The following is a 72,089-nucleotide window of genomic DNA, read 5'->3' on the forward strand; positions in this document are numbered from 1 at the left end:
AAATTTTAAAAAATGAGCAAAAGTATTTGCTCATTTGTGTAAACTATAATAAATGAGCATATTTATTTGCTCATTTAGACACGATGAGCAAAAGTTTTCAAAATTAACAAATCCAAACTTTAAATTTTTAAAAATGAGAAAAAGTATTTGCTCATTTGTGTAAACTATAAAAAATGAACAAATTTATTTGCTCATTTAGACACGATGAGCAAAAGTTTTGAATATTAAGAAATCCGAACTTTAAAATTTAAAAAATGAGCAAAAGTATTTGCTCATTTGTGTGAACTATAAAAAATGAGCAAATTTATTTGCTCATTTAGAAACGATGAGCAAAAGTTTTGAATATTAACAAATCCGAACTTTAAAATTTAAAAAATGACCAAAAGTATTTGCTCATTTGTGTAAACTATAAAAAATGAGCAAATTTATTTGCTCATTTAGAAACGATGAGCAAAAGTTTTCAATATTAACAAATCCGAACTTTAAATTTTTAAAAATAAGCAAAAGTATTTTAGGAAAGGTTTCATCTATCAATTAATTTTCCAAAAACAGAACTACAATAGTTCCTTGAACCTTTAATTAGTACTCGTGTTCAACCTAAATAAAAGGGAGGGTGATGCGTTACCTGAATTCCAAATTTGCAAGTTGAACGGATTCTCCTATCTTATCCTTGTTTCAGTGAACTATAATTCCAATATGACCTCCACCAGGTCTAAAATTCACTGAAATTAACAGGAAATCAGCCAGCACTTGCTGAAGCCTTAAGCTATCCCCATATAAGGTCTCGTTCATGTAATCTTTTGTATACTCATTCTCTATCTGAATTCCCTTTTAGTTTCTTTGAGTGGTTCAACAAACTCGGAAAATTCATCTTTTGCAGCCTCTTCTGCCAGATTTTGGCTATAAATTTCAAGTCCAACCTTTTCTTCAGCTAATGTCGCATTCTCTTGCTTCAGATTCTCTATTTTTGAAGCCTAAAAGGCAAATCTTCATTATTTCATTATCCAAACCAGGTCTGTTTACGTTAGGTTATTTATCCTTTGATGAGGAATAATTGTGATTTATATATCTTGCCTTCTCAATTGAGCACTAGGTTTGAGTTTCAACTTTCAAACTATTCTCTACAGATATATGTTGAGCAACAAATGAAGAATTTGGTGAGAATCTGTTTTTTGTTTCCAATTTCATCACCTTCTAATTTTGTTCTCTTTCATCATGTTAATTTAGAGCTTGTTTCAATTTAGTAAACGATAATATTAACCTAGGAAATTATACTTTGCAACTAAAGAAAGAGTAAAAGAAAACTATTAAAAGTAAGACTAAAGACCCGGCTCAAAATGATGAGAACAAAAATTAAAGATTGACCTACGTGGGATTCGAACCCACATCGTTTGTGCATTTGCACAATGCTCTACCTATTGAGCTAGTAGGCTATTGCTTTTAAATAGAATCAAATGAGCAAAATAAAGATAAGACTTAGCAACAAGATATTGATGGTACTTAGTACTTACTATCTGGTCGGCAAGCATTAGTACTGTTTTCAGCGACAACTCCCTACTGCAGTAGTTAAATAGGTCTTCCAGACTTGGTTCACCTTCAACTCCAAACCATTTCAGATGGGGCACTCCAGCTTTAACAAGAAGAAAACACGTTTAAAAGAGTTCTTATAGCCGGTTAACTTACAGGCCATGCATGCAAAATAATTTACTCCGTATTTTGTATCTATTGGAGTACAAGCAGCAGAAGATCAGATCAAAGCAGAAGATCAGATCAAAGATCAAACTGACAACAAAGCTCAGCTATTCACTGCACTACTGAACTGCTTGCTGACACTTGAGGATAACAATGCACAGATTGCTGATGTGTAAATAGTTTGTTACAGATTGCTGATGTGTAAATAGTTTGTTACAGATTCTAAGAGTTAGTTATAACTAACTCACTGCTGTGTTTGTTATCTTAGAAACTAGCACACTAGTATATAAGAAGATGTGTATTGCTGCTGTATAATGTAACAAACATTACCAGAATTCTGGAATTAATAAAATCATCTTCTTCTCTCTCAAACATAGCTCTAAACTTAGAAGTTCAACATGGTATCAGAGCAGGCATAGTTCCTGTCCAATCTTCTTGTTCCGCATTTCATCAAAATTGCTGAAAAACAAATCAGAAAGCAGCAATCCAAACTCTCATCCAAGTTCAAAGAAAATCTGAGAATCAAATTCAAAACCTCAATTTAGCTAAAGTTTTCTTTTCTGGTTTCTTTTCTTAAATCAAAATGGCAACAGAAGCAATGCAAGATCCCAATAGTGTATACTACATACACACATCTGAAAACCCTTATGCAGCAGTTGTATCTGACAAGTTTGATGGAGAAGGATATGCAGAGTGGAAAAGAGGTATTCTACTGGCTTTTGCAGTCAAAAACAAAGTTCGATTTATTGATGGTTCTTTGCCAAAACCAGCTATTAATCATGCTGATTATCAAGCTTGGGATAGGTGTAATAGCATGGTAATGGCATACTTACTCAGATCACTAAGTCCTACAATTGCCAAGAGTGTAGTGTTCCTCTCAACAGCAAGAGAAATCTGGAAAGATCTTGAAGAAAGATTCTCAGTAACATCAGGGCCACAATTTTATGGTCTGCAACAAAATTTGAGTGAAGTTTCACAGGGTGAAAGCAGCATTACAGATTTCTTTACCAAGATAAAAATGATTTGGGATGAGTTGAATAGTGCTAAGTCTGTCCCAGTTTGTGTCTGCACTGGTTGTTCCTGCAATGTCACCCAGAAGTTTATGCAAGACAAGGAAGAAGAGAGGCTGATTCAGCTGTTAATGAAGCTACATAAGAAACATTCTCAAGTAAGAACCAATATCTTGATGATGACACCATTACCAAGCATTGCTACTGCTTACAGATTGCTTATTCAAGATGAAAAACAACAAAAAATGTCTGATGATCAAGAAGTGAAACCTATGGCTTTTGCTATTGCTGATGACAGAAGGCAAACTTACTATAACAACAATACCAATAGAGTTTTTCAACCAAAGATATTGCAAGGTCCTGGAAATAGTAAATTTGCAGTATCAAATAAGAGAGTTGGGAATTCTTTCTTCTGCAACCATTGTAACATGGCAGGACATTCCATGGAAAAGTGTTGGAGGTTACATGGGTATCCTCCTGGTCACAGAGGAAAAAGATTTGCAGGAGTTCTCCATGGTTCAGATGATACACCAGCTGATGAAAATGTCACTCATATTTCTGAAGAGCAGTATCAGCAGTTCATGAGTTTGATCAACAAACAAGAGCAATCTGAACACACAGCTAATGTGGCAGGTACATGTCTTATTACATCTTTTAATACAAGGTGGATAGTTGACAGTGGAGCTACTGACCATATTTGTTCCAATCTGAATCTATTTCTTACTTATTCTGAGTTCAAAAAGGATGTTAAAACTATCACTGTAGCTGATGGTAAGAAGGTTGAAGTCAAACACATAGGTGATGTTAAAATTGGGAAAGATATTGTGCTCAAGAATGTTTTGCATGTGCCTAGTTGTCACTTTAATCTCATTTCCACTCATAAGCTGTGCAAAGATTTGTCATGTGATATTATTTTTACTCATGATAAGTGCTTGATTCAGGAACATTCTCAGAAAACTTCAGTGGTTCTTGGTAAGATAGATTCTGGTTTGTATGCTGTGATTGAGGGTGATTTGGAAACTGAAAGACTGGAGAACAACAAATCAAGTTCAGAAGTATTGATTACAGTCAGTGAGGACATCAAATTGTGGCATTTAAGATTAGGTCACTTGCCTTTTGATAAACTACATTTAGTGAATAAGTCTTTGCCATCTGTTGGTAGGAATTGTGACAGTTTTTGTCAAATCTGTCCTAGGGCAAAACAATGTAGACAGCCATTTCCTGTTAGTCAAACCAAAACTCAGCAATGCTTTGAACTTCTTCATATTGATGTATGGGGTCCATATAGAGTAAAAACTCATGACAATTGTACATTCTTTCTTACAATTGTAGATGATTTTTCAAGGAATACATGGACATTTTTGATGAAAAATAAGTCTGATTCTGTTGATATTTTGTCTAATTTCTAAATTTTGCTCAAACTCAGTATGGATCAAGAGTGAAATGTTTTAGAACAGACAATGCCAAAGAACTTTGTGAAGGTAGAATCCTGTCATTATATCATCAGTTTGGCATTAAGCATCAGAGAAGTTGCACAGATACTCCACAGCAAAATGGAGTAGTGGAGAGAAAACATAGGCATCTTCTGGAAACTGCTAGGGCTTTGTTTTTTCAATCTAGACTTCTAGTTAGATTTTGGGGAGAGTGTTTACTCACTGCTACTCACCTCATCAACAGAATGCCCCTTTCCAGTATCAACTTTGAAATTCCTTATGAAAAGTTGAATCATTCTCAGGTTGACCTGAATCATTTAAGGGTTTATGGATGCCTTGGTTATGTTTCAACAATAAAAGCTCATAGATCAAAGTTTGATCCAAGGTCTGTACCTTGTGTTTTAGTTGGGTATCCACCTGACCAAAAGGGTTACAAAATGTTGAATTTGGAAACCAAACAAATAATAATTTCCAGAGATGTACTCTTTCATGAAAAACACCTACCATTCCATATTTCAGCCACACAACATACAAACACAAGCCCAATATTTCTTCCTATTCATACACCATTTGATTTACAAACTGATTTTGATATTCCTGATGTTTTTAATACAGCAACACCCACTCCACAAACACCTATCTTAAACACAGACCCTGAACCACAAACACCTATCTTAAACACAGATCCTGAACCTGAACCTATTGAAACTCTTGAACCTCAACCACCTCCAGAAACCATTGCTACTGAACCAAATCCACCACTCAGACAATCCAACAGATCACATAAACCTCCAACTTGGTTGGATGATTATGTGTGTACAGTGTCTCATCTTGGTTGGTGTAACATTATCAGTTACAATGATCTACCACTCTTTCACAAAGCTTTAGCCACCCAAGCAACCAAAGTCACTGAACCTGTCAACTTTTTTGAAGCAAGTCAGTCTGCAGATTGGGTAACAGCAATGGACAAAGAGTTAGATGCTCTCAATTCTAACCAGACTTGGGAAATTTGTGTTCTTCCTAAAGGAAAAAAGGCCATTGGGTGCAAATGGGTTTTTAGGGTGAAATTGAAGAAAGATGGGTCTATTGAGAGGTTTAAAGCAAGGCTTGTGGCTAAGGGATTTACTCAGAAATATGGAGTAGACTATGAAGAAACTTTCTCACCAGTTGTCAAAATGGCCACTGTCAGATGTCTGATTGCACTTGCTGTTACTAAAGGCTGGACTATCTACCAACTAGACATCAACAATGCCTTTCTCCATGGTGACTTGACAGAGGAAGTATACATGAAAGTTCCTGATGGGGTTCCTAATCCAGAAAACAAAGTATGCAGGCTCAAAAAGTCCCTTTATGGCTTAAAACAAGCCAGCAGACAATGGTTTGCTAAGCTAACTTCAGAATTACTTCATCTTGGTTTCATTCAATCCAAGAATGATTACTCCCTTTTCATTAAAACACAAAACCAAACACATACCCTAGTTGCAGTATATGTGGATGACATATTGATTACTGGTCCAAATCACTCAGAAATTGTTGCCCTCAAGTCTCATTTGCATAACAAATTCAGCATCAAAGACTTGGGTGAACTGAGTTACTTCCTTGGTATTGAGATTTCCAGAGTTGAAAATGGAGTTTTTCTCACTCAATCTAAGTTTACTAGAGAGCTGCTGGCTGACTGTGGTCTAGATGTATCAAAATCTGCTAAAACACCTCTTCCTGTTAAACTCAAACTCACACTGACACTTGAGGATAACAATGCACAGATTGCTGATGTGTAAATAGTTTGTTACAGATTGCTGATGTGTAAATAGTTTGTTACAGATTCTAAGAGTTAGTTATAACTAACTCACTGCTGTGTTTGTTATCTTAGAAACTAGCACACTAGTATATAAGAAGATGTGTATTGCTGCTGTATAATGTAACAAACATTACCAGAATTCTGGAATTAATAAAATCATCTTCTTCTCTCTCAAACATAGCTCTAAACTTAGAAGTTCAACAGTATCAGTATGCACAAGTTTAGTAATCCGTCACAACAACTGCACCTTCCAATAAGGGGTTACCTTCGTACACCAAGGAGTATCTGGATAAACATATTATTTAGTCCTAAACCGACAGTGTAGGAAACAAGGCAGAAGGTAAACTATAGGTGGTGACACTTATAAGTTATAACAACAGCTTGAGAATGTAGAAAAGCCAGGATTCATAGGATGAAAGTTGTTTTAGGAATGCAGATTGCAGAAACATTAGGTTTTTAGGGAGTCATAGGCATGAAACATATGATAATGTATTAGATTCATAACATTCACCGTAAGCTTGAATGGAGAACATCAAACATAACATGTTCCAGCATGTTGAGCTTGAATAGCAGACTGATGTAAGCTTGAATGGAGAACATCAAATATAACCTGTTCCAGCATGTTCCAGCATGTTTCAGAAGGTATGTAGCTTTGGTTTTTGGCTACCTAGGGAATTTAATTACAGCTAATTTCCTATTTCCCAAAAGAGAACACATTCATATCAGAACTTTTCATATAAACTGAATTTATACAAATGAGCAAACTGAATTTACTCATTTATACAAATGAGCAAACTGAATTTACTCATTTATGCAAATGAGCAAACTGGATTTACTCATTTATGCAAATGAGCAAACTGAATTTACTCATTTGTCAAATGAGCAAAATTACATTCCATGAGGTTCATATCAACTTAGAAGACATCACACCTAGAATGGAGCATAGACATAGTCACATTTCTAGATAAAAACTTACCTGGATCTGCATTGCCTCAAACACCATGCCATTATCTTGTCAACTTGTCATGCAGTGTACATAACTTTTCACATTAGTCCTTATAATTTAAAAGAGTAGGTCACCTAATCACATACCAAACCGAAACAAAGTCAGCCCCGTCAGTGATACGGAGGGCAGCAGTAACTTCTGATGAGAAGTCCACGTGTCCAGGAGAATCGATGAGGTTGATAAGATAGTCATTGCCGGCACGCTCTCCCTTGAATGCAGCCAAAGCTTCATCTGTCATCTCATAGTACAGAGAAATTCTAGTGGACTTGATAGTGATACCACGTTCAGCTTCATCTGCACGGATATCAGTCATCCGAACATCACCGGCAGTTTCCTGGGCTATGATCCAGGCAGCAGCCACCAAAGAATCAGTCAGGGTGGATTTTCCTGTGAGATAAAATACAACAAGAGTTACGAGAACAGTCAGCAGAAAACAACAGAAACAACAACATTACCCAACAAATTAACAGTTTAAAAAACCATCCAAAAAATGGGTTAACCAATCTTAACCAATCTCAAAAATGGGTTAAGATTGAAAAGGGAAGCGGAGGTGGTACTGTGAGAGAGAGGAAGTATGTTCCTGCGATTAATACCGCCATATGGCAATTCGCACTAGATCCAAGATAGTAAACTAAGGCTAGCTTAATTAAGTGGCTGTCAGTTAGGGACTTATGATCTCAATATGAACTACCTAAACTAACTGGATAAACCGGTCATCAAGGCAGCTGAATTCATATGAATACTCTTACATGTGGATGTTTGCAAGGCCAGAACCATCCACACCAACAGACATCACATCTAGCAGCTCTAGCCCTATGAAGCACGGGGACGGCACTGGAGACCCGTTTCCCGTACCGGGGACGGGTACGGGTCGGGTACGCCCCGGATTCGTCCCCAGAACGAATCTGGAATCTGGGTACGTGGGCCGAAAATGGGTACGGCTGGGTACGGGGTGGGTACGCGGGTGGGTACGTATTTGGACAAAAACCAAGTACCCAACACCCATTAAGACCCAAATTCGAATTTTTAGGGTTTTTTCCAAATCTCTCTCACCTGGTTCAACTCTCTTCGGCTCTTCGTCTGAATCGTCTCTTCCTTGCCGCCGGCCACCAGCGAGGCCGGCCACCCTTCGCAGTCGCACCAGCGAGGCCGGCCACCCTTCGGCCTTCGCAAATCGCAATCACCCTTCGCAAACTCGCAGCAAGCCAGCAACTCGGGCTCGCAACTCGCAAGACTCGCAGCGACTCGGGCCCGCCGCCGTGACGCCGTCTCTTCTTCTCTCCTCGCCGCCGGTGAGGCGGTGACTCGCCGTCCCTTCTTCTCTCCTCGCAAGACTCGCAGCAAGGCCAGCAACTCGGTGAGTCACTCGTTACTCACTTCAGTACTCTTTTTCTTTTCTTTTTTCCTTTTTTTTTTCTTTTTGTTTTGTACTTTCGATTTCCTTTTGTTTTTGTATGAATGGGATTGTTTTGCACTTCACTACTTCAGTACTTCTCGTTCCTTTTTCTTTTCTTAATTAATTAGTTGAATGAATTAAATAATTAATTAGGAAACTTAATGTTTAAAATCTTAATTAATTAGTTGAGTGTTGAATTGTTGAATGGTTGTGTTGAATGCATTTGTTTATTTTTCATTTGATTAGGATCAATATGGATTCATCTCAATCTCAACAACAAAGTACTAATATTGGTAGTAGCACGGGTAGTGGGTCAATTGGTGCGGAATCATTGTCTAGTGAGGGTTCTCCTCCATTGTGGAGGTTTGTAACAAGAATTGAAAAACAAGGGGCGGTTGGTGGAACATGGAAATATCGATGTAATTTTTGTAATGAAAACCGAACATCTAGTTATTCAAGAGTTAGGGCCCATTTGCTTCAAATTAAGGGTCAAGGCATTGCATGTTGTAAGAAAGTGTCTCGTGCTGATAAACTTGAAATGCAAAAACTTGATGATGAATTTGAGAATAAGAAACTTGATTCGGGCCCTAGAGAAGTTCCTTTGCCTAGTGAATCTCTTTCTCATTTGGACTCCGATGCTATGTTCAAGAAAAGGAAGTATGAAAAATCACCAATTACTAGATGTTTTGGTATTGAAACTAGGGATCAATTGGATCAAGAGATTGCAAGAATGTTTTACACAGGAGGGTTGCCATTTAATCTTGCTAGGAATCCACACTATATGAGGTCCTATACTTTTGCTGCCACTCATAATATAGCAGGTTACAAACCTCCTGGTTACAATAAGCTTAGAACTACATTACTTGTGCAAGAAAAAGCTAATGTAGAGAGGCTAATGATTCCGCTAAAGTCAACTTGGAGAGAAAAAGGGGTGACAATTGTGACTGATGGATGGAGTGATCCAACAAGAAAACCTCTCATTAATTTCATGGCTACTTCTGGTAATGGTCCAATATTTCTTAAAGCTGTGAATTGTTTTGGTGAAATAAAAGATAAATTTTTCATTGCTAATCTCATGAAAGAGGTTATTCAAGAAGTGGGTCATCAAAATGTATTGCAAGTCATAACTGATAATGCAGCAAATTGCAAAGGGGCTGGGGAGCTAATTGAGAGTGAGTTTCCTCACATTTATTGGACACCATGTGTTGTGCATACCCTTAATCTTGCTTTGAAGAATATTTGTGCGGCAAGGAATGTGAGTAACAATTCTGAAACTTATGAAGAATGTAGTTGGATCACTGATATCCATGGGGATGCAATGGTAATTAAAAATTTCATCATGAACCACAACATGAGATTGGCTATCTTCCAAAAGTTTTCTCCTCTTAAGTTGCTTTCCGTGGCCGATACTCGCTTTGCCTCCATTATTGTGATGCTTAAGAGATTTAAGCTTATTAAACGAGGTCTTCAAGCCATGGTTATAAGTGATGAGTGGACTTCTTATAGAGAAGAAGACATGGGGAAGGCAAACTTTGTGAAAGACAAGATTGTGAATGATGATTGGTGGGACAAACTAGCTTACATTGTTGATTTCACAAAGCCTATCTATGACATGATTAGGCTTTGTGACACCGATAAACCATGCCTTCACTTAGTGTATGAGATGTGGGATTCTATGATTGAACAAGTGAAGCTTGAGATTTACAAGAAAGAAGGTCGTCCTAATTCGGAGTTTAGTCCCTTTTATCATGTGGTTTATGAAATCTTGGTAGCTCGTTGGGCAAAAAGCAACACTCCTCTCCATTGTCTAGCTCACTCCTTGAACCCGAGGTATATATTCTATTATTATTTGACATTTTCTTTATCTTATTATACTTATACGCAAATCTATAACTCTTTTTTTAAAAAAAATATTGAAGGTTCTATAGTGATGAATGGCTACTTGGTGATCAATCTAGAATTGCTCCTCATAGAGATGGTGAAATATCTCGAGAGAGAATGAAGTGCTTTCGTAGATTATTTGCACTTAATGATGATGTTGGTAAAGTGATGGAAGAATATGCTCAATTCTCTATGAAGAGTGGACCTTTTGAGGATTTAACTTGTATCTCAAGGATGCATTCTATGGATCCTAAGAGTTGGTGGGCAAACTTTGGAGCTCAAACTCCTCTCCTCCAATCTTTGGCATTTAAAGTGCTTGGGCAACCTACTTCATCATCTTGTAGTGAACGAAATTGGAGTACATATGCCTTCATTCACTCACTTAGGAGGAACAAGCTAAATCCAAGTCGTGCCCAAGATTTGGTTTACATTCACAACAATCTTCGCCTTTTATCAAGGAATTCCGAAGAATATGCGGAGCTTTATACAAAGATGTGGGATGTTGGTGGAGATGCATTTGATTCCTTGGAGGATGTTGGGTTTCTAGAGTTTGCGGAACTCTCACTAGATGAGCCGGATTTAGAAAATGTGTTGCTCGTTGAAGATTGATGTGCCTTGTCTAAGTTTTATCTACTATAAGACATTAAATTTAGTTTTTGTGTTTTTGTTATTTTGAACTTTGAACTATTTTTTTTGTTTTTGGTATTTTGAACTATTTATGTATGGATGTTTAATTTAGCTAAATTCTTGTTTTTTTTTTTTTTTTTTTTGCCGAATCCATGCCGTACCCGTTTTTTGCATTTTTGATTTTGCCGTTTTCCGTCCCCGTACCCGTCCCCGTATCCGTCCCCGTATCCGTCCCCGTACCCGTATCGGTGCAACCTAGGCTCTAGCAATCCTAAGACTCTCTCCTACACATAGAGTTGGATATCTTGACTGACTACACGCCCCAAACTAAGTCCTGCTATTCTTTCTACACCTGTTGACATTAATGGCTAAACAACACTGTAATTATCAACACAAGTCAAAGGAAAGAACTATAACCAACCTACTCAATTGCAGCAAATTTTGACAGGAACTACACATATTGAAGCACAAAATACTTTTAAGATAATCATCCAATCATAGTAGTTGATTGAGAAATGAGCAAAATTGAATCGAAATAATAAACACTTAAATTTGCTCATTTGCACAAAACAAAAATCAATTCGACCAAAATCAATCACAAAACCTACTTAATTGCACTAAAATTTGACGGGAAATTCATTACAATTTGACCTAAGTTCACTCAATCACAAAACCTATTTAATTGCACCAAAATTTGACAGAAAATTCAATACAATTCGACCTAAGTTAACTTATTATCTACAATTTGAAGAAACAATTAGAGAGAGAATGAACAACTAAACGAACAACAATAAATCATGAAATGAACATTAAATCTCAACAAAATTGCAATAAAACTGAAAATATAACCCTACAATTTACGTAAATCAGCAAAGAATCACTCACCACTTGCAACAGAGGAGACAACTCATAGATGATGGTATCGTAGAGATGATGACAGCGAGGTGGTTGCAGATGATGGAGGTGAGGAGAGAGAATCGCGAAGGAGAGCGACAATGGAGGAGAGAGAACACGGAGCTCTTGCCGCTGACAGGGAAGCACGAGGAGAGAGAAAATGGAGCAGTAGAATGAAAATATTTGCTTTTTATTTTTTGCAATATTTACGATTTTTCCATTACTATAACGCGAAAGTAAGAGCCTTAGAGCGGTTAGATCTGATCTTAGCGAACGCATGCGATCGCTTCTCATTCTTCTCATTTTAAGCACCCTTCTCATTTGAGTGTATATATATATAGGGTCCCCCTCTAATGAGAAGATCCTTATAATGAGAAGAATGAGAAGAGTTGTCCATCATTAAATCTGTTTAAATCCGACGACTTATATTCGCGTGTCATTAATGGCACAATGGTAAATGTGCCTTTGAAGAGAAACAAATTACTCCGTAGTTGACAGCTGGTCGGCCAAATGAACCATTAATTGTTCACGTGGATTTCTTCCTTCCTCAATTTTGTTTCTTCCATATTTAAACCCAGTCAAATAAAACTCACCCCCATTTTCTCTCTCCTCCATTTTTCTGTCTTTCTCCTCCATTTTCCTTTCTCCTCTATTTTTAACTCCTTTGCAATAAATAAATTATGCAACATGAGATCTTCCATTTCTTCTTTGTTACTAGATTTGGTTTTGGTGGGGTTCCATTGAAATCGTGATTGATTATGAAGCAAATTATAAGAGGTTGAAGCAAGCAAATTAAATATATGAATTAATATTATTGTTTTTGATTTTTTACTTAACTAGATTCTTATTACTGGGAAAAATGTTTTTTATTTTATGCTTAATTAGGTTCTTATTATTGGGCAAAAACTGAAATGAGTTTCTGAATTTTTTTTTCCATCAAAATGGCATATAGTTCAAAGAATAAAAGGGGACTTACAACAATGTCAATCTAGTCTGGAAGGAGAAGAAGGTGAGATTCAGAAAAATGGCCCAGTTTTTGTAATTAAAATAATTTGCTCATTTAGTATAAATGAGCAAATTTTTTTTACTCATTTAGTTTAAATGAGCAATTTTTTTTACTCATTTCGATAAATGAGCAAAAAAATTTACTCATTTCGTTAAATGAGCAAATTCTTTTACTTATTTCGTTTAAATGAGCAAAATTTTCATGTAGATGAGCAAAAAAGTGTTCGAATTAGAAAAAAAAAAAAACAAATCAGACGAGCAAATTTACAACATTGGAGATATATAGGAGACCCGCCTCTTTCTATAATTCTATCTCCTCCATCTTTCATTTTCAATAAGTATTTTCTCCCCTTCGTGGTTACTTCACATGAGTAAAAATGGAAGTTGGTTGGTTAAGCAATATTATGGTGGTGGTGGTACAACTGGTGGAAGGACGAGAGGAGAGACCGAGAGAGGAAATTGAATATGTAAGTTTTAAAGTTTTGAGTTCCATGATAACTTCAATTAATGAGAGGGGAGACAAAGATGAGCATATTGCAGCAACTGGGTACAAGTTACACAACACGTGGACTAATTTTAGGAAAAGCTACTACATAATTAAGTTGCAATTTATTTTTAAAGTAATCGTTACTCCGTTTGAAAGAACAATCAGTAACGCGGAAACAATTTGCTCCGCTAGATTGTGTTCATCGAAAGGCCGAGGTTCCTTCTCATTCTTCCCATTATAAGGTGTCTTCTCATTTGAGTGTATATATATATATATATATATATATACATATATATATATATATATATATATATATATATATATATATTGTGTGATGGAAAAAAAATCATTGACAAATTCATCTATCCCTTTTATTTCCACTTATCAGTATATGTAATTTTGGAAAAAAAAAAAAGTTCAATTGATCTTGCGCGCAATAGGTGCACGTTAATATTAACGTAAACCAAATTGTCACACGTGCGACATTTTAGTAGCCCTCCACCCCTGCCAAAATAAGAACAGGAGGAGAAAAAATTAAAAAAAAAAAACCCAAAACCAGAGGAGAGAGAGAACCTGATAAAATTTGCAAATTCAATCTCGATTTTCCGATCGAATTTGAAGAAGACTGAAGAAGATCCGAAGGCTGCCAAAAATCCAGATTGAAGAAGAGAAAACGAGATTGAAGATTCGCGATCGAATTTGCGACCGGATTCAAAAAGCGATAAAAATTCAGCGAATTCAATCTTGAATTTCCCTAATGCGATTGATCTTCACTCCAATTCGCAGAAGATCATCGTGTAGCCGTGTAGGTATCAGGTCTTGATTGTGATTCCTGTCACAATGGAGGCAGGTGAACAACAAATATGCAACCTTTTGTAGTCGATCAAATATCAATTTTGAGATTTTTCGTTTAATCTAATGCTTTTGCTGATGTTATCCCAGGCTCGTAGCAATGGATTTAAACAGCTGCAACTTTGTCCCATCTCGAAGGCACCCAGTTGCTACTTATAAGCAGGTAATATCCAACTCCTATTTGCTTTCATTGCTTCTACATTGTGCAGATGTATGTGCAATCTGTGATGATCCACTGTTGGGATCAGAGTTTATTGATCCTAAGGTATGTTGATTACTCGGATAATTGTCTACTTTTCGTGTTTCACTTGGTGTATGTGTATTTTAGTTAGACCTGGTTATCGGGCGGGGCGGGTCAGGGTCGGTGCGGGTCAAAAGAGGGTCGGGTATTGAAAGGGTCATTTTTAGCGGGTTGATAATAGGGCGGGTCAAAAGCGGGTCGCGGGTCAATAGCGGGTCATTAGTGGGCGGGTTAATAAGCGAGCAATGAAAAATGAAAAACAAAAGAACCATGTGCAAGTACAAGTAAATACGAAGCTATACACGTAATTTTTTATATCATTACTATTTTAATTTTCAAAATAATTGTAGTATAAGTTTGACCCTATAATGACCCTGTCCAATAAAGGCCCTGTCCAATAAGAGCCCTGCCCAATAAAAGCCCTATTAACTTGACCCTAACCCTATATCCATTGGACTACCCTGTCCAATAACCAGGTCTAATTTTAGTTTGACTATCTCCTGTTTGTCAGCTGAAAAAGTTGCTTGCTACTGAAGTTGGTGAAAGTTCTTAAATAAGGGACATCACTAATGTTGTTGAGAATATTATGTCTGTTTGGTTTGTTATGCTTGGAAATTTTGTGGTTTGTAATGTGATGCCTCAACTTTTTAACACAATATGAGACTACAATTCTTGCAATGCACTGTTAACACTACAAGTTTTAGACATTTCTAGAATTACTTGTTTCTTTACAACAATTTAAGCAAAAGATAAAGAAAAAGAAGAAAAACGCATGACAGCAAGGATTTTAAGTAAGCATCTTCAGATATTACATCTTATCGATTAAGTACATTCAGTTACAAAGATCCATAATCCAATATTTACAACATAAATGTGCGCAGTGTATACCTCTGAAAGCTTTATAGATACAGAGGTAGGCAAAATGGTGAAACAAAATGATAAAACAATATACATTGAAGAGGGGACAAGTCAATTAAGGGAATTGCTACATTCTTGTATTCTGTTAGAAAGGTTCTTCTGGCTTCAGAATGTTGTTATATTCCAAATGAATCATCTCTCCACCCCTTTACAGGATCAAACTTGCAGCGGTAGAAGCTGCATTCCAGATAGGTTGGTCAGTCATCAAAAATATTACATCAGCCATAACAAAATCAAATTACCTTACTGCACAAACCAAGGACACAAAAAAGATGTTTCTATTTTACTTTATTTACTTTAGTAAGGGGCCGAACTGAACTTTATTTACTTATTAGTTATTACTAGTGTGAGTTGATTTGGCTTTGGTTAATGGATCAGATGATACTGAATACTCCAAATAATAATACTTAGAGGCGCTATTCTGTTCACCTTAGCTTCAGTTGAACTTTGTCCCATCTTGAATCCCATCTTGAATCCACTCTATAGCATACTTATAAGTTATAATCAGGTAATATCCAAGTCCTTTTTGCTTTCATTGCTTTTATATTGTGCAGATGTATGTGCATTCTGTGAACATATGTAGTTTTCATAATAAATAAATAAGAACATGCTGGAATAGGATTTGCTATTCAGCTTCGCCTTTGCCAGCTACTTCCATTTTTGTATTCCTCTTTTGATGGCTATATATATTCTACATTGTGCGTTTTTTATTTTACATTTGTAAGCCTATTAGGACGAGCATCGTGCAACTTGCGCGGAGATGTAGGTTCAAATCCTACATAGGCTATTGGTTTTATAATGAAAAATAAATCGACATTTGAGGAAACTTTTACCTATTTTAGGTGACTTTATATCATTTCTCATTATATCTAACCAAAACACAACGTAATAGTAACCCCGGAAGTTAGCGTTCATGTAGTAAAAGTTAGGTAAACTGATATAAGATTTTTCTTAACTTTTACTACGCCAAAGCTAACTTTTACATTGATATTCTTAACTTTTACGGATTATATTAATATTCATAATTTTTCACTTAAGTGAAACCCCAAAAGTTAATATTAGCTTTTTTAGTGAAAAAAAAAAGTAAAAGTTAGTTTTTTTGCAATAAAAGTTAGCGTTCAAGTAGTAAAAGTTAGGTAAACTGATATAAGATTTTTCTTAACTTTTACATTGATATTCTTAACTTTTACGGAGTATATTGATATTCCGAATTTTTCATTTAAGTGAAACCCAAACAGTTATAATTAGCCTTTTTGAGTTAAAAAAAGTAAAGGTTAGTTTTTTTGCATTAAAAGTTAGCGTTCATGTAGTAAAAGTTAGGTAAAATGATAATATTTTTCTTAACTTTTACTACGCCAGAGCTCACTTTTACATTGATATTATTAAATTTTACGGATTATATTAATATTCATAATTTTTCAATCAAGTGAAACCCCAAAAGTTAATATTAGCCTTTTTTAGTAAAAACACTAGTAGAAAAAACCCCTATTGCAGCCCCCTTGTTGCAGCGTACATATATTAATACGCTTCAACAACCAGTAGGTCAACACGGGTCAAACCATTTAAAGGGTTTTTGCAGCGTACAAATTAATTGCCCCCTGCAAAAGAGTTTTTTGCAGCGTACATTGTAAAAGCCCCCTACAATAGCCCGTTACTTTACAGCGTACATGGTAAAAGCCCCCTACAATAGCATGTTGTAAATTTTTTTCGCTGCCACGTTTAATTCAGACCAAACATATCCTCTCAAAAATCTATACCAACTTCGAATTTCATAGCCCGCGCTCAGTTCTCCCTTCTTCTTCTCTATGCTTTCCCTGCGTCTCGCCCGTCGCCGGTGGTTCTCGCCAGTCGCCGGTGGGTCTATTTACCCGCCTCCTCGCCGGTGGTTCCCTGCTCGAAAAACCACCGCTGAAATTACTCCCTGCTCGAAAAACTACCGCTGAAATCAGTAGGTACGGCAAGCTACCTTGCTCGGCCGGTGGTTCCAAGGAATATGGTTGGCTCGCGAACAACGGTTCTCCATCAATCCTCGCCGCGGCAAGTAACTATTTTCCCTTTCCCCTCTTGAATTTCGTTTTCAGATTTAGGGTTTGTTCAAATATTTTTTTTGTTAATTTTTAGTTTTGGGGGTTCTAGGGTTAGTTCTTTTGATTATGATTTGTGTTTGATTGTTTTGGAATTACAGTGGGATTTTTATTTTATTTATGTCTTTTGCTTTTCGATCTGGAAAATTGTGAACAGGACGACAGATTTAGTTTGAAATTTTTGGATTAATTTCGGGAATTTGAGCGTTTTTTCGGGGATGTTTCATGAACAATTATGCTTTTTATTTTTTCTTCCTGATCTGAAAGTTAATCTTTTTGAAATTTTCTGCTGCTACTAAACTGAGCTCGGGAATCAATAGCATCTTATGCGCTGGGATTTTAGAAACTCTTGTTATTTTTGGTATTTATTATGAATTTTATGAATTTGTTTCTGACTTGGATGATTTTGGAGTTAGTGGAACACAACTGAGGATATGTAATTTGGTTGAGGAATCATGTTGGTTAGAAATGGGTAGCTGCAGTAGCTCGAATTCAGTGTTATTCTAAATAAGTTGAGCTAATAGTATAATTTGTTTGATTGGATGTGGTGGATTTTGTTAGAAAAAAGTTGGGGTGAATTTGATAACACTTCATTTGTTTCGTGCTATTGAGTATATGGTTATTGGCCACTTGTTCACTTCTGTTGCATAATTCTTGTTTTGCAGTGTTGTCACCATTCATGTTCAGGGAAAAGATCTAAAATCTGGAGCAACCTCACATGGAAGTCTGCATTTGGTAGATCTTGCTGGTAGTGAAAGAGTTGACAGGTCTGAAGCAACTGGAGATAGGTTGAGGGAAGCATAGCATATCAATAAATCACTATCAGGTTTAGGGGATGTTATCTTTTCACTTTCTCAGAAAAACCCCCCATGTACCTTACAGAAATAGCAAGCTTACGCAGGTTCTTCAAGCGTCTCTAGGTAAATTTTTTCTTTTCTTTTCTTTTCCTTTGGGTCATTATAACTTATTCTTTGAACCTAAATTCCTCTCCCCAATGTTCTATATATGACTTGCCTCATGTTGCTAACTGAATCTTGATAGTTTGATACTTACCATTAATATTTTAGGTGGTCGAGCAAAGACACTTATGTTTGTTTTAACCTGATGTTAGTTCGTACTCTGAATCATTAAGCACTTTAAAGTTTGCTGAAAGGGTGTCCGGTGTTGAGCTGGGTGCTGCTCGGAGTAGCAAAGAGGGCAGAGATGTCAGAGAATTAATGGATCAGGTGGTTGTTTGTGACCTTATACATGCATGTTGCTTACTTTAATGCATGGCTTACTCTGAATGACTTAAATGAAGTACTATAACTGGCTTGTTTTACCGGAGAATATTCGTTTGGGTATAAAATCTTTATCTTTTTTTACTAAAAATATTAAAATAATAGGATTTTGAATTGATAAATGCAATTTAAAAATGGTATTAAACAAAACTTCGTAACAATCAGGCTTTTCATACATTTAAATTTAATTACTCTGTAATTGTTTTGATATTTTTAGTTTCACTCGTAGTTATTTATCCATAATTCTAAAGCTAAAAGTTACTCTATATCTATTTAACATGAAAGGTTAGCGTTCATGTAGTAAAAGTTATGTAAAATGACATAAGATTTTTCTTTACTTTTACTACGCCAGAGCTAACTTTTACATTAATATTCTTAACTTTTACGGATTATATTAATATTCATAATTTTTCACTTAACTGAAACCCCAAAAGTTAATATTAGCCTTTTTTAGTGAAAAAGGAGTAAAAGTTAACTTTTTTTGCATTAAAAGTTAGCGTTTAAGTAGTAAAAGTTAGGTAAACTAATATAAGATTTTTCTTAACTTTTACTACGTCAAAGATAACTTTTACATTGATATTCTTAACTTTTACGGAGTATATTGATATTCCGAATTTTTCACTTAAGTGAAACCCCAAAAGTTATAATTAGCCTTTTTGAGTAAAAAAAAGTAAAAGTTAGTTTTTTTGCATTAAAAGTTAGCATTCATGTAGTAAAAGTTAGGTAAAATGACATAAGATTTTTCTTAACTTTTACTACGCCAGAGCTAACTTTTACATTAATATCTTAACTTTTACGGATTATATTAATATTCATAATTTTTCACTTAAGTGAAACCCCAAAAGTTAATATTAGCCTTTTTTTTAGTGAAAAAGAAGTAAAAGTTAGCTTTTTTGCATTAAAAGTTAGCGTTCAAGTAGTAAAAGTTAGGTAAACTGATATAAGATTTTTCTTAACTTTTACGGAGTATATTGATATTCCTAATTTTTCAATTAAATGAAACACCATAAGTTAAAGTTAGTATTTTTGAGTAAAGAGAAATATAAGTTGGATTTTTTGCATTAAAAGTTAGTCTTTATGTAGTAAAAGTTAGGCAAACTGATATAAAACTTTATTAACTTTTACTACATTAGGGCTAACTTTTATATCGATATTCTTAACTTTTACGTTGATATTCCTAACTTTTTATTTAAGTGAAATATCAGAAGTTAAAGTTTGTTTTTTTGTGTAAAAAGTTAAAGTTGCCTTTTCGCTTTAAAAGTTAGGCAAACTAATATGAAGAAATTCTCAACTTTTACTACACCAAGGCTAACTTTTATATTGTTATTCATAATTCTTCACTTAAGTGAAACCTCGAAAGTTAAAGTTAGTCTTATTGAGTGAAAAAATTAAAGTTAGCCCTTTTGTATTAAAAGTTAAGTTTCGTGTAGTAAAAGTTAGGTAAAGTGATATAAACTTTTCTTAACTTTTACTATACCACGGCTAACTTTTATAATGATACTCTTAACTTTTCGGTTAAGTAAAACCTCGGAAGTTAAAGTTTGTCTTATTGAGTGAAAAGATTAAAGTTAGCCTGTTTGCATTAAAAGTCAAGCTTCGGGTAGTAAAAGTTAGTTAAACTGCTATAAAACTTTTATTAACTTTTAATACACTAAGGCTAACTTTTATATTGATATTCTTAACTTTTATGTTGATATTCCTGAGCGATTTCCGTCAATATTGCACAAAGATAAGTTAATTCCCAAAATACGTTACTTTTTTTGTTAATTCCCACCATACCGTCCACGTCAGCAAGGGAGAGAGAAAACTATTTTTTTTTTCCGGTTCAACACTAAACCGCTATCTGAGATAGCGGTTTGATTTAGAACTAAACCGCTATCTCAGAATGCGGTTTATACTACTTAACCGCATTCTAAGATAGCGGTTTAGTTCAAAACCAAACCGCTATCTCAGATAGCGGTTCATAATGCCCCCTGCATCCAAGCTTGCAGTTTCCAGTGTTCAGCCAGAAAATGGGCTGAGATCTTCTGCCAAATAGTCCAACTCCAACAACCTGTAAACAAATCCAAGATCTCCAACAACGTCTATAATCCAACTCCAACGTCTGTAATCCAACTCCAACAACCTCCACAAATCATACCAACCAACCAAACCATAACACTTATGCAACAAAATAGAAGAGTGCAAACAAAAAATTTCCAAAAGTTCAATCGTTCCAATAATGACACATGAGTTTCTAAAAGTTCTAAAAGTTCCAATACTAGCAAAAAGAACAAAAGATTACACAAAATTTCTAATGTAGCTCAAATCTAAGTTCTACGTTGTTTCTTTGAATGCTCGGACGATGAAAATGAGGACTCATCCTCCTCGGCAATTGGCTCGGGACGTTGACTAGGAGAGCAACCCTTTTGTCGCCGGTAAGTGAGAAGCTGCAAAGGAGGAGATGAAATAACTTGTGATGCTGGCGGAGATGCAGGAGGAGTAAGAGGTGGAGGGCGTGGAGAAGGTGGTGGTGGAGGGCGTGGAGAAGGTGGTGGTGGAGGGTGTGGAGAAGTAAGTGCTAGAGGGCGTAGAGGAGGAGTAAGTGGTGGAGGGCGTGCACGTGGTGGTCGAAAACCACACCCTCGAGAAACATGTGAGGTGGAGGTGTCGGGTGTACACTGAGACGAGGCTAAATCATATTGTTGGAGGATATGTTCTTGCCCCACTCTTGATAAGGTCTCAATGCAAGAGGAACTCAAATTGCGTAACGTATCAAGAGTGAGAGGAAGGGCCAAACTGGGAGGTAACTCTAACGCAGAATCCACAGCTCGAGTGCATCTTGAGGCAAGATCAGCCAATGCATGTGACTACAAAAAAGAATGTGAAACAATAATTAGAATTCAACATTAGTTATGAATATAAACAATATACATGAAAATGGAACAAGGATTAATTTACCAAAATAATATCAGAGGAAGACGGCTGATAATGAGTGGTGGGGGGTGATCGTGTAACAGGAGTAATGAGGAGTCTCGTGATGCTACAATACCAATCCATATACTCCTTCATCCTCTCACGATGACCGGCAAAAGGAGTGCCTTGAACAATCCGACTCTCACGATCACGCCACTCCTCCACATATTTGCGATGCATCTCTTCAAACTTCTTGTTTTTATGCCGTCGATCCACATTATGAAGATCAACACTCGTGTCACACGCAACGGGAACTGATTGTTCCAATCCAAACTGACGCATCACTCGATTTGGGTAGTGGTACTCAACAATGTCAAAGCAAATCAACGGTACAACTGAGCGCCATATATCTCTATCACATCTACAAATCTCGGGTAGTAAACCAAGTACCGTCTCTGAATATGGCTGCCAAGTCATCTACAATAAGTAAAAAGTGAGTATTTAGGCAATTTTAGGTGAAATTAAGCAATTTTAGGCTATTTTGGACAATTCTAGGTGAATTTAAGCCTTTAGGTGTGATTTTTAAGCTATTATAGACTATGTTAGGTGAACTTAAGCGTGTTTAGGTGTATTTAGGCTATTTTTGGTGGATTTAGGCTAATTAAGGTGAATTGAAGCTATTTAAGGCGATTTTAGGCCATTTTAGGCGAACTTAAGCCTTTTTAGGCAATCTTTGGTGAATTTAAGCTATTATATGCCATTTTAGGTGAATTTAAGCTATTTTAGCCTATTTTAGGTGAATCCAAGCTATTCTAGACTATGTTAGGTGAATTTAAGCTAGTTTAGGCCTTTTTATGCTATGTTTGGTGGATTTAGGCTAATTAAGGTGAATTGAAGCTATTTTATGCGATTTTAGCCTTTTTAGGCAATTTTTGGTGAATTAAGGGAATTTTTAGACAATTTTTGGTGAATGTAGGCTATTTAAGACAAAAATAGCACAAATTTACCTAAATTAACCTAAATTAACCTAAATTAACATAACTTTATCTAAGTAGAATCGAGGGAGCTCAAATTGACGTTCGTTGACTTAATTGACCTAAGTTGACCTAACTAGTTGAATTAATCACAATTTAGACCAAAGTTGACCAATGTTGACTTAAATTGACCGAAGTTGACCTAACTAGTTGAATTTAGGCAATTTTAGTTGAATTTAGGTCAATTTATGCTATATTAGTTGAATTTAGGTCATTTTATGGTTTTTTAGTTGAATTAATCACAATTTAGACCAAAGTTTACCAAAGTTGACTTAAATTGACCAAAGTTGACCTAACTAATTGAATTTAGGCTATTTTAGTTGAATTTAGGTCAATTTATGTTATTTTAGTTGAATTTAGGTCATTTTATGCTTTTAACTTGAATTAATCACAATTTAGACCAAAGTTGACTTAAATTGACAATTTAGACCAAAGTTGACTTAAATTGACAATTTAGACCAAAGTTGAACTAGTTGACTTTAATGCACCTACATTGACAAAAATTGACCAAAGTTGACCTAACTTGAAACAAAAGAAGCATTTGAGTAATTAGTAAGGTGAGATATTAAATACCTGTGTCTCCTTTTGATGGTCAAGTGCATCCCTAAAGAAAGAGAGTCCACTAGCTGTATGGCCACATGAAAAGCGAACCCTAAGCCAACTAACAAAACAAGTAAAGTAAAGTGTTAGTAAAGTAAAGTGTTAACAAATTACTTGATTTATCGAAGTAGTAATGAGTAGTTAAACAAATAAGTTACCTGCATGCTAAGGGGTCCACTCCACGCTGATGCTGAGTACCAAGAATAGATGGATCGTCGACCTCAATAGGATGCCCTGGGTCAGGAGGTGGAGCATCGCGAACTCTCGAAATCCTCGGACGACCAATGTGAATATGCTCCCATGACCATAACTGCAGAAGTATAAGTGGACCACCAATGTCACGGGATCGTCTACGAGCGGCTCGACACATCTGTCGATACAAATAAGCAAGGGTCGCACTCCCCCAGCTGTATGTCCCAGCTCTACGCAAGTCGCGAATCAATGGCAAGTAGACGAGCTGCACGGCATCACCGCTCTTATCAGCAAACAAAATGGACCCCATAAGTGCAAGAATATATGCTCGGCTAAACCTCTCATAAACAATATCAGCAGCGTCATCAGGGGGGCCCTGACTGAAGTGTCGCCTCAACCAAGTCATCCTCAATGATGAACCCTGGAGAACAGGTTTTCCATCATCACCAGGCTCTGGTCGTATCCCTAACAACTCCTCGACTAAAGCTGACCACACCCCAGTACCATCCCCTGTGACAGGAGCCCCATGAACTCTGAGCCCCAACAAAACAGCGACATCCTGCAGAGTAATAGTAGCCTCACCAACAGCCAAATGAAAAGTGTGCGTCTCCTGTCTCCATCTCTCAATCAATGCTGTGATCAAAGACCTATCTAAGGCTAATCCACCACCAACCAATCTATGTACACCATAGAACCCTGCTAATCTAACAAACTCCAAGACTCGATCATGTATCACCCACTCTCCTAAACCAAGCACGTGCTCCCGACACGTCAAAAGCCTATCCATACCCCCTCCCCAAACATCCTCACTCCTATGCTCCGCCTGCAACGTCAAAACCGAAGTATCACGTGGGCCGGGATGGACCGTCGGCTCCATGAGACTTGAAAAAGAAGTTTATTAGAAATCGTAAAATCACACGTCAAAAGAAATATATGCACAAAAATTAAACTTAGAATCACACATCAAGAGAAACATAAACTGAGTTTATTACCCCGATGATCCAACACCACCCCTAGCTGCACAAGTTTTCTTATTATGCCCTTGACGTCGACAAATGCTACATGATTTTACATTGACACTGCGTCGAGCACTCGAATCCATCTCATTAGGGTATCGAGACGACTTTGGGCGTCCCACACCACGCCGTTTACTAGCATCAGCAACTATTCTCACCCCAGTATAATGAGGCCAATAGGGAACATCAGGAAGTGGATGAAAGCTCTTCAAGTATGTTTGCCTATACTCGACAGTGGTAAAGAAAGGATCAACGAAAGCAGCATAAGATAAGCTGCGAGAACGACAAACCGCAAGCACATGGGAGCATGTCAACTTGTAGATTTTTAATTTCTCACAAGTGCAAGTTTTGGCTACAAGGTTAACAGTGTGTACGTTACCACCTTTACCTGAAGCCCTGCCTCCTCGTCCAGTTGTAACCTCAAATAGCCCCATCTCATGATCAAAGGCTTGGACCTCGTGAGCACCAGATTTTGCCATGTTCATTTCAATTGTTGTTGTGGCCTTCTCAACGAAATCGTGGCCTTCTTCAATTCTCCTTTTACCCCAACCTCGTCTTGTAACAAAGTAGGAGTTCACTCGGTAAAACGTCATCCGAACAAGGGCGGTTATCGGCAAACAACGAGCACCTTTCATCACCCCATTAAAAGCTTCGGACATGTTTGTGGTTTTCACGCCATATCTAAAACCACCATCATGGTGGATCGACCACCGATGAGAAGAAATATCCATCAAGTACTTATGAGCTTCAACATTCAATTCACCAATTCTTCCCAAGTAGTAATCAAACTTCTTTCTTTGACGAGCATCTGCGGCTTTTCCGAAAAGGTTCTTCACATAAGCATTCTTGAACTGAGTGTTGACATTAGAGGCAAGGTGACGAGTACAAAATCGATGGTGGGCACGCGGCTCCTCCCACCCACTATTGACCTCATTCATTGTTTGCAAAATCCCTACATGTCTATCAGAAATGACACATAAACCTTCCCTCTGAGTAACTAAATGCCGAATGCATTTCATGAACCATTTCCAACTCTCACCATTTTCACTTTCAACAATAGCAAAAGCAAGAGGGAACAATTGAGAATTCACATCTGTACCCATGGCTATGAGTAACGTGCCCTTGTACTTACCATACAAATGAGTTCCATCTATGGTGATTAGGGGTCGACAGTGCTTAAAACCATCGATGGAAGGCTTGAATGCCCAAAACACTCTAAAAAAAATGTGAACAGAAGGATCTTCATTAGAAGCCAAGGTACACCATTCCACGACGGTTCCTGGATTAGATTCTTTCAATGCTTGCATGTACCTAGGCAACTCTTCGTAAGATTGCTCCCAATCACCAAAAATGCTTGCAATAGCCTTTTGTTTCGCTGACCAAGCTCTCTTGTAAGTGATGGTATACTTAAACTTGACTTTCACCGCTTGCACAATAACACGGATTTTCAAAGAAGGATCGGCACGAATAAGATCTTTTATCTCATTGCATACAAAATCAGAGGAGAGAAGAGGATGATCGATTGAGTTTATGTCACCCAAACAATTACTTGCATGGGGGCCATTATACCTCACAATTCTGAATGAAGCAAGACAAGGATCCTTGATTGCACGTAACCTCCATGAGCATTTGCATGAACTCTTTCTTTACACTCAACTACGTATTTTGTGGGCTCACTCTCCAACACCTTAAATGAATGATTTTTAGCTATGGAATAACCTTTGACTATGTCTTTCAATTGCGTCAAAGAATCAAACTCTTGCCCAATAGCAAATTCACCATCGAAAGAGTGGTTGTTGGACCAAGTCCTCCAAGAATCAAGCAAAATCGGATCCAACTCTGCAACATTGTTGAAAATTTGAGATGGAGCGCTTTCTCTTATAGCTTTGTCATTAGCATCTTGTGTATCTTCATCTTCATCAACATCACTATCCACCCCAACCGCTTCATCTCCAAAAAAATCAACACATATTTGATCTAGAGAATCGAAAAGTATCATAGATGGATCACCATTTGTAGCTTCTACATGTGGTGTTTGAGTTCGAGAAGTGAGCTCTGAAATGTGTTCACTAGCATATTGTTCATCCATAAGCATTCTTGTGAATGAACCCGTTAACCCACTTTGATTTGTCAAGGGCAAGTAGGGAAATGGACTCGCCCATGAATCCATTTCATGAAAGGATTCCAAGTGGGATTGAGTTTCGGGTTGCTTTGGAAGTTGCTCGATGAACAATTGCATTGTGGTTGATTGTGTTTGAGACATAGCAATCAACATTGCTTTTAAAGAATTGTCATCATCCAACGGAATGGCTTCATATGAACCGGACATCATTGGATACCTCATTAGTAGCTTCAACTCCACATATCTCGAGTCACATCTCATAAGATCATAAACCTTACTCAAAACCTCATCATAACTCATTTGACAATAGACAAACCCAAATTTTCGCTCTCCTCCTTTATATGTAACATCACCGCTACTTTGCAAAATTTCCCCTCCCCAATGACAATAAATAGGATAGTCTGGCAACTCCATATTCTAAACAAAAAATAATATGATTAATAATATGAAATCCCTAATTTGGGCCATCATAATCTGATTTCAATTCAATTGAACTTGAAAAACTGAAGACTAAAATTCCAAATTGAAAAACTCAAGAGCTTAAAACGAATCAAAGATCAGAAATAATTCAAAAAAATAAAAATTACAGCATAATCACTTTAAAATAATATAATTCATAACATCGCTATCTCAAAAAGCGGTTAGATATACGTTAACAATAAAAAAAATTACAATTAATTCAGGGTAATCATATCATAAACTCATCAATCAAACATAAGCATGATCTTCCTAATAACATCATCAAACAAACCTAAACATAGCAACGATTATTACTGAATTAATAATTAGCTTCAAATATATTAATTCAAAAAAAAATTAGGGCTTACCTGATTTCGAACCACCGACGACCGGTGGTGGGTGAGAAAGAAGCTCGACGGCTTTGGTGGCTGATGAGGAGGCTCGACGGCTAGTGGTGGTGAGGAAGAGGTCCGACAGCCGGCAAGGGCTGAGGAACAATTTCGAAACGGAGGAACGATGGAGAAGGGTGAGAAAGAGACTCGAGAATCCGTTGTGGGTGAGGAGGCTCGACGCGACGGCCGGAGGTAGGGCGAGGAATGAGGTCGGCTAACGGCGAGCCGGCCGGTGGAGAGAGAAACAGGGACGACGGCGGGTTAACCGCAGGACGACGGAGACAGAGAGAGAGACGCAGAACAAAGCGGGATTTTTTTTGTGCTTTTGATTTTTTGAATTTGCTTCCTGGAGGTAAGTGATAAGTGGTAAACCGCTATCTGAGATGGCGGTTCATTAAACAGGAGCCGCTATCTGAGATGGCGGTTCATTAAACAGGAACCGCTATCTCAGATAGCGGTTAACCCCCATGAACCGCTATCTCAGATAGCGGTTTTGCGCTGCTTATTTAAAAAAAAAAAAGACCGGTTCACTATGCTGACGTGGACGGTATGGTGGGAATTAACAAAAAAAGTAACGTATTTTGGGAATTAACTTATCTTTGTGCATTATTGACGGAAATCGCTCGATATTCCTAACTTTTAACTTAAGTGAAACCTCATAACTTAGGTCGCAACTTGGAAGCATGTAGGCTATGCGGGATTTGAACCCACATCATGTACATAATTGCACATTGCTCTGCCATTTGAGCTAATAGCCTTTTGTAGTAACATTGGAAAAAGCAATAGAATCAGACGAGTCATATCCTCACTCAGCACAACATCAAAGACATCATCTAAAATATTTCAATCAACAAATATGATAGTTATGCAAATAATCAGATTTGTACCATCATTTAAGAGCATGTCGTCAGATTTTTACTTGACATAATCAGCGCGATTGTGTTTGGTGAAGCCCCTGCAACACAAAGGTCAACTTTGTACCATCATTTAAAATTTGCAATCAACCAATATGATAGTTATGCAAGATAATGAGATTTGTGCCATCATTTAAAATCCTCTTATTCTCAGCATTAGCATACACACATCCTCAGCGCAGGCTAGACGTTAGACAATTAATTAAATTCCAATCAAGCAATAGCAGCAATAAACATACCACTTCCTTGACTGCCTAGGAACTTCAACTTGGCACGACGGAGAGCCTCCTGAGCATGTTGACTATTACCGTCCTTGCAACGGACAGACAAGAGTACCTGACCAATAGCAACATGAGCACATACACCTTGAGGCTTGCCAAACGTATCCCTCATACCTGTTTGGAGCCTAGTTTTTCTGACAGGGGGCTTAGCAACAAATTAAGGTGAGCACACGATTCATTAAGTTACCCAAATTATCAGCAAGCTTGTTGTTAAGTTTTTCTTGTTAAGTCCTCCCAAGAACATCTTGAATCAGATGCCTGAAAATGTATTCATCAGCAACGCAACTAGCAAATGGTCTGAATGTGCACATGTACTTTCTCACCAATGTCCGAACCTAAATGCAGAGCTTCCAAAAGTGGTTGGGGGGGGGGGGGGGGGGTCTAACACTTATAAAATAGTATCGCCATACTTCCACATGTACTTTTTTTTCGCTTCATCACCAAACACTTATCTGATTTAGCTATTATACTCTCACACCTCTCCAACAAGCTAGCATATCTTTGCTAAGGAACAAATCGCAGCAAAAAACAAACGCTGAATAACAAAATCGCAACAACACAAACATAGAAAAACAAAATCTCAACATAATTCGCAGAATAAATCCTAAAAATCGCAACAATCGATAAAACCAATTAGAAAACCTAAATCAAAACAAAACATTGAAAATTATAGACAATGAAGAACAAACAATAAAACGTACTAGAAAACCTAAATCAAAGCTAAAATATGAAAACCTAGATATCAAAAAACCAAAAGAAGAAAAAAATGAAGAAAACAAACCTTGAAGAACAATGGAAGAGAACGCAGCAAAATCTCAGCAAAGAGATTCGTAGATCGAGCAGAAGAGATTAGCAGCAGAAGGTGGAAGAAATGGCGAGAGAAATCGCAGCCAGAGAAGAAAGGGAAGAGAGAGAAGAACGCGTGAGAGGAGAGAGAAAAAGCAAATGAGAGTTACTTCATAGTATACTCTTGAGTTCACACGTGTGAGCTCAGCGGGCTTGTCTAAATTGGGCTTGGTGTACAGTAAATTACTGTACAACCTTTGTAAACAAGATTTTGTGAAAAAAGTTTATAATAAGTGCAGATCAAATAAGGTTAAATCACCTAAGATAAGGGTCAAGTTCAATTTATATGGGTTTTAGGATCTAGGGTTTAGGGTTCCAGGTTCCAGGGTTAAATAATTCTTGTATATTGCATGATGGAAAAGAATCGTCGACAAATTAATCTGCCCACTTTATTTCGAACACATGTAATTTTGGGAAAACGTAGATAATAAGTACGTGCAGATCAAATAAGGTTATAAATAAGTTAAGATAAGGGTCGACAAGGGTTACCCAAGTTCAATTCATAACTAAAACACCCTTTTATATGATGCTTATATTAATTTTTCATAACTCATGTATACTTAACGTTCTTATTCCCACGAATGACTCAAATCTTAGCGGACAAATACATTGACATTTGAAGGGGTGGACTGAGAAAACTAATTTTCTTTCAAGACCGATAAAACTATATACAACTCCATTCCAAATTAGAAGGGTAACCTCCTAAATATGCATTAATTTACAAATACATGTATTCATTTTCTATTTGTTGAAAAAACAACACTTCAAATAAAGAATCTTGTAACCACGAGTCCATTATTAAACCAAGAACTAGTTTATTACTTAGAAGAGTTATAATGCACGACCTTGATTAAATCCTCAACCACACAACAAATTATACTCGTATTTGTCAATTTTCTAAGCGACATCAAGATATTGTGCTTTTACACGACAGAACCACAATTTATATGTCACGTATCAAAATTCACCATTCAACCATTCGTACTCCCAACATACGATACCAACGTCGTAACAAAAACCTAGAAAAGAGATTCACGATAAGGCCCCGTTTAGGTCTCCTTATTTCTCTTTATCTGGTCTGATCTGATCTGATCTGATCTGATATGAACTTATTTTTTTTTGATCTGAACTCATTTTTTCTGATCTAATGATATGAACTTATTTTTTCTGATCTGATCTGATCTTAACTAATTTGATCTGATCTGAATTTTCATAATTAAGATTTAAATAACAAAAGCTACAATTATTAATATTAAATGATATACATGTAAAATAAATTTTATTCAAATTTATAATATTGTTATAATTATAAATTATTTATTTGGCTTTAGTCTTTATTTAACTATTCCATATTATTAGATAGACTTGGACATGGTCTGGATAGATCGATTCTAATCTGGACATGACCTGTGTAAGGTTATGAATAATACAAGTAATATAATTCATGCGGAAAAATCATAAAGCTAGGAATCCAAATTAATTGCCACATAGTCAATTAGCATAATTTAGGTTACATACAATGTGATGCGTGCCCTCCTAGCTGCTCCCGAACCGAACAAGAACAAGTCTTTAGAGCTCCAAGTTTTTCCCCTCCGTAGAAAGTCCGCAGCACGTTCGGATCCGCCTTAGGTTCAACCAACTAGGAAATTACTTAAGGTTTTATGCATTCGGGTTAGGCTATAAACTATGTTCTCCCTTGAACACAATCTAAGTAAAGAATATGATATGGGTTTTTTAATTATGAGGGCTAGCCTCATATTTATAGGGTAAGAAATAAGGAATTTGAGTCCCACTAGGAAAACAATTACTAATCCTATTAGGATTGTAATTCTTAACCAATTAGAGTTATATGAATAATTAAACTCCTAATAATCCAATTCTAGTAGGACTAGGAAAACTAAACTTAACACCCAAGTTACTTGGCGACTAAGTAATCGGACAAGGCTAAGACGCACGCCCATACGCAGCCACAAGGCCCACGATTGGCGCGCGGCTGACCAGGCCCTAGCGTGCCTTGCATTCGGCCTTTGGCCCGTTGCTTGGCGTGCCTTGGTTGCTGCTCGCCCACGGCCTGCGCAGCCCACTGCACTCCCAGGCTTATCGCACACGGCTGGGAGTTGGTGCTGGGCTTCGCGCCCAGTGCTGTGCGCTCGGCCTTTTTCTTGTCGAGCAATGGGCCGGCTCGCTAGCCGTCTTGTCCCTCGTCGAGCTTCCGATTCGTTTTCCGATTCCGGAATCTATTTTCGTTTCGAACAAATATTTACGTTTCCGTTAATATTTTCGATTCCGGAAATAATTTCCCATTCCGACAATATTTTCGATTCCGGTAATATTTTCGTTGCCGGCAATATTTCCGATTCCGACAATATTTCTATTTCCGATAATATTTTCCGATACGAACCATGTTTCCGTTTCCCATCTATGACTTGGATAATATTTATATTTCCGTCATAAACCATATTTCCGTTTCCGGCAATATCTTTATTTCCGGAATATTCTTTACTTTGCCTTTTGACGATTTCAGCTGCCACTGCAACCGAGATCCGTCATTTCCGAATGATCATAAATGGAGTACTTAATGAATAATATATTCACATAAATACTTAATCCGTTCACGTACTATTTGTGTAACCCTACAGGTTCAGTTAAGAGTAAGTTGTGGGTTAATGTCATTAACTCTACTTGAACTGAAGCGACCTCTAGCTAGGCATTCAGTTCACTTGATCTCACTGAATTATGAACTTGTTAATACTGAACCGCATTTATTAGATTTAGAATTAAATGCATTAAATGCAAATTTGGACCAAGGACATTATTTCCTTCAGTCCCCACTTGTCCTTACGGACAAGTATACATTTCCTAATTCCTTTATCGCTTGATGGCTGCTCATGAACACAAGGTAAGAGTAGTCATCCTTATTATGTCCAGAGGTATTTCCCCGTTTCAGAATTCAACTGATCAAATAAACAGATAATCATAGCCTATGATTCATCTGAGCACGGCCATGCATTTTTCAGTTTCTAGCTCTCCGAGTGGCCTTGTACAACTTCCGGCATCTCATCCCGATTTATGGGAGGACAATCCCAATCTTGTGATCTTGAGGTTAGAATTCGTTTGATAGGTGGTTACCTGAGCATTGTCGTTATAGTCTCCTTTTACGGTGCGACGCTTGACAACGTCAAAGAAACCAGTTCTCAAACAAGTAATCTCAAATCACTCAGGTATTGAGGATTAGTGTCTAATAATCTAATGTAATTTACTTATGAAAGATTTTCATCTCTTACGGTAAAGTTTCACATGTCTGACCGATACTAATCTTCTCAAGTAAGTATCTATAAAAATGATTGCGACATTACCATGTCCACATAGTTCAAGAAACAGAACTACTAGTCATCTTGCATTCTAGTCGTCTAGCATTTTTTATGCGTCCACTTTTATAGAAAACTTCCGACCAAGGACCATTTTCAACTTTTAACTTTCAAGATCACTTGATAAACATTTCTTAGTCACAGGACTGGTCCTGATAGTCTATCATGAATATTTTGTCAAATTGAAAGGACTCATCATTTAATAAACCACAAAATTAAATGGAAAAATGTATTCTATTCATTTCTATGAATGGTTAACCAAAATGTTTTACAAAGTATTAAACTCTAACACTTTAAAACATTCATTAAGGATATCAAAGCCATTCTCCAACATGCTTGATTCCCATAGCTGCAGTGTGCGAGTTTGCTTCGCTTGCGGCAGAGGTTTAGTTAATGGATCTAAGATGTTGTCGTCAGTTCCAATCTTGCTTATCTCGACTTCTTTTCTTTCGACAAACTCTCGTAGAAGGTGAAATCTAGGAAGTACATGCTTGACCCTCTGGTGGTGTCTATCCTCCTTTGCCTGTGCAATAGCTCCATTATTGTCACAATATAGAGCTATCGGTAATTTAATGGAGGGGACTACGCCAAGTTCACCTATGAACTTCCTTAGCCAAATAGCTTCCTTTGTTGCTTCATGTGCATCAATGTACTCCGCTTTAGTTGTAGAATCCGCAATGGTGCTGTAATACCCCAGATTTTTAAACTTGATTAATTATGCTAATTATTTTAATTAGCCTTTCTAACTAAGCTTTAACGTGATTAATGAATATTTTATTTTGAAAATTTTAAATGTTTTAATGACAAGTATTATTTTCAGGTTTTATGATTTAATTAGAAATTATGTTAAACCTTAATTTTATTAGTAGATTTTCAGCAAAAAGGGAGAATTAAAAATCTAAAAGTTATCTATTTACTAAAGTGCCCTCATGTATTCACAGAATTGGAAAACCAGGTTCTTGAACCCCTTTCTTCTCCTCCTTTCGTGTCACCATGAAAATGAAGATCAACCACCCACATTCTATGTGTCACTACAACAATCAATTCCCTTGATAATTCATTAAACCTATTTACCTAAAACTAGACTAGCTAATCCTAATCTCCAATTTCTTGGCTCAAATTTCTTACATTTGTCTCTGCAAATAAGCTGACTTGTGGCCTCAATAGAGCACCCAAACTCCTATAAATAGCTGGTAATTCATCCCCAAATACAACACAAATCAGATTAACCATCAATTGAAATTTTCACCATTCAAAATCCATAAAAATTACCCACCTTCCCTGTAATTTCTCACCTTCGAACCACCACCATTACTCACCACTGCCGCCCCATTCTACCGGAAACCACCACCATTGATCACCCAAACTACCTTCAACCTTCGAGCTGTTAGGTTATGATACATATGACAATTCATAAATCATGCGGAAAAACCATAAAGCCAGGAAAGCATATTATATTCACATAATCATTTAGCATAGAATTGATGCATACATGTTGTAGCGTGCCTTCCCTAGCTGCGCCCGAACCGAACAAGAACAAGTCTTTAGGACTCCAAATGTCGTCCCTCCGTAGATAGTCCACAGTACGTCCGGATCCGCCTCAAGTTAGACCAACTAGAATCGCCCTTAAGGTTACTAGGAATTTCGGCTAGTGTTTGCAAGTGTATGGTTAATTTTATTTCAAAAACTTACCCTTTGAATACTTCAATCGTTCCTGCAAATAATGACCCTAGGCCCTTATTTATAGAGGTATGGAAAAGGAACTGGAATCTTATTAGGATACTAATTAGTTAAACTAGAATCCTAGTAGGACTCTAATTAATTAATTTTATCCTTTTAGGATTAGGAATTTAATCATCAAACAAATCCTATACAATTTAGGTTTTGTATGTGAACACAAACTCTACACGAGCATGACCCACGAGCGTGCAGGCCATGCCCGCGCACAGCCCACACGGCCGCTCGGCCCACGCGAGCCGCAAGCCCACGCGAGCAGCAGCACAGCTCGCAGCCCATCGCTGCGCGCGCTGCCATGGCCTACTGGGCCTGGCCTTGCGCTGGGCCTGGCGTGGCCTTGGCTGTTCGTGTGGCGCGCTTGGCTTGCTGGGCGATGGCCTGGCTTCGTGCTGGGCCCTCGTCCGGCAGGCCTCGTCCGATGCTTATTCGTACGATACGCTTCCGATTAAATTCCCGGTTCCGGAATTCATTTCCGATACGAACAATATTTAATATTTCCGATTCCGGAATCAATTTCCGTTTTGAACAAATATTTAATATTTCCGTTTCCGGAATTATTTTCCGATTCCGATAATATTTCCGATTCTGACAATATTTCCGTTTCCGGCAATATTTCCGATACGTACCATGTTTCCGTTTCCGGCAACATCTACGACTTGGATAATATTTATATATCCGATACGATCCATATTTCCGTTTCCGGCAATATCATCGTTTCCGGAGTATTCATTTCTTGCTTGTGACGATCTCAGCTCCCACTGAAACCAAAATCCGTCGACTCCGAATATCCATAGATAGAGTATTTAATGCCATTAAATACTTGATCCGTTTACGTATTATTTGTGTGACCCTACGGGTTTAGTCAAGAGTAAGCTGTGGATTAATATCATTAATTCCACTTGAACTGAAGCGGCCTCTAGCTAGGCATTCAGCTCACTTGATCTCACTGAATTATTAACTTGTTAATTAATACTGAACGACACTTATTAGACTTAACATAGAATGCATACTTGGACCAAGGGCATTATTTCCTTCAGTCTCCCACTTGTCCTTAGGGACAAGTGTGCATTTCCTAATTCCTTTGTCGCTCGATGCTTGCTCTTGAACATAAGGTAAGAGTTGTCATCCTTATTATGTCCAGAGGTGTTCCTCGGTTTCAGAGTTCAACTGATCAAATAAACAGATAATCATAGCCTATGATTCATCCGAGCACGGCCATGCATTTCACAGTTTCTAGCTCTCCGAGTGGCCTTGTACAACTTTTAAGCATCTCATCCCTATTTATGGGAGGACAATCCCAATCTTGCGATCTTGAGATTAGACTTCGTTTGATAGGTGATTACCTGAGCGTTGCCTTTATATCCTCCTTTTACGGTGCGACGGTTGGTCAACGTCAAAGCAACCAGTTCTCAAACAAGTAATCTCAAATCACTCAGGTATTGAGGATTTAGTGTCTAATAATTTTAATGAAATTTACTTATGACAGATTTTCATCTCTTACAGTAAAGTTTCATAGGTCTGTCCGATACTAGTCTTCCCAAAGTAAGTATCTATGCAAATGATTATGACATTGCCATGTCCACATAGTTCAAGAAACAGAACTACTAGTCATCTTGCATTCTAGTCGTCTAACGTCTTCTATGCGTCCGATTTTATAGAAAACTCCGACCAGGGACCATTTTCAACCTTTGACATTCAAGTTCACTTGATAGACATTTCTTAGTCACAGGACTGGTTCTAACAGTCTATCTTGAATATATCGTCAAATTGAAGGGACTCATCATTTAATACTAAACCAAGATTAAATGGAATATGAAAATACATTTCATATATGATAAATGTTCAACCTCAATATTTTACAACCATGGGCCTCAAACCCATCTTCTAAAACAGTTCATGGAATTTCAAAGCTATGCTTGATTTCCAGTGCTACAATGTGAGTGTTGCTTCTCACTTGTTGCATAGGTTTAGTTATCATGCTTTGCCAATATTAATATCCTTTTCATCGAATGTTTTTCGAGACATGATGATAAGATCTTTTGAGTTTGTTTATTATGTGATCTAGTCTTTCTTACTTCGACAGTGGTTCTACGCATTTTGCAATGAAGAATCATCAAGTTAGCAGACATATGATCCACCCAAGTTCAATGAAGAACTCATTAATATAAACAACTCTGTTTTATTGCTTCTTAGGCAATAAGTGCTTTTACTTCAACTGTTTAGGTTGCTAGTGATGCTTTGTTTGGATTTGCTTATCCAAGCAGTTCACATATATGTGGAAGTCTTTCCAGCTATATCTTAGAACATAGAAATTAATAATTAATTTCCCACGCAACAACTCATGGTTTCCAATCCATGTTGCCATTTCAAAACACGATGCTCTGTAGCTCGTCCTTGCCAATGGTTAACTCCAAAGGGATCTTGCTTGATCCTTAGCCAGTGTTTATGCGTGTAGCATCAATTTTTAGCATATCTTTATTTCCTTGAATCAAGAACTAATCCTATGTACCTTTTCAAGTACCATAAGTTTTTCTTGATCTCAATCTAGTTGATCTTTACTTAGACCAATAGAGACTGGTATGTTGTTCGTTATGCCTAAAGCCATACGATACATCTTTGGCGATCCTCATATTATATCATACATGATAAATTCTTTTGCAGAATAATTCCCAATTGAATTCTATTCATGTAACTTTAGCTCATCTAGTTTCGGTAGATACTAAATCCAGCTAAATTCTTTGACATATAATATAGGTTAAGAATCTTACTCAGATTCTTTGATGTTTAACTTAGTAAATGCTTATACATAGTTCAAACATCCTTTACTTAGATTTATTCATATGGGTCGAATATCTCCAATGGAGTCTTTCGTGTTTGATTTAGTAAATGCCATTACTTAATCCAAAACATTAATATAAGATCTTTGTAAATAGATCTTAATACCCAGTATGTACTAAGTTTCGCCTTGGTCCATCATTGATGAATAATTTCAAACCTAAGTTAATAGCATTTGAATGTTATTTCACAATAGAGAGATATGTGTGTGATACACATAGGACCAATTAAGTTTCACGTACTCCCACTAAACTTCTTATATATTTATAAGAATTATTTTTACATTGTATGAAACTAAAATACTTATTAGCTTCACTAAAATACACTTCCAATTCCCAATTGCTTGCTTAAATCTGTACTTAGATTTCATGAGCTAGCTTTCCTTTTCAAGCATTTATTTGGATCCACAAATCCCATGACATACCATGTACATAGTTATTCCAACATTTGATTGAGGAATAAGTTTTGTCATCCAATTGCCATATGTACCAATATGCAATCATTGCTTGATTTATAGACTTGAGCATTACGATTATGCATGAGGTTTCAACACAATCCATGCCATGAATTTGCTTGTAACCTTTAGCAACTAATCTAGCTTTGTGTGTGAACACAATTCCATGTTTGATGGTTTTTATACTTAAAACAAACTTGCAACCAATAGGTGTGAAACTATTCTTGCAAATCAACAAAATTTTAATTTTGTCATCAAAACATTGAGTATGTTTTATGGCCTCTAGCCATTTAAAACATTTGAGACTATATATGGCCTCTAACCATTTTAGGGAATCTGGGTTTCGTCATAGCTTTCTTACAAGTCACAAACTCATTAATCTACATGATAATAGTTTGACTGCAAGTTGTAGGTTTCTTCACTATCTAATAGAAGAATCTCACAGTTTCATTGACCAGAACTCTATGTTTCTTTACTATCTAATAGAAGAATCTCATAGTTCCAGTGACTTGAACTCTATGCCTACTTGGGTATAGAACATCAAACAATAGAATATCAATAGCCACTTGAAAGTCCTTTGAATATTCTGTTCTCCTTGAAGCACTTGTAAAGTCTTCTAAGAGATGTCTATTCTTTAAAGCCACTTCTAAAGTCCTCAAAGAATAAGTGTTCGGATTTTCTAAAGAACTTCGAAAAGCCTCCGGAATCTCCGTTTTATGTTTGTTGTTTGCCTCAAAGACTTTCGAGGTCTATTTTCTCCCACTTGTCATTTTGGAAATGAATCTCCAAAAGGACATTATTTCGAGCAAACAAACATTATGTTCTCAAAAATTCGTGGTAGAAACAATACCCTTGTGTCTCATTTGAATAAATCACAATGAAACATATATCTATACTTGGGCCTTAGTTTGTTGAATAACAAACACTAAGCTCCCACTGAGTTTAGCAACTCTCTAGATATATATTATCGAAAAGATATTCTGAAATTACTTTTCTATAGCTTTGACGAATTTAGTTTAGTTTGGTGGTAGTTGAGCATTTTGTTTTAGAAATTAAAGGAAAAGTCTTTATGATCCATCATTGATCGAATCAAGTACTAATCGACTTCGATCATTCCAACTTAGATATGCCATATCTTATGGAGCTAGATTGTGAATTTTACTACACAATCATTGATGATCATTCTTGATTTAAGTAATCATCAACATGATCTAACCTAGATCTTTATGATTTCTTACCAAGTGGGATTTATACTTCTGAATCTTTGAACTAGCCAAACAGATTCAAACTTATATCACATTGAGTAAATAAACCTATATTCACTCAAATCTGTGTGAAATAATAAAGTCATAAAACCTTTCTTTAGCTTTGAACTCTATTGTCTAGGCATTCTAACAATAGTTCATATCTTTTGTTACTTTCAACAAGTAAGACTAGTTGTCTTAAATTGATTTAGAAATCAAAGAACTTTCAAAAGTCCATCAAAATAGAGCTTTTGAATGTTAACTTGTTGATATGGTCTAAGCAACAATGCTAAAGGTTAGTGGAACTCAAATCAAGAGATTGATTTGAACCTAGTAAAGTTTCATTGTTAAAGATTTGTTTGTTTTAATCAAGCATATTGACTCAACCCGTAAATGACCATTTCATTCAAACAAACAAACATTGTTTTTGTTCTTCTGAATGTGAGTCTTTCTGTGTTTGAAAACAGAAATTTAGGTATGCTGATTATGGAACAAAATAGCCATTAAGTTCCAGCCTTTGAAAGGACTTAAAACAAACTAGATGACCCTACAACTAATGTAGCATTGCTATGCTTTATTTCCCACTTGTAGGCCATTAGTGTAGCCTAGCTTCCATTGTTTGAGTTATTACCGAAGTAAGAACCTCAAGCGGTATATGATACCAAGGAAGTTTGATTGCTAGGTCACTTCTCTCTAAACATAAACTTACAGGTAGAAACGGAATTGTAAATTCCTTTCATCTGTTCCTTTGTTTTCCTATTTCTTGTACCTTTCTTATAGTCTTAAGAATTGAATTCTTTAGTGTTGACTTTTATACTTTGTTAGACATGTCCAATGTCATTCCAACAAGGTTCTTACCATTTATGTTGAATATTCTGTTTCAACTAGATGATCTTACCAGAAGCTTCTAAAGTTCACTAAGCATCGATCTATTCGAATGTCTTAGGGATTAGACTCATTCGAGAATTAAATGGACAAAGATGTTAGGTTGTTAACCATTGGTAAAGCTGAGCATTTAAGCTCAATGCTTTATGATCTCAAAACTACAGTGTATTTTGAATTCACAAGCACCAATTGGTTTGCTATTCGATTTTGATATTCGAAAACAACCATAAAAGTCGATATAAGAAATGTACATTTTAAATTGCTCACTTTCTCTCATTTCCGTGAATCGTTCTTGGATTCACTACCAATCGAGGAAAATTACTGTTACCTTTCTAAAAGGATTTATTGCAGTGCAAGATATTTAATTATAAACAATAATTAAAACATACATTGAAGCATGCAAAGTCTAAACATTTATCATAAATAATAACTTGAAAATTAAAGCAATCATGCAATTCAAACAAGTTATTAGCATTTTATTCGAATTTATTGTTCCGGCAGGTGTGAATAAAATGATTCCAAGATCCTAAAATCATTGAAGAATTAAGCACAGTTTGTCGACTCAATCCTAAAACATTTTAGGTAAGGAAAAGCCTTTTGCTAATAGTCTAGAAACTACTCTTGGTTGATAGGTACGTCTAAGAACTTATTAGGTAAACCTATCGATTTTGCCACGACATAAAAGGACTCCTTACTTATATCGTTGAGTTTCACCAAAACTAACATGTACTCACAATTATTTGTGTACCTTGCCCCTTTAGGACCAATAAGTAACACCTCGCTGAGCGAAAACTATTACTAGATTGATGTAAAGGATATCCAAGCAAGTGTATATTTTGGCATGGCACCTTTTAACTCAATTTTTAAGTTTGGAACTTAAGGCTCTTACTATGTTGGTTAGATTTTAAGTGAGCTAAAATCCTTAATCATGCAACATAATCAAGCTTTGATCTCATGCATTTTAAGACATATTTAAAAGCAATAAATAACTTAAAACATGCATAAGATAAATGTGATCTAGTATGGCCCGACTTCATCTTGAAGCTTTAACTTCAAAGTCCGTCTTGAAAATCTCCGTGGGAGGCACCATTTTCTTCAAATAGAATAAGCTATAATTAAAACTAATTACAACTATTTGATGGTACGCAGACCATATTTGAATTGAAAAACAACTTTGGTACTTTAGACCAATTACATTCAAATTAATGGTACGCAGACCATATTTTATATCCTATTTGGGCCATACTAGTCACTTCATAACCTGCAAAATACTACATATACAATATATATACCATTTACCCATTCATTATCATGAATGGCCCACATAGCTGGTTAGTAAAACACATTATGCATCACATAAACATTTGCAGCAATTAATCAAGGGCACTAATAATCTACAAATTATTCAGTCCTTATTAATTCTAATCAAGTTGTTTTAACCTTAAGGATTTGTAGACCTAATCAAGAGTATATGACTAAAAGGGCTCCCACTTAAACCAATAAATTCATATGCTTTACTAATTTTAAACATAAAAATGTATTTTAGTCTAACCGGAAACATACAAATTTAATTAAAATTTAAAGCTCATATAAATTTATAATTGAATCCATAAATTTAATTTCATTTCAGTCGTATTTAAATTAATTCATGATTTTAATTTTAGTAAAATAATTAGAATAAATAAAATTTATTATAATTACAATATTCAAAATTAAAATCCAAGAAAATAATTTAAATTATTAATTTTAAAATTAATTAAAATTACGTAAACTGAAAATTTCAAATTAAAATTTCAAAACGATCTAATCGCAACGCAACAACCCCACGCAACGCACGCCCATGGGCTACACGCACACAGCCATCGCTGGCCATGTGCGCGCAGCCCATGCGCTGCGTCGCATCGCTGCTGCTCCCCATCGCAAGGTGCGCGCCAGCGCTCGTCGCAATAAGCATGCTGCTGACCATCGCTGGGCGCAGCGCTCGTCGCACGTCGCAACAAGCACGCTGCTCGCCATCGCTGGGCTCAGCGCTCGTCGCACGTCGCAACAAGCACGCTGCACACCATCGCTGGGCGCAGCGCTCGTCGCACGTCGCAACAAGCACGCTGCACGCCATCGCTGGGCGCAGCGCTCGTCGCACGCACACTAGCGCTCGCTGCGCGCGAGGCTCCGCATGCTTGCGCGAGGCAGTGCGCGCTGTGGCGCAGCACGTTTGCTGCCCACACGCGACTGCTCGCTCCTTGCTCTCGCCCTTGCCCATGCGCCCATTGCTCACAGCCCACGACACAAGGCAGGGCTGCTGCCTTGTGCTCGTGCACCATGCCCTTGCTCGCTGCATTCGTACCGCATGGGCTACGAGCTCCCTTGCACGTCGTCGCATGCCCGCACTATACAACACCCCTTAAGGGTAACACGTAGCGTCCATTGCTTTGTGCGTGCAAGTTATATGAGCGAATCGCATAAAAAATTAAAAATTTATATTCAAAATTAATGACAAATTAATAAATAATATTAATTTCATAATTTTAGGGCGAAAAAATCGAAAATTTATTATTTAATTGATTTCCGATTAACATGGATTCAAGTCTAGGTCATAAAAATTTAAAATTTAACATAAATTTACAATTTTTATGGTGGTTTTTTATCATAGGTATCTAATTAAATTATAACTAATTATGAAAATCAAATTAATTCTAAATTATTCCAATTTTCAACAAATTAATCATAATTACAAATTAGATTGCATAATTAACAAGGCTAGGCATTCAAACTTGTTAAACATATACAGTAGGTCAATCAAAAATTCAAGATTTATCAACAAGAATCGCAAATATTTAATTTAACATCTTAAATTTACGAAATTTTGCATTCGAAAAACTAAAACCTTCGAAAAGTCATAGTTAGGCTTCGAATTTGAGAATTCTGGGTTCGGCCGAAAATTACTATTTTTGTCAAAATTTTAGAATGCCTTTTACATGCGGAATTGACACAAAAATCACTCGATTTGGATGAGTAACGAAGAAACTGCCGAAAAACTGCGTACGTATAATTAAATAAACGCAATTTGCAATTAATTAACAATTACGAAAATTAATCACCCTTTTTAATTCTTGCAAATTTGTAATATTTAACCATGTTTATGCAATTTAGATTATGAAAATAATAAGAGGCTCTGATACCACTGTTAGGTTAAGATACATATGACAATTCATAAATCATGCGGAAAAACCATAAAGCCAGGAAAGCATATTATATTCACATAATCATTTAGCATAGAATTGATGCATACATGTTGTAGCGTGCCTTCCCTAGCTGCGCCCGAACCGAACAAGAACAAGTCTTTAGGACTCCAACTGTCGTCCCTCCGTAGATAGTCCACAGTACGTCCGGATCCGCCTCAAGTTAGACCAACTAGAATCGCCCTTAAGGTTACTAGGAATTTCGGCTAGTGTTTGCAAGTGTATGGTTAATTTTATTTCAAAAACTTACCCTTTGAATACTTCAATCGTTCCTGCAAATAATGACCCTAGGCCCTTATTTATAGAGGTATGGAAAAGGAACTGGAATCTTATTAGGATACTAATTAGTTAAACTAGAATCCTAGTAGGACTCTAATTAATTAATTTTATCCTTTTAGGATTAGGAATTTAATCATCAAACAAATCCTATACAATTTAGGTTTTGTATGTGAATACAAACTCTACACGAGCATGACCCACGAGCGTGCAGGCCATGCCCGCGCACAACCCACACGGCCGCTCGGCCCACGTGAGCCGCAAGCCCACGCGAGCAGCAGCACAGCTCGCAGCCCATCGCTGCGCGCGCTGCCATGGCCTGCTGGGCCTGGCATTGCGCTGGGCCTGGCATGGCCTTGGCTGTTCGTGTGGCGCGCTTGGCTTGCTGGGCGATGGCCTGGCTTCGTGCTGGGCCCTCGTCCGGCAGGCCTCATCCGATGCTTATTCGTACGATACGCTTCCGATTAAATTCCCGGTTCCGGAATTCATTTCCGATACGAACAATATTTAATATTTCCGATTCCGGAATCAATTTCCGTTTTGAACAAATATTTAATATTTCCGTTTCCGGAATTATTTTCCGATTCCGATAATATTTCCGATTCTGACAATATTTCCGTTTCCGGCAATATTTCCGATACGTACCATGTTTCCGTTTCCGGCAACATCTACGACTTGGATAATATTTATATTTCCGATACGATCCATATTTCCGTTTCCGGCAATATCATCGTTTCCGGAGTATTCATTTCTTGCTTGTGACGATCTCAGCTCCCACTGAAACCAAGATCCGTCGATTCCGAATATCCATAGATAGAGTATTTAATGCCATTAAATACTTGATCCGTTTACGTACTATTTGTGTGACCCTACGGGTTCAGTCAAGAGTAAGCTGTGGATTAATATCATTAATTCCACTTGAACTGAAGTGGCCTCTAGCTAGGCATTCAGCTCACTTGATCTCACTGAATTATTAACTTGTTAATTAATACTGAACCGCACTTATTAGACTTAACATAGAATGCATACTTGGACCAAGGGCATTATTTCCTTCACGAGCGCCATCACCATAACCAGTGCTCGCCTTACTCCTCCTCTTTCTCCTACGACCTTTCCCTCCCCTGCATTCCCTTCACACCGCGCCGCAGCAAACACCACCAGCGCCGTGCTTCGGACCGCCTAGCTCCACCCAAGCACTGGTCACCTTCCTTGCACAAGATCGGTCAGCCGCCCTATTTCCTTCCTCCCTTCCTCCGTGCGAGTTCCTTGTTGCTGGCGCTCCAGTATTTTGGGGGAAGCAAGTTCCATTTGGGATTTTGTTTCTTTGAGCAATAAAGTTATCCTACCTCTAAGTAGTGGCCCAAGGTTGACTTGTTGGGATAAGTAATTGTTACTGACATTTCATTAGCTAGTGGGTTTACAAAGCTAGTGGGCTTTTATTTTCCAGTAAAGAATCTTTAAGTTTGTTACATTATAGTTGACCCATTTTGCTAATAGTTACTCCCTCCGTCCCGGAACACTCGACCCGGTTTGACCGGCACATAGTTTAAGGGACTTGAATTGACTTATTTAATTTAATAGGTAGTAGTTGATAGTGTGGTATTATTTTAATGTAGTTAGTGGGAGGTGGGTTAAGAGGTGGGGTTGGGGGAGAGTAGGGGTTGAATTTTTAATTGTTTTTTGTATGGAGTAGGGGGTAGGTGGGTTAATATGGGTGGAGTGAGAAATAATATAATATTATTAGAATATTTCCATTTTTAGAAACAGGTCAAGTATTAAGGGACGGTCCGATAAGGAAAACAGGTCAAGTATTTCGGGACGGAGGGAGTACATATTTAAATTTTTGGGATCTATTAGCTACAAAACTACTACAAAGTACCTGTTACGTTGTTTTTATATAAAAAAAAATGTGTTTAAATTATTATTATTATTATTATTATTATTATTATTATTATTATTATTATTATTATTATTATTATTAAAAGAAAGTAATATGTTGACCATACTTATTTTTCATAAAGATCTCGACCCTCGGAGCTCAGGAAGGACAATAATCAAGGCTACAGAAAAAGCCTAGTCAATCACGAATTTGAGGTAACGGCTATTGCTAGTACCCGCAAGTCCCTTCTAAATAAGATTATAAAATTACGACGTTACATTTGAGTTTTAATCATGTTTATCGTGTTTTATGATTTGCGGGAAAGAAGTATGCTTTAAGTAAACTATTTCATATTTATATGATATTTATGAGAACCATGAAAACAATTATGTTTTATTGATCATCTGATCTCAAGAGTTGTTTTTACTTCAACTGAAGTACAGAGGTGGAGAAGTATAAAACTAATTAAAACATGATAAATAAAAGTGAAAGACCTAGTTTTGTTGGCAGTATCAGTTCACAGGTTACAGTTCACAGTTTACAGTTTCGCTCATGCATGTACCCAGGGGCACAGGCCCACAGTTGAGCACAGGCTCTTATGCACACCGGTCCATCGTGGAAGACGTTCCACCAGTTTATACTTGCCAACAACTAGCATGTCAATAAAAAAAAAGGTTATGAATAAACTAATATGATGTTTTTATTAAATGTTTTATGATATTCTATTCTCCCTGTTTTAGTAACTAAAATGAGTTGAAATGATTTCACGTTGGTAGAGTAGTACGTGTTAGGTTATGATACATATGATATTACATAAATCATGCGGAAACAACCATTAACCCAGGAATACATATTATTTACACATAATCATATAGCATAATTTAGATGCATACTCTTTGTTGCGTGCCCTCCCTAGCTGCGCCCGAACCGAGCAAGAACAAGTCTTTAGGACTCCAAGTGTCGTCCCTCCGTAGATAGTCCACAGCACGCCCGGATCCGCCTTAAGATTGACCAACTAGAATCGCCCTTAAGGTACTAGAATTTTCGGCACTTTTGAGCAAGATGTGTGATTGAATTTTTCTCTCAAAAACTCACTTTGAATACTTTGAAACTCGTTATAAATTGTGAACCCAGGCCACATATTTATAGGGGTATGGAAAGGGAATTGGAATCCTATTCAGATACAAATTAATTAAACCTAGAATCCTACAAGAACTCTAATTAATTAATTTATCTAATAGAATTAGGAATTTAATCATTAACCGAACTCTGCATGTTTTAGGAATCGTGCATGAACACAAACACTCACGCACATACACACGGCAGCCACGATGGGCCGCCCATGCGCGTGCGTGCGAGCAGCAGCCCACGCAGCGAGGCCTACGCGAGCTACAAGCCCACGTAGCTCCTGCGCGCGCTGCGCGCGCTGTGCGCGCTGCCTCGGCCTGCTGGGCCTGGCGTGGCCTTGGCTGTTCGTGTGGCGCGCTTGGCTTGCTGGGCGATGGCCTGGCTTCGTGCTGGGCCCTCGTCTGGCAGGCCTCGTCCGATGCTTATTCGTACGATACGCTTCCGATTAAATTTCCGATTCCGGAATTCATTTCCGATACGAACAATATTTAATATTTCCGATTCCGGAATTAATTTCCGTTTCGAACAAATATTTAATATTTCCGTTTCCGGAATTATTTTCCGATTCCGATAATATTTCCGATTCTGACAATATTTCCGTTTCCGGCAATATTTCCGATTCTGGCAATATTTCCATTTCCGATAATATTTTCCGATACGTACCATGTTTCCGTTTCCGGCAACATCTACGACTTGGATAATATTTATATTTCCGATACGATCCATATTTCCGTTTCCGGTAATATCATCATTTCCGGAGTATTCATTTCTTGCCTGTGACGATCTCAGCTCCCACTGAAACCAAGATCCGTCGATTCCGAATATTCATAGATGGAGTATTTAATGCCATTAAATACTTGATCCGTTTACGTACTATTTGTGTGACCCTACGGGTTTAGTCAAGAGTAAGCTGCGGATTAATATCATTAATTCCACTTGAACTGAAGCGGCCTCTAGCTAGGCATTCAGCTCACTTGATCTCACTGAATTATTAACTTGTTAATTAATACTGAATCCGCATTTATTAGACTTATCATAGAATGCATACTTGGACCAAGGGCATTATTTCCTTCAGTCTCCCACTTGTCCTTAGGGACAAGTGTGCATTTCCTAATTCCTTTGTCGCTCGATGCTTGCTCTTGAACATAAGGTAAGAGTTGTCATCCTTGTTATGTCCAGAGGTGTTCCTCGGTTTCAGAGTTCAACTGATCAAATAAACAGATAATCATAGCCTATGATTCATCCGAGCACGGCCATGCATTTCACAGTTTCTAGCTCTCCGAGTGGCCTTGTACAACTTTTAAGCATCTCATCCCGATTTATGGGAGGACAATCCCAATCTTGCGATCTTGAGATTAGACTTCGTTTGATAGGTGATTACCTGAGCGTTGCCTTTATATCCTCCTTTTACGGTGCGACGGTTGGTCAACGTCAAAGCAACCAGTTCTCAAACAAGTAATCTCAAATCACTCAGGTATTGAGGATTTAGTGTCTAATAATTTAATGAAATTTACTTATGACAGATTTTCATCTCTTACAGTAAAGTTTCATAGGTCTTGTCCGATACTAGTCTTCCCAAAGTAAGTATCTATGCAAATGATTATGACATTGCCATGTCCACATAGTTCAAGAAACAGAACTACTAGTTATCTTGCATTCTAATCGTCTAACGTTTTCTATGCGTCCAATTTTATAGAAAACTCCGATTAGGGACCATTTTCAACCTTTGACATTCAAGTTCACTTGATAGACATTTCTTAGTCACAGGACTGGTCCTGACAGTCTATCTTGAATATATCGTCAAATTGAAGGGACTCATCATTTAATAAACCACAAATTAAATGGAAAAATGAATTCTTTTCATTTATTGTGAATGATTAACCAATAATGTTTTACAAAGATTTAAACTCTAAAACTTTAAAACATTAAATAGAGACATCAAAGCCATTCTCCAATATGCCTGATTCCCATAGCTGCAGTGTGCGAGTTGTGCTTCGCTTGCGGCAGAGGTTTAGTTAATGGATCTGATATGTTTGTCATCAGTTCCAATCTTGCTTATCTCGACTTCTTTTCTTTCAACGAACTCTCGTAGAAGGTGAAATCTACGAAGTACATGCTTGACTCTCTGGTGGTGTCTAGGCTCTTTTGCCTGTGCAATAGCTCCGTTATTGTCACAATACAGGGCTATTGGTCCTTTAATGGAGGGGACTACACCAAGTTCACCTATGAACTTCCTTAGCCATATAGCTTCCTTTGCTGCTTCATGTGCAGCAATGTACTCCGCTTCAGTTGTAGAATCCGCAATGGTGCTTTGCTTAGCACTTTTCCAGCTTACTGCTCCTCCGTTGAGGCAGAAGACAAACCCAGACTGTGATCTGAAATCATCTTTGTCGGTTTGGAAACTTGCGTCCGTATAGCCTTTAACAATTAATTCATCATCTCCACCATAGACCAGGAAGTCATCTTTGTGCCTTTTCAGGTACTTCAGAATGTTCTTGGCAGCAGTCCAATGCGCCTCTCCTGGGTCTGACTGGTATCTGCTCGTAGCACTGAGTGCGTACGCAACATCCGGGCGTGTACATATCATAGCATACATTATTGAACCAATCAATGATGCATATGGAATCCCATTCATTCGTCTACGCTCATCAAGTGTTTTTGGGCACTGAGTCTTGCTTAGAGTCATTCCATGAGACATGGGTAGGTAGCCTCGCTTGGAGTCCGCCATCTTGAACCTATCAAGCACCTTATTGATATAAGTGCTTTGACTAAGTCCAATCATCCTTTTAGACCTATCTCTGTAAATCTTGATGCCCAATATGTACTGTGCTTCTCCTAGATCCTTCATCGAAAAACATTTCCCAAGCCAAATCTTGACAGAGTTCAACATAGGAATGTCATTTCCGATAAGTAATATGTCGTCGACATATAATACTAGGAAAGCAATTTTGCTCCCACTGACCTTCTTGTATACACAAGATTCGTCTGCGTTCTTGATGAAACCAAAGTCACTGACTGCTTCATCAAAACGTATATTCCAGCTCCTGGATGCCTGCTTCAATCCGTAGATTGACTTCTTTAGCTTGCATACCTTTTTAGCATTCTTTGGATCCTCAAAACCTTCAGGCTGTGTCAAAAACACAGTTTCTGTTAAAACGCCGTTTAAGAAAGCAGTTTTGACATCCATCTGCCATATTTCGTAATCGTAATATGCAGCGATTGCTAACATTATCCGAATAGACTTTAGCATTGCAACTGGTGAAAAGGTTTCATCGTAATCCACACCGTGGACTTGCCTGTAACCTTTTGCAACCAATCTAGCTTTGAAAACTTCAAGTTTCCCATCCTTGTCCTTTTTCAGTTTGAAAACCCATTTGCTTCCAATGGCTTGGTAGCCATCTGGCAAATCGACCAAATCCCATACTTGGTTTTCAGACATGGAGTCTAATTCAGATTGCATGGCTTCTTGCCATTGCTTGGAGCTAGGGCTCGTCATAGCTTGTTTGTAAGTCGCAGGTTCATCACTTTCAAGTAATAGAACGTCATAGCTCTCGTTCGTCAAAATACCTAAGAACCTTTCCGGTTGAGATCTATATCTTTGCGATCTACGCGGGGTAACATTTCTAGATTGACCATGATTCTCACCAGATTCTTCTAAAGATCTATGAGTTTCATCCTGAATGTCATCTTGAGCATTCTTTAGAGTTTGTTGTTCGACTCGAATTTCTTCGAGGTCTACTTTTCTCCCATTTGTCATTTTGGAAATGTGATCCTTCTCCAAAAAGACACCATCTCGAGCAACAAACACCTTGTTCTCAGATGTATTGTAGAAGTAATACCCCTTTGTTTCCTTTGGATAGCCCACAAGGATACATTTGTCAGATTTTGGATGAAGTTTGTCTGAAATTAATCGTTTGACGTATACTTCACATCCCCAAATCTTAAGAAAAGACACATTTGGAGGCTTTCCAAACCATAATTCGTATGGAGTCTTTTCGACAGCTTTAGACGGAGCTCTATTTATAGTGAGTGCAGCTGTATTTAGTGCATGTCCCCAAAATTCTAATGGAAGTTCTGCCTGACCCATCATTGACCTGACCATGTCTAGCAAGGTTCTGTTCCTCCGTTCCGACACACCGTTCCATTGTGGTGTTCCAGGAGGAGTCAACTCTGATAGAATTCCACATTCTTTCATATGGTCATCAAATTCATAGCTCAGATATTCACCGCCTCTATCAGACCGCAGTGCCTTAATCTTCTTGCCTAATTGATTCTCTACTTCACTCTGAAATTCCTTGAATTTGTCAAAGGATTCAGACTTATGCTTCATTAGGTAGACATAACCATACCTGCTGAAGTCATCAGTGAAAGTGATAAAGTAGCTGAAACCACCTCTAGCATTTGTACTCATTGGTCCACATACATCTGTATGGATTAAACCCAATAGTTCATTTGCTCTTTCTCCAACTTTAGAGAAAGGTTGCTTTGTCATTTTGCCAAGTAAACATGATTCACATTTACCATAATCCTCTAAGTCAAATGGTTCTAGAATTCCTTCCTTTTGAAGTCTTTCTAAGCGTTTCAAGTTTATATGGCCTAATCGACAATGCCACAGATAGGTGAGATCTGAATCATTATTTTTGGCCTTTTTGGTATTTATGTTATATACTTGTTTGTCGTGATCTAATAAATAAAGTCCATTGACTAATCTAGCAGATCCATAAAACATCTCTTTAAAATAAAACGAACAACTATTGTCTTTTATTAAAAAGGAAAATCCCTTAGCATCTAAGCAAGAAACTGAAATGATGTTTTTAGTAAGACTTGGAACATGGAAACATTCTTCTAGTTCCAAAACTAGCCCGGAGGGCAACGACAAATAGTAAGTTCCTACAGCTAATGCAGCAATCCGTGCTCCATTTCCCACTCGTAGGTCGACTTCACCCTTGCTTAACTTTCTACTTCTTCTTAGTCCCTGTGGATTGGAACATAAGTGTGAGCCACAACCTGTATCTAATACCCAAGAAGTTGAATTAGCAAGTATACAGTCTATAACGAAAATACCTGAAGATGGAACGACTGTTCCGTTCTTCTGATCTTCCTTTAGCTTTGGACATTCTCTTTTGTAATGGCCTATTCCATCACAATAAAGACAGCTTGATGTGGACTTGTCCTGCTTTGATAGAGCATTGCCCTTGGACTTTCCACCTTTCTTGAATGGTCTCTTTCTAGCCTTCAGTAAATCTTTGGCTTCACAGTCCAGTATTATTTCAGCCTTTCTGACAAGGTGAAGAAATTCTGCAACTGTTTCTTCTCTTGGTTCACTTAGGTATAGTTGCTTGAAGCGACCAAACCCACTGTGTAGTGAATTGAGCAAGACAGAGACTGCCATCCTTTCGCTTATTGGTGTTCCTAGTAGACTTAGGCGATCAAAGTATGAACACATAAGATCCACATGGAACCTCAGTGGGACGCCTACCCTATGTTTAGTGCGAAGGAGCTGAACATGTGTTTCTTGGACCTCCATCCTATAACACCTGTTGGGAGAACTAACCTTTAGACCAGACATTGATTCAATCAACTCATGGACGTTCAGGTCCCTGTCCTCCGTACTTCCACGACAGATATCCCTCAGATTCTTGATGAGCGTAAAAGGTTCATAGGCTACAAACCTTTTAGCCCAATCATCAGGGATATTGTTCAGCATGAGACTCATAACCTTTTTGAGATCCGCATCCCAGGCGTAAAATCTCTCAGGGGTCATGTCTCTGGCATAGTAGCTTGGCATGGGATGTGACAGTACATACTCAAGTCCATTGAGTTTGACTATTTCAACTAGCTTAGCTTCCCATTCAAGAAAATTTGTCAGGTTCAGCTTGACCATAAGCTCAGAACCCATGATGATGTTTTGATTGTTTTTTGCCATATTAAAACTACAATTGAAAAGAATAAACAAATAAATAACCATTCACAGTTTCTCTTAATAAACTTAAATTCTAGCATACATGCATAATTCAATGTTTATTAAGCATTTTATTCAAGTTATGTGTTCCAGCAGGTGTGAATAAAATGATTCCAAGATCCTAAAATCATTGAAGAACTAAGCACAGTTTGTCGACTTAATCCTAGAACATCTTAGGTAAGCAAAAGCCTTTTGCTAATAGTCTAGAAACTACTCTTGGTTGATAGGTACGTCTAAGAACTTATTAGGTAAACCTATCGATTTTGCCACGACATAAAAGGACTCCTTACTTATATCGTTGAGTTTCACCAAAACTAACATGTACTCACAATTATTTGTGTACCTTGCCCCTTTAGGACCAATAAGTAACACCTCGCTGAGCGAAAACTATTACTAGATTGATGTAAAGGATATCCAAGCAAGTGTATATTTTGGCATGGCACCTTTTAACTCAATTTTTAAGTTTGGAACTTAAGGCTCTTACTATGTTGGTTAGATTTTAAGTGAACTAAAATCCTTAATCATGCAACATAATCAAGCTTTTGATCTCATGCATTTTAAGACATATTTAAAAGCAATAAATAACTTAAACATGCATACGATAAATGTGATCTAGTATGGCCCGACTTCATCTTGAAGCTTTGACTTCAAAGTCCGTCTTGAAAATCTCCGTGGGAGGCACCATTTTCTTCAAATAGGATAAGCTATAACTAATTACAACTATTTGATGGTTCGCAGACCATATTTGAATTGAAAAATAACTTTGGTACTTTAGACCAATTACATTCAAATTAATGGTACGCATACCATATTTTCTATCCAATTTGGGCCATACTAGTCACTTCATAACCTGCAAAACAGTACATATACAATATATACCATTCACCCATTCATTATCATGAATGGCCCACTTAGCTGGTTAGTAAAACACATTATGCATCACGTAAATATTTGCAGGCAATTAATCAAGGGCACCAATAATCTACCAATTATTCAGTCCTTATTAATTCTAATCAAGTTGTTTTAACCTTAAGGATTTGTAGACCTAATCAAGAGTTTATGACTAAAAAGCGCTCCCACTTAAACCAATAAATTCATATGCTTTACTAATTTTAAACATAAAAATGTATTTCTAGTCTAACCGGAAACATACAAATTTAATTAAAATTTAAAGCTCATATAAATTTATAATTGAATCCAAAAGTTTAATTTAATTTCAGTTGTTATTTAAATTAATTCATGATTTTAATTTTAGTAAAATAATTAGAATAAATAACATTTATTATAATTACAATATTCAAAATTAAAATCCAAGAAAATAATTTAAATTATTAATTTTAAAATTAATTAAAATTACGTGAACTGAAATTTTCAAACTAAACATTCAAAACGATCTAATCGTAACGCAAACACCCTACGCATTACACGCCCATGGGCCGCACGCATACAGCCATTGCTGGCCATATGCGCGCAGCCCATGCGCTCGTCGCATAGCTGCTGCTGTACCAATCGCAAGCCATCGCACGATGTGGTGCTCGCTGTGCGCGCGCCAGCGCTCGTCGCACGCGAGCCATCGCTCGCAGTGCGCGCTCGCCAGCGCTCGCTGTGCGCGCGAGCCATCGCTCGCTGGGCGTGCGGCATCGCTCGCTGGGCGCGCGACATCGCTCGCTGGGCGCGCGACATCGCTCGCTGTGCGCGCGAGCAACGCTGGGCGCAGCGCTCGTGGCACGCGAGCTTGCGCTCGCTGCGCGCGAGGCTGCGCGCTCTTGCGCGAGGCAGTGCGCGTTGTGGCGCAGCTCGCTTGCTGCCCACACGCGACTACCTTGGCTTGCCTTTCGCCCATGCCCATTTGTTCATAGCTCGTGGCACACGACACAAGGCAGGGCTGCTGCCTTGTGCTCGTGCACTACGCCCTTGCTCATTGCATTCGTGCCGCACGGGCGACGAGCTCCCTTGCTCGTCGTCGCATGCCCGCACTATACAACACCCCTTAAGGGTAACACGAAGCGTCCATTGCTTTGTGCGTGCAAGTTTTATGAACGAATCGCATAAAAATTTAAAATTTATATTTAAAATTAATGACAAATTAATAAATAATATTAATTTTATAATTTTAGGGCGAAAAATCGAAAATTTATTATTCAATTGATTTCCGATTTACATGGATTCAAGTCTAGGTCACAAAAATTTAAAATTTATCATAAATTTACAATTTTTATGGTGGTTTTTAATCATAGGTTTCTAATTAAATTATAATTAATTATGAAAATCAAATTAATTCTAAATTATTCTAATTTTCAACAAATTAATCATAATTACAAATTAGATTGCATAATTAACAAGGCTAGGCATTCAAACTTGTTAAACATATACAGTAGGTCAATCAAAAATTCAAGATTTATCAACAAGAATCGCAAATATTTAATTTAACATCTTAAATTTACGAAATTTTGCATTCGAAAAACTAAAACCTTCGAAAAGTCATAGTTAGGCTTCGAATTTGAGAATTCTGGGTTCGGAAGAAAAACAGTATTTTTGTCAAAATTTTAGAATGCCTTTTACATGCGGAATTGACACAAAAATCACTCTATTTGGATGAGTAACGAAGAAACTGCCGAAAAACTGCGTACGTATAATTAAATAAACGCAATTTGCAATTAATTAACAATTACGAAAATTAATCACCCCTTTTAATTCTTGCAAATTTGTAATATTTAACCATGTTTATGCAAATTAGATTATGAAAATAATAAGGGGCTCGTGATACCACTGTTAGGTTATGATACATATGATATTACATAAATCATGCGGAAACAACCATTAACCCAGGAATACATATTATTTACACATAATCATATAGCATAATTTAGATGCATACTCTTTGTTGCGTGCCCTCCCTAGCTACGCCCGAACCGAGCAAGAACAAGTCTTTAGGACTCCAAGTGTCGTCCCTCCGTAGATAGTCCACAGCACGTCCGGATCCGCCTTAAGATTGACCAACTAGAATCGCCCTTAAGGTACTAGAATTTTCGGCACTTTTGAGCAAGATGTGTGATTGAATTTTTCTCTCAAAAACTCACTTTGAATACTTTGAAACTCATTATAAATTGTGAACCCAGGCCACATATTTATAGGGGTATGGAAAGGGAATTGGAATCCTATTCAGATACAAATTAATTAAACCTAGAATCCTACAAGAACTCTAATTAATTAATTTATCTAATAGAATTAGGAATTTAATCATTAACCGAACTCTGCATGTTTTAGGAATCGTGCATGAACACAAACACTCACGCACACACACACGGCAGCCACGATGGGCCGCCCATGCGCGTGCGTGCGAGCAGCAGCCCACGCAGCGAGGCCTACGCGAGCTACAAGCCCACGTAGCTCCTGCGCGCGCTGCGCGCGCTGTGCGCGCTGCCTCGGCCTGCTGGGCCTGGCCTTGTGCTGGGCCTGGCGTGGCCTTGGCTGTTCGTGTGGCGCGCTTGGCTTGCTGGGCGATGGCCTGGCTTCGTGCTGGGCCCTCGTCTGGCAGGCCTCGTCCGATGCTTATTCGTACGATACGCTTCCGATTAAATTTCCGATTCCGGAATTCATTTCCGATACGAACAATATTTAATATTTCCGATTCCGGAATTAATTTCCGTTTCGAACAAATATTTAATATTTCCGTTTCCGGAATTATTTTCCGATTCCGATAATATTTCCTTTTCTGACAATATTTCCGTTTCCGGCAATATTTCCGATTCTGGCAATATTTCCATTTCCGATAATATTTTCCGATACGTACCATGTTTCCGTTTCCGGCAACATCTACGACTTGGATAATATTTATATTTCTGATACGATCCATATTTCCGTTTCCGGTAATATCATCATTTCCGGAGTATTCATTTCTTGCCTGTGACGATCTCAGCTCCCACTGAAACCAAGATCCGTCGATTCCGAATATTCATAGATGGAGTATTTAATGCCATTAAATACTTGATCCGTTTACGTACTATTTGTGTGACCCTACGGGTTCAGTCAAGAGTAAGCTGCGGATTAATATCATTAATTCCACTTGAACTGAAGCGGCCTCTAGCTAGGCATTCAGCTCACTTGATCTCACTGAATTATTAACTTGTTAATTAATACTGAATCCGCATTTATTAGACTTATCATAGAATGCATACTTGTACCAAGGGCATTATTTCCTTCAGTACGTTACTGAGTCTTCGGCTCACCGTTTTTGTTTTATGTTTTAGGTGCCGATCGGGGCGACGGATGCGAATAGTGGCAAGGATTTCGTCTTATTAGGGTTCACCTAGTTTAAGCTTAATTTGTATTAAGTTCAAGTAAGAATTTTCAACTAAGTTATGTAAGTCACTTTTGAATATTAATATATAGAACATATTTATATTAGTTTTATAAAAGTATTATGAGGATAATGGCCTTGTAATTCCCAAGAGGGAGTTACAGCGGTAATGTCCCGACCGAATTAGGGTAACACCGATGCTTAATTACTTTAGTTAGAGGTTGGGGCGTTACAACTTGGTATCAGAGCAACGATTCTGAACCTTACATGTGGAACCCACTGGTTTTACATGAGCTTAGAATTAATTTAGGCTTTAAGTAAGAGCAATAGGATTACTTTTAATTAAAAAGAGTAAAGATACACTAAGTTCAAATGAATATAAACGAGCGTGAGAGTAGGCACGGGATAAAAGGGATTTATTTTCTATATTTTTTGTAATCATCCATGATTGGCAGAATGTCGACCATTGAGGGTACCCATGACGATTGCTTTCGCGATAATGGCGCTCACAATGATGAAAATGAGGAACAGCCTCAAGGAGGTCATGAAGAAAGGATGGAACGATTAGAAAACGTGAGTGCAATGTTAGCCGAGTTGATCCAAGATTCTCGGAAGAAGAAAGATGTAAACGAGAACGAGAGTGCGGCGATGTTCAAGAACTTTTCATCGCTCAACCCACCATCCTACGATGGCAAGCCTGATCCAGTTGAGTTCGAGGATTGGATAAGTCGCATTGATCAGTTGTTTGAAACCCTGCAATGCCCGGAGAAATGGAGAGTTGACTTTGTTGTGTTTTATTTAACGGGCCAAGCAGGATTATGGTGGAAAGTCAATAAGGAACGAAAGAATGTGTCGGGATTTGGTTGGAACCAACTCCAGAAGTTAATGAGAGATAAGTTTTATCCACCATCATTGAGGAAACAAAAGGAAGATGAATTTCTCCACTTGCAACAAGGAACGATGAGCGTTCTTGAATACGCAAATAAGGTCATGGAGTTGTCAAGGTTCGCGCCAGACCTAGTATCGACAAAGCAATCCAGAATGAATCGATTTGAGCGAGGTCTCCACCTTAAGTACCAAGATAGGTTGTCCACTCAAAGGTTCGCTTCTTATCAAGATATGGTTGATATTGCATTTAATGTGGAATGCGTGGTGCTACTCAGAGAATCACAGAATGCCGGATACAAAAGAAAGAATGATAATCAGAACCAAGGAGGAGCAAAGAGGCCTAACCAAGGCTATCAAGGAAATCAAAGGAGGAATTACGCTGGAAATAAGGGACAAGGTTATCATGGAGGCAACAAAAATCAGTACAATAGTTCACAAGAATGTGGAAAATGCGGAAGAAGGAGTCATGTTGAGAGTGAGTGTCGAGCTGGCACAAACACCTGCTTTTGATGTGGGAGCCCTGATCATTATCTCAGAGATTGTCCAAGAGGTCCAGCGCCAACCACAAGAGGTCCAGCGCCAACCACAAGAGGTCCAGCGCCAACCACAAGAGGACCAGCGCCAACCACAAGAGGACCAGCGCCAACTATAACTGATCATGGACGAAACAACAACAACACAGGAGGCGCAAACCACAACCCACCACGACCACCAACAACTGGAAGAGTTTTCGTAATGAGGCAAGAGGAGGCAGACGAGGACGATAATGTTATCACTGGTACTTTCTCTATCCACTCTTCACCTGCCCATGTTCTCTTTGATTCTGGAGCTTCGCATTCCTTTATTTCTCCATCATTTGCGAAACGCTTAAAGTTAAAACCATGCTACGATTTTCATGCTATGAATATTGCCCTTTCTACTGGAGAAATTGTGAAATGTAGAACCCTATACAGAAATTGCCCTATCATGTTAGGGGAAGTAGAGTTCCTAGCTGACCTAATAGCCTTTGATCTATCTGATTTTGATGTGATTTTGGGAATGAACTGGTTGACCAAGTATGAGGCTAGCATTAATTGTTTGAGGCAGAGGGTAACCCTTACAACACCAAATGGTGATAGGATTTCGTTCCAAAAATCAGAGAGAAAACCGACGATTCAAATTGTCTCTGCTCTGAGAGCTCAGAAAATGAGTGAGAGTGGTTTTACTGGCTATCTTTGTAGTGTGGTTGACCTTAATACTCCCGAACCATCCATTACCGACATACCCATTGTTTGTGAATACCCAAATGTTTTTCCCGAGGAGATACCTGGTATGCCCCCACCAAGAGAGTTAGACTTCAGTATTGAACTTGTTCCAAGATCCACTCCTATTTCTAAGGCACCATATAGGATGGCACCAGCTGAGTTACAAGAGTTGAAGAAACAATTAGATGATTTGCTTGAAAAGGGGTATATTCGACCGAGTGTTTCACCTTGGGGAGCCCCAGTCTTATTTGTGAAGAAGAAAGATGGAACTTTGAGGTTATGCATAGATTATAGAGAGTTAAACAAGATTACTATTAAGAATAAATATCCTCTACCCCGTATTGATGATTTGTTTGACCAACTTAGAGGGGCGAAAGTGTTTTCAAAGATAGATTTGCGATCTGGATACCATCAACTTCGCATTGAGCCCGAGGATATCCCAAAGACTGCCTTTAGAACCAGATATGGCCACTATGAGTTTGTTGTCATGCCTTTTGGGTTAACCAATGCTCCAGCTGTATTTATGGACTTAATGAACCGCATCTTCAAACCATACCTTTATAAGTTTGTGGTTGTTTTTATTGATGATATTCTGGTATATTCTGGGAGTAATGAGGAACATGAGGAGCATTTGAGGAAAGTATTAGACACATTGATTAAAAACCAGTTGTATGCCAAGTTGTCAAAATGTCAGTTCTGGCTTAGAGAAATATCATTTTGTGGTCATATCATCTCTGATAAAGGTGTATCTGTTGATCCTGAGAAAATAAAAGCAATTGTGGAATGGCCTAGACCAACTAATGTCCCTGAAGTACGAAGTTTTATGGGTTTAGCAGGATATTATCAAAGATTTGTTCAAGACTTTTCTAAGGTTGCCTTACCCATAACCCGCCTAGTTAGGAAGAACACTAAATTTGAGTGGAGTGATGATTGTGAGTCAGCATTTCAGGAACTTAAGAGACGTCTCACCACTGCCCCTATTCTTACCTTGCCATCTGGAACCGAGGGATTTGTTATCTACAGTGATGCCTCTAAGCATGGTTTAGGATGTGTTCTAATGCAGAAGGGAAAAGTCATAGCTTATGCTTCCCGCCAACTCAAACCCCATGAACAAAACTACCCTACTCATGATCTTGAACTTGCAGCTGTAGTTTTTGCCCTAAAAATCTGGAGACATTACCTGTATGGAGCCTCTTGTCAGATTTTCACCGACCATAAAAGAGCTAAACATGAGACAACATAGATGGTTAGAGCTCCTGAAAGATTACGATCTTGATATTCAATACAACCCTGGAAAGGCTAACGTAGTTCCTGATGCATTGAGCCGAAAATCTCACCTAAATATGATCTTACCTTTTTCCTGAGCCAATCATGATGATCTACAAAAGATGGAAATCGAGTTCATTAGCAAGCAAAGAATTGCTCGATTGAATACGCTCGAAACGAGACCAACTTTGATCGATGAGATTAAGGAAGCACAAGGAAAGGACTTGCAGTTGGAACGAATAAGAAATGAGGTACGAAACGGGAAGTCACCTGGTTTCGTTATTCAAGAAGATGGTACGTTAAGATTTCAAGGAAGACTATGTGTTCCGAATGAAGAAAAGTTGAAAAAGAGAATCCTAGAAGAAGCTCATACTTCACCATACTCGATTCACCCTGGAGGAAACAAGATGTACAAAGATTTGAGAAAAGTGTATTGGTGGAGCAACATGAAGCAAGAAGTTGCAGAATACGTGGCTAAATGTTTAACATGTTAGAGAATCAAGATAGAGCATCAAAGACCAGCAGGCTTGTTGCAGCCTCTGGATGTGCCAGAATGGAAGTGGGACTCAGTGTCGATGGATTTTATCATAGGTCTACCGAGGTCGACCAAAGGAATAGCATTTGGGTTATTGTGGATAGGTTGACAAAGTCAGCACATTTCTTGGCAATAAAGAACAATTGGAGTTTGGACCAACTTGCTGAATTATGTAAACGCCATAGTAAGATTGCATGGAGTGCCTAGGTCGATTGTTTCTGATCGTGATCCAAGATATCAAGCCACATATTGGAAGGAATTGCATAGAGCCCTTGGAACGAAACTTAATTTCAGTACCGCTTTTCATCCAGCAACTGACGGGCAAACCGAGCGCACTAATCAGATTGTCGAGGATATGCTGAGAGCATGTATTTTGGATTTTCAAGGAACGTGAGAAAAGTTTTTAACCATGGTGGAATTCTCATACAACAACAGTTATCAAGCGACCATTGGCATGGCCCCATACGAAGCTCTTTACGGAAGAAAATGCCGAACCCCATTGTGTTGGAGTGACATCGATGAAGCACGTGTCATAGGACCAGAATTGATTCAGGAAACCACCGACAAGATTCGGTTAATCCAATCGAGAATGAAAGCGGCACAAATCAGGCAAAAGAGTTATGCAGACCAGTGAAGAAGACCGTTAGAGTTTGAGGTTGGCGATCACGTTTTCTTAAAGATTTCGCCTACAAAAGGAGTAATGAGATTCGGCCAAACCGGGAAGCTGAGTCCAAGATACATCGGGCCGTATGAGATATTAGAAAGGGTATCCGAAGTGGCATACCGACTTGCCTTACCGACCGACATGGAGAAAGTGTATAACGTATTTCATGTTTCAATGTTAAGAAAATATGTTCCCGATCCAAGCCATGTGATTTCACACGAACCCTTAGCGCTGCGGAATGATCTCACGTACGAGGAAAAACCGATTGAAATTCATGATCGTAGAGAGAAACGCCTTAGAAACAAAGTGATTCCGATGGTTAAGGTCTTGTGGGCTAACCACTTGACATCCGAGGCCACGTGGGAAGTCGAAGATCAATTTAAATCTAAATACCCCCAGTTGTTCGCTTAAGAATGGTAAGATGTACGACTCTTGCTTTTAGTGTGAATGATAATGTTATAATATTATCTCAACCATGTTTATGTATGATTGCTTATGTATATGTTTCCAATGAGTGGTGATTAAACCATGTCCAACTGAGCTCCAGTTTCGATGACGAAACTTTTTCTAAGGGGGTGAGGGTGTAATACCCCAGATTTTTAAACTTGATTAATTATGCTAATTATTTTAATTAGCCTTTCTAATTAAGCTTTAACGTGATTAATGAATATTTTATTTTGAAAATTTTAAATGTTTTAATGACAAGTATTGTTTTCAGGTTTTATGATTTAATTAGAAATTATGTTAAAACTTAATTTTATTAGTAGATTTTCAGCAAAAAGGGAGAATTAAAAATCTAAAAGTTATCTATTTACTAAAGTGCCCTCATGTATTCACAGAATTGGAAAACCAGGTTCTTGAACCCCTTTCTTCTCCTCCTTTCGTGTCACCATGAAAATGAAGATCAACCACCCACATTCTATGTGTCACTATAACAATCAATTCCCTTGATAATTCATCAAACCTATTTACCTAAAACTAGAATAGCTAATCCTAATCACCAATTTCTTGGCTCAAATTTCTTACATTTGTCTCTGCAAACAAGCTGACTTGTGGCCTCAATAGAGCACCCAAACTCCTATAAATAGCTGGTAATTCATCCCCAAATGCAACACAAATCAGATTAACCATCAATTGAAATTTTCACCATTCAAAATCCATAAAAATTTGTAGGAACATATAGATGCATAAAGCGGAATTTCAGGAAACAATTTCCTAACATCTATCACAGGATCACATGCATAACAATAATATAGATCAGATTAAGTCAAAAAAATAATCACCTTTGAAGCGTGTTCTCCCGTTCGTATGCAAGCTTCGAAGATCTTAGAGCCCCACTTGTTGCTCCTCTACTCAGTCCACAAGCACGAATTGAATCCCACGTATGCTAGTACGGAAGAGAACGATCACAATCTGTCTCTTGCTTTGTTTGGGATGTACGGCGTTTAGAGAATTAGGGTTTTTGTGTTTTCCTTTTTGTCAGATATTGAATGAACGTGATTTCTAAATCCCTGACATTATAACTATTATAATGTGAGAGTTTTAGGTTAACACAAAACCAAAGCCCAACATTCTTCCCTTAACAGACCGGTTGCCATCGGGCCTTTTGGGCCCATTCCAATTAATGCTTATATGTGTGACCTTATAGGATTAATATATTTTAGTTGTAGGTCCAATCAATATTGTCCTGCTAATCACATTTATTCTCTAGCAAGCAAATATGATTACTAAAATAATTAACTTATTATCTTCATAATTAATTCCTATTTATATTTAGTAATTGCCGGAAATGTCTAAGGACATAATTCCTTCAATCTCCCACTTGTCCGAAGACAAGAACGCAATGCTAAATTCCTTAAGTCTCTTAATGCCAAAATTTGATAACACACTGTTATTCTCAAATTCTAGTTTCTTGATCGCCGAGTTCGAACTGTTCAAATAAAGATTAACTTTTAATCCCATTCCGCATGGCCATGCAATTTTCAGTTCTCGCTCATCAAGAGGCCCAGACACCATTCCTATCAAATAGGAGGACTTATTCACTCTTGTATGACCATAACTCCCACTCAATTCTTAGCCCACCTGATCATTGCCTTTATAACCTCCTTTTACGGCGCGGCGTTTAACAGCGTCAAAGTTAAACTAATTGTCTCGTGGTTATTAAGACATACTCATGTCTAAGGAATCCACTAAATATAGAAGTTTGATTCTACTTTTAGAATCTAGTTAGGTCAAGTCACAATGCATCAAGTATACATCCATATAATCAATTAGACATCCCTATGTCTCCATAGCCCATGGAACTGCACTATCAATTAATTACATGCTAGTCTTCACATAAATCACTTATGTCCAATTTAGTGATTTAGACTAGGGACTTAATAAGTTGTGATTTCAGTTCACTTTATAGGGTTCCATTATCAAAACGTTTTCGATAATCCTATTTGAAAACACAAGTTATTTGGACATTTTATTTAATACTAAACCAAACAATTAAATAAGAATGAACTTTTATTGATAAACATTCAAAGCATAATAAATGTCTTTACAATTGTAAACATAAAGTAAACAAACTAAAGCCATTCTCCCATATGCCTAAGCCCCATAGACCTAGTATGACTCTCATGCTTAGGTTGAGCAAGCGGTTTAGTCAGAGGATCAGCCACGTTATCCTCAGTATGAACCTTGCTTACTTTCACATCCCCTCTTTCAACGATCTCTCGAATAAGATGGAATCTCCTGAGCACATGTTTGGATTTTTGGTGCGATCTGGGTTCCTTGGACTGGGAAATGGCACCATTGTTGTCACAATACAACTCAATGCCATTTTCAATGCTAGGAACTACACCAAGTTCACTAATGAACTTTTTGATCCAAACAGCTTCTTTTGCTGCATCACTTGCTGCAATATACTCAGCCTCTGTTGTAGAATCTGCGATGGTACTCTGCTTAGAACTCTTCCAGCTCACAGCCCCTCCATTGAGACAAAATATGAAACCAGATTGTGATCGGAAATCATCTTTGTCACTTTGGAAGCTTGCATCGGTGTATCCAGTGGCAACCAACTCATTATCTCCACCATAGACCAAGAAATCATCCTTAGTCCTTCTTAAGTACTTAAGGATATTCTTTGCTGCCATCCAGTGCGCCTCTCCTGGGTTTGACTGGTATCTGCTGCACATACTCAAAGCATTTGCAACATCCGGTCGAGTGCATACCATGGCATACATAATGGACCCTACTGCAGAGGCATAAGGAACATTACTCATGCGCTTGACCTCATCAGGTGTCGAAGGACACTGAGTCTTGCCAAGTGAAATACCATGTTGCATGGGAATGAAACCTCTTTTGGAGTTTTCCAGCTTGAACCTTGCAAGAACCTTATCAATATAAGTCTCTTGGCTAAGTCCAATCAGCCTTTTGGATCTATCTCTATGGATCCTTATTCCCAAGATGTATTCAGCTTCTCCTAGGTCTTTCATGGAAAAACAACTTTTAAGCCATTCCTTGACTGACTCAAGCATGGTCTTGTCGTTTCCTATGAGAAGTATGTCATCCACATACAAGACTAGGAAAGCAATACTACTCCCACTCAACTTCTTGTATATACAAGATTCCTCTTCATTTATGAGGAAGCCAAAAGATTTGACTGCCTCATCAAATCTGAGGTTCCAACTCCGGGATGCTTGCTTAAGCCCATAAATGGACTTCTTAAGCTTGCAAACTTTTCTTGGACTGTTTGGATCTTCAAAACCTTGTGGTTGTGTCATGTACACATCCTCTTTCAAGAACCCATTCAAGAAAGCGGTTTTGACGTCCATCTGCCAGATCTCATAGTCAAGAAAGGCAGCAATCGCAAGAATTATCCTAATGGATTTCAGCATGGCTACTGGTGAGAAGGTTTCATCATAGTCAATACCATGAATTTGTCTAAAACCTTTTGCCACTAGTCTTGCCTTAAAGACATCAATGTTTCCATCTTTGTCCTTTTTCAGTTTGAAAATCCATTTGCAACCTATGGGTTTAACCCCATCAGGCAAAGCAACCAAGTCCCATACTTGATTTTCAAACATCGAATCCATTTCGGATCTCATGGCTTCAAGCCATTTCTCGGAGTCTTGACTCGTCAAAGCATTTGTGTAGCTAATAGGTTCCTCATGTTCTAAAATATCTATTTCAGAACTTTCAGTCAAAAGGAAATCAATATATCTCTTTGACGGAATGACAGTCCTACTAGACCTACGTTGGGGAACAACAGGAGAAGTTTCCACCTCATTAGGTTGAGGGACTTCGCATGGATTATCTCTAAGTGGGACGGTAGAAGGCGCATGAATGGAATGCACCGCCTCCTGAGCATTTTCATGCTGGGTCGTCTCTGACGAGGTGTGAACCTCATCCATTTGTTGCTCATCTCGAATTTCTTCGAGATATACATTACTCCCACTTGTTTTTCTGGAAATAAACTCCTTTTCCAGAAAGACACCATCGCGAGCAACAAACACTTTGTTTTCGCTTTGGTTGTAGAAGTAGTATCCCTTAGTCTGTTTTGGGTAACCCACAAAAAGACACTTATCGGACTTGGGTGAAAGCTTATCAGAAAGTAAACGTTTTACATAAACTTCACAACCCCATGTCCTTAGAAAAGACAATTTTGGAACTTTTCCAGTCCACATCTCATATGGCGTCTTTTCTACTGCTTTGGACGGAGCTCTGTTGAGTGTGAATGCCGCTGTTTCAAGCGCAAATCCCCAAAATGAGGCAGGAAGGTTAGCAAGACTCATCATGGACCGAACCATATCTAATAAAGTTCGATTCCTTCTTTCGGAAACCCCATTCAACTGTGGTGTCCCTGGTGGAGTCAATTGCGAAAGTATTCCACAATCTTTCAAATGATCACCAAACTCTTGAGATAAATATTCACCACCACGATCGGATCGCAATGCTTTAATTTTCTTTCCAAGTTGGTTTTGTACTTCATTTTGGAATTCCTTGAACTTTTCAAAGGATTCCGACTTATGTCGCATGAGGTAAACATATCCAAATCTGCTCACATCATCAGTAAAAGTAATGAAATACCCGTACCGTCCCCTAGCCAAAGTACTCATAGGTCCGCACACATCAGTATGTATGAGGGCTAAAAGATCATTGGCCCTTTCACTTGAGCCTGTGAAAGGAGATTTTGTCATTTTCCCCATTAAGCAAAACTCACATACTTCAAATGATTCAAAATCAAATGATTTGAGAATTCCATCCTTATGAAGTTTCTCTATGCGCTTTGAGCTTATGTGGCCTAATCGACAATGCCATAGGTAAGTAGGGTTCAAATCATTTGGTTTGTGTTTCTTGTTTTCTATGTGATAGATATGGTTTTGTAAGTCTAGTACATACAAACCATTTGATAATTTAGCAGAGACATAGAACATACCATTCAAATATGCTGAACAACAATTATTCATAATTTGAAATGAAAAACCTTCCGAATCCAAAATCGGAATAGAAATTATGTTCTTGGTAATAACTGGAACGTAATAACAATTATAAAGTTCTAATATTAAACCAGAAGGCAAGCGTAAACTATAATCTCCTACAGCTAAAGCAGCAACTCTTGCTCCATTGCCTACTCGGAGATCCACTTCGCCTTTGCTCAAGCTCCTACTTCTTTTTAATCCCTGCACATTACCAATAATGTGAGATCCACAAGCGGTATCAAATACCCAAGAAGCAGTTGTAGCTAAATTAACTTCTATGACATAGATACTTGAAGTTAAAGCACCAGTCTTCTTATCCTCCAGATATTTGAGGCAGTTCCTCTTCCAATGACCAATCTTGTGGCAGTGGTAGCACTCATGTTGAGCAGCTACCTTAGCCTTGGGAGTGGCCTTTGGCTTGGTTGAAGAGTTCTCATTGGCAACTACCTTGCCCTTGTTCTTCTTCATGGGAGCCCCTTTCTTCTTGAACTGCTTACCTTTACTAACCATTAGAACATCCTTATGTTTAGGTTTACTTGGTAAGTTTCTCTCAGCCTGAATTAGTGAACCATGCAACTCTTGCAGGGTAGACTCCCCTCCTTGCATGTAGAAGTTCAACTTAAAGTTATGAAAATCTTCAGGCAAGGATCTGATGACTATGTCAGTTGCCAGGTCCTTAGGATAAGGGAAACCCAATTTCTCCATGGTCTGAAAATGTCCAATCAAATCGAACACATGCGGACCAACGGGCTTCCCCTCTTCCAACTTGGAATCCAGAAGTTTGCAGTTTGCTTCAAATCTCTCCAATCTAGCATTTTTCTGAAACAAAGTTTTCAGTTGCTGGATTATGCTGTAGGCATCCAGACCATCAAAACGTTTTTGATACTCTGGTTCCATGCAAGCAAGCATCAAGCATGTTACTTGCAAGGAGTTATCCTCTAGAGTTTGTCTAGCTCGCTTTTGAGCTGCAGTAGCATTTTCTGGCAAGGGTTCAGGGAGAGGATTGTCAAGAACACTTTCTTTTCCTTCCGCTCTGAGAACAATTCTCACAGCCATTTGCCATTGTAGGAAGTTGGTAGCATTCAGTTTGTCTTTTTCAATTAGAGGGCGCAAGTTAAAAGTAGAGTTGTTTGCACCAGACATGATAACTACAATAAAAAGTAAAGCAAGATTCAATATAATGTTTATCAAAAGTAGCAATTAAACAAATTCAATTCACTACTACCCTTTATTCAAAATTAGAAGTCCCCATTGAATATAGAATTAACCAAGATCCCCTCCCACTACAATTAAACGGACTTTGGCCCTGCTACTTTAATTTATAGTATTCGAGGTAAGTAAACATTTTACTAATTATAACTGATTATAACTCTTGGTAGACAGGTTAACAACTCTTTGTATTTTCCTATCTCTTAGCTTCAAAACCCAAAACTTTGTCTTTTGATAGTTTTGTTGAGTTAAACCAAACATTAACATGTAAGTTTCAAAAAACCTACCCTACTATCCCCGGAATTATAAGCAACACCCTGCTTTGGCAGAACCTATTACTCATGATCTAAGGCTTTATAGGTGTTGTATGGAAAAGCACTTAAACTCAATATTATTTTGGGACCTAAGTTTACTATGTTGGTTAATTAAAAGTGAACACATTGCTTTAAATAACCACATACATAAACTCAATAAGCATTTTAAGGCAATATAAAATGCATAAAAATAAATGTGATCCTAGTATGGCCCCTAAAAAATAAGCTCAAATCTTCTTGGGTTCCTGTTCATCTTTCTTGGATCTCCATCCTTGAATTTTTGATTGAACCTTCTTACTTCATCGAACTCATAATACAAACTTTATAATCTAATTTAAACTTTTAAATTAAATTACAACAATACAGAACGATGCGCAGATCGTATTTCAAAATTTACAAGAATACAAAACGATACGCAGATCGTATTTTCTATCCTATTTTGGGCCATACTAGTCACTTGCCTGTAACAAAATATCATATATATTCCATACACGCATATAATATCAAACAATATTAAACACAAATTATTTACTTATTAACTGTTAATAAGCAAATAATATTTCCAAAATAATTATAAAAACTTAAACAATTTAAGTTTAACATTATTTATGAATCTTTATTATTTTAATTTCAATTACTATTTAAATATGGCAATAATCTCATTATTCAAGAATTTGCATTTAATAGAAATTTATCAATTATGCTCAACTTAGAAAATCTTATTTTCCAAAATTACCAAAATAAAATTATTTTAACTTTAGAGAAACTAAATTAAAATAAACTTTTCCAATTTGGGCCTTGTTTAGGAAATCAGATTTTCTTTCAAGTTCACGTGAAACTGAATAACTGATTTAGGATTTTTTTTTTTTTTTAATTTAATTTTATGAAATGCAGCATCACACTTTTCCCAAAACTCTCGACAAGCCCAGTATCTAAAACAAACACCTTCACGGCTTTGCCAGCCAGCAGCCATCAGGACCGCCGGCCAGCCGCCGCGGCTTAGCATCCAGCCACACTGGTCGACGCAGCCACCATCGGAAAACCTGCAGCAAGGCCATACAGTGGCCAGGCCGACAACAAACAGAGAGCAGCAAGGCAATAGCAGCAGCGTCGCTGCTCTACCGCCTGTCTCAGCCACCCGCACCGGTTTTGCACCGCCCTAATTCATCCTCCACCGTGGATCCACCGTCGCAGGTGGGGCCACCCAGCCATGGTGGATAATTCTTTGTAAATTTGTGCAACAATTACCCAAATTTAATTAATCTTTATCCAACTTTTGTTTAAAAATTAACAAATTTAATTAGGTGTTTAATTATCCGAAAATAATGGCAAAAAATTTGAATAAATTAACAATCCTTAAACTGAATTGTAGGGTTGTTAGAAGTTAGATTTCAATTTAAACTCTTTATTAAAATTAAATCTAACAAGAATTCAAAATTTAAGGCATAATTATCTCATTTTATTCAAATAATTCAAGAAAATAACAATCATTGTCCGAAAAATTCGAATTAAATTACCAGGCAGATCTATTGAATTTTCTTAACAAATAAAATCAAAAATTTTAATTGTTATCCTTAAATTTTATGATTAATCGAATTAAACATAAAAATTAACCAAATTCAATAATTAATATACAAAAATTCCTAAAATTAGTTAAAAAATTACCAAAAAATTTCGGCTATTGTATAAAAATTAGGGGATAATCAGTAGATTTATTTAACAAATTAAAAATCAAATATTTAATTGTTAACAAATTATTTCCATGATTAATCTTATTAACCATTAAATAATTTAAAATCTAACGAATTTAATTTTAAAAAATCCGAAAATTTTTATGTGATATTAACTGTTAATTTCGACCCTCTGATAAAAATTTCGGAATTTTATAAATTTATTTTGAGCAAAAATTAATTAAATCACGATTTAATGATTCCAATCAATTAATATCATATATTAATTGTGCAAATTCAAGCCATAAATAAATCTTCCCTTAATTGAATCAAAATAATAATGTTGCATACAATCATGATCATAAAATATTATGCAAGAGGCTAAAACTGATACCACTGTAGGAACATATAGATGCATAAAGCGGAATTTCAGGAAACAATTTCCTAACATCTATCACAGGATCACATGCATAACAATAATATAGATCAGATTAAGTCAAAAAAATAATCACCTTTGAAGCGTGTTCTCCCGTTCGTATGCAAGCTTCGAAGATCTTAGAGCCCCACTTGTTGCTCCTCTACTCAGTCCACAAGCACGAATTGAATCCCACGTATGCTAGTACGGAAGAGAACGATCACAATCTGTCTCTTGCTTTGTTTGGGATGTACGGCGTTTAGAGAATTAGGGTTTTTGTGTTTTCCTTTTTGTCAGATATTGAATGAACGTGATTTCTAAATCCCTGACATTATAACTATTATAATGTGAGAGTTTTAGGTTAACACAAAACCAAAGCCCAACATTCTTCCCTTAACAGACCGGTTGCCATCGGGCCTTTTGGGCCCATTCCAATTAATGCTTATATGTGTGACCTTATAGGATTAATATATTTTAGTTGTAGGTCCAATCAATATTGTCCTGCTAATCACATTTATTCTCTAGCAAGCAAATATGATTACTAAAATAATTAACTTATTATCTTATAATTAATTCCTATTTATATTTAGTAATTGCCGGAAATGTCTAAGGACATAATTCCTTCAAAATTACCCACCTTCCCTGTAATTTCTCACCTTCGAACCACCACCACTACTCACCACTGCCGCCCCATTCTACCGGAAACCACCACCATTGATCACCCAAACTACCTTCAACCTTCGAGCGCCATCACCATAACCAGTGCTCGCCTTACTCCTCCTCTTTCTCCTACGACCTTTCCTCCCCTGCATTCCCTTCACACCGCGCTGCAGCAAACACCACCGGCGCCGTGCTTCGGACCGCCCAGCTCCACCCAAGCACTGGTCACCTTCCTTGCACAAGATCGGTCAGCCGCCCTATTTCCTTCCTCCCTTCCTCCGTGCGAGTTCCTTGTTGCTGGCGCTCCAGTATTTTGGGGGAAACAAGTTCCATTTGGGATTTTGTTTCTTTGAGCAATAAAGTTATCCTACCCTAAGTAGTGGCCCAAGGTTGACTTGTTGGGGTAAGTAATTGTTACTGACATTTCATTAGCTAGTGGGTTTACAAAGCTAGTGGGCTTTTATTTTCCAGTAAAGAATCTTTAATTTGTTACATTATAGTTGACCCATTTTGCTAATAGTTACATATTTAAATTTTTGGGATCTAGTAGCTACAAAACTACTACAAAGTACCTGTTACGTTGTTTTTATATAAAAAAAAATGTGTTTAAATTATTATTATTATTATTATTATTATTATTATTATTATTATTAATAATAATAAAAGAAAGTAATATGTTGACCATACTTATTTTTCATAAAGATCTCGACCCTCGGAGCTCAGGAAGGACAATAATCAAGGCTACAGAAAAAGCCTAGTCAATCACGAATTTGAGGTAACGGCTATTGCTAGTACCCGCAAGTCCCTTCTAAATGAGATTATAAAATTACGAGGTTACAGTTGAGTTTTAATCATGTTTATCGTGTTTTATGATTTGCGGAAAAGAAGTATGCTTTAAGTAAACTATTTCATATTTATATGATATTTATGAGAACCATGAAAACAATTATGTTTTATTGATCATCTGATCTCAAGAGTTATTTTTACTTCAACTGAAGTACAGAGGTGGAAAAGTATAAAACTAATTAAAACATGATAAATAAAAGTGAAAGACCTAGTTTTATTTGCAGTATCAGTTCACAGGTTACAGTTCA

General features: G+C 37.5%; 2 protein-coding genes and 2 long non-coding RNA genes across 5 annotated transcripts in view; 3 read left to right on the plus strand and 1 right to left on the minus strand.

The window, feature by feature from the left end:
- Positions 1-7,817: 7,817 nt before the first annotated feature.
- LOC130469960 (uncharacterized) lies at positions 7,818-11,060 on the plus strand. Its single transcript, XM_056839508.1, has 3 exons — positions 7,818-8,296; positions 8,582-10,165; positions 10,255-11,060. Exons 2-3 carry the CDS (start codon positions 8,589-8,591, stop codon positions 10,823-10,825), a joined length of 2,148 nt encoding a protein of 715 aa, XP_056695486.1. The 5' UTR covers positions 7,818-8,296; positions 8,582-8,588; the 3' UTR covers positions 10,826-11,060.
- Positions 11,061-13,712: 2,652 nt separating this feature from the next.
- Positions 13,713-18,826, plus strand: LOC110775553 (uncharacterized). Of its 2 annotated transcripts, none has more exons than XR_002529802.2 (4): positions 13,713-14,079; positions 14,172-14,244; positions 17,990-18,244; positions 18,436-18,826. It is a non-coding gene; the product is annotated as an uncharacterized lncRNA (long non-coding RNA). The 2 variants fall into 2 exon arrangements; XR_002529801.2 differs by having other exon boundaries at positions 13,715-14,079; positions 18,392-18,820.
- Positions 18,827-20,605: 1,779 nt separating this feature from the next.
- Positions 20,606-27,637, minus strand: LOC110775552 (formin-like protein 6). Its single transcript, XM_056839509.1, has 4 exons — positions 27,291-27,637; positions 21,545-21,976; positions 20,963-21,453; positions 20,606-20,864 (listed from the first exon to the last, which is right to left on the minus strand). Exons 2-4 carry the CDS (start codon positions 21,974-21,976, stop codon positions 20,606-20,608), a joined length of 1,182 nt encoding a protein of 393 aa, XP_056695487.1. The 5' UTR covers positions 27,291-27,637.
- A 43,622-nt stretch (positions 27,638-71,259) lies between these two features.
- Positions 71,260-72,089, plus strand: part of LOC130470472 (uncharacterized) — a 1,296-nt gene continuing 466 nt past the window's right edge. Inside the window, exons 1-2 of the long non-coding RNA XR_008930885.1 lie at positions 71,260-71,398; positions 71,698-71,770. This is a non-coding gene — a long non-coding RNA (uncharacterized lncRNA). The remainder of the gene's footprint in view (positions 71,399-71,697; positions 71,771-72,089) is intronic.

Source organism: Spinacia oleracea, chromosome 3, assembly GCF_020520425.1.
Source record: "Spinacia oleracea cultivar Varoflay chromosome 3, BTI_SOV_V1, whole genome shotgun sequence".
Lineage (NCBI taxonomy): Eukaryota > Viridiplantae > Streptophyta > Magnoliopsida > Caryophyllales > Amaranthaceae > Spinacia > Spinacia oleracea.

What these genes read in the sequence shown, in the direction of transcription:
- LOC130469960 (XM_056839508.1), top strand. Translation starts at nt 8,589, where the DNA reads ATGGATTCATCTCAATCTCAACAACAAAGTACTAATATTGGTAGTAGC. An exon ending in GCTCACTCCTTGAACCCGAG is followed by an intron (nt 10,166 to 10,254) that starts GTATATATTCTA and finishes AAAATATTGAAG; the next exon opens with GTTCTATAGTGATGAATGGC.
- LOC110775552 (XM_056839509.1), bottom strand. Translation starts at nt 21,976, where the DNA reads ATGACTTGGCAGCCATATTCAGAGACGGTACTTGGTTTACTACCCGAG. An exon ending in CTTCCTCTGATATTATTTTG is followed by an intron (nt 21,454 to 21,544) that starts GTAAATTAATCC and finishes TCTTTTTTGTAG; the next exon opens with TCACATGCATTGGCTGATCT. An exon ending in CCAATTGCCGAGGAGGATGA is followed by an intron (nt 20,865 to 20,962) that starts GTCCTCATTTTC and finishes TCTTTTTGCTAG; the next exon opens with TATTGGAACTTTTAGAACTT.